General features: G+C 40.6%; 6 protein-coding genes across 7 annotated transcripts; 2 read left to right on the top strand and 4 right to left on the bottom strand.

The window, feature by feature from the left end:
- Positions 1-97: 97 nt before the first annotated feature.
- slc23a1 (solute carrier family 23 member 1) lies at positions 98-16691 on the top strand. The gene is made up of 14 exons (XM_076273689.1): positions 98-1827; positions 2406-2552; positions 2641-2798; positions 2942-3030; positions 3154-3221; positions 10769-10950; positions 11302-11422; positions 13679-13835; positions 14055-14202; positions 14295-14400; positions 14799-14928; positions 15133-15276; positions 15526-15621; positions 15811-16691. Exons 1-14 carry the CDS (start codon positions 1720-1722, stop codon positions 16074-16076), a joined length of 1920 nt encoding a protein of 639 aa, XP_076129804.1. The 5' UTR covers positions 98-1719; the 3' UTR covers positions 16077-16691.
- Positions 16692-16699: 8 nt separating this feature from the next.
- LOC143111449 (uncharacterized) lies at positions 16700-21269 on the bottom strand. The gene is made up of 2 exons (XM_076273688.1): positions 18077-21269; positions 16700-17824 (listed from the first exon to the last, which is right to left on the bottom strand). Exon 1 carries the CDS (start codon positions 20985-20987, stop codon positions 18240-18242), a length of 2748 nt encoding a protein of 915 aa, XP_076129803.1. The 5' UTR covers positions 20988-21269; the 3' UTR covers positions 16700-17824; positions 18077-18239.
- Positions 21270-28958: 7689 nt separating this feature from the next.
- Positions 28959-30180, bottom strand: fabp6 (fatty acid binding protein 6, ileal (gastrotropin)). Its single transcript, XM_076274288.1, has 4 exons — positions 30061-30180; positions 29559-29734; positions 29173-29262; positions 28959-29081 (listed from the first exon to the last, which is right to left on the bottom strand). Exons 1-4 carry the CDS (start codon positions 30125-30127, stop codon positions 29019-29021), a joined length of 396 nt encoding a protein of 131 aa, XP_076130403.1. The 5' UTR covers positions 30128-30180; the 3' UTR covers positions 28959-29018.
- A 3794-nt stretch (positions 30181-33974) lies between these two features.
- On the top strand, positions 33975-43589 carry pwwp2a (PWWP domain containing 2A). Of its 2 annotated transcripts, XM_076275147.1 has the most exons (3): positions 33975-35068; positions 37134-39139; positions 42812-43589. In XM_076275147.1, exons 1-2 carry the CDS (start codon positions 33975-33977, stop codon positions 39109-39111), a joined length of 3072 nt encoding a protein of 1023 aa, XP_076131262.1. In that variant the 3' UTR covers positions 39112-39139; positions 42812-43589. The 2 variants fall into 2 exon arrangements, with proteins under 2 accessions (XP_076131262.1, XP_076131261.1); XM_076275146.1 differs by having other exon boundaries at positions 37134-43589.
- A 594-nt stretch (positions 43590-44183) lies between these two features.
- Positions 44184-49806, bottom strand: ttc1 (tetratricopeptide repeat domain 1). Its single transcript, XM_076275149.1, has 8 exons — positions 49764-49806; positions 48500-48999; positions 48342-48402; positions 48119-48231; positions 47721-47757; positions 47156-47304; positions 45770-45824; positions 44184-44878 (listed from the first exon to the last, which is right to left on the bottom strand). The coding sequence occupies exons 2-8, from the start codon at positions 48887-48889 to the stop codon at positions 44742-44744; spliced, it is 942 nt and encodes a 313-aa protein (XP_076131264.1). The 5' UTR covers positions 48890-48999; positions 49764-49806; the 3' UTR covers positions 44184-44741.
- Positions 49807-54286: 4480 nt separating this feature from the next.
- On the bottom strand, positions 54287-70442 carry adra1ba (adrenoceptor alpha 1Ba). The gene is made up of 2 exons (XM_076273796.1): positions 69282-70442; positions 54287-56180 (listed from the first exon to the last, which is right to left on the bottom strand). Exons 1-2 carry the CDS (start codon positions 70261-70263, stop codon positions 55657-55659), a joined length of 1506 nt encoding a protein of 501 aa, XP_076129911.1. The 5' UTR covers positions 70264-70442; the 3' UTR covers positions 54287-55656.
- Positions 70443-70987: the final 545 nt, after the last annotated feature.

Below are 70987 nucleotides of genomic sequence, written 5' to 3'. Positions count from 1 at the left end.
CTTTAATTTTGCCTGGATTTGTTCATACTTTTATTGCAACAGATCACCATGTAGTCCTTTCGTCTTGTTTCAGCAGACACAACCTCTGCCCTACTCTGTTTATTTACCTGACCTATTCCACGTCACCCTCATGCAAAAAATACTTTTCCTAGCTACCAGGTGATGAATGATTACAAGCACTTGAGTACTGGCATGTAGACATAGTATATACATTATGGTTAATATAAAACAGGATTTGTTTTGCCACTTCCTTTAACATACCCCTTCTTTAGGTGTATTAGAAGAGTTTGACGATTTTACACCCCCCAATGGTTTCTCCCCCAGTCAGGCAGGAGCTTGAGAATGGCTGTGATCAAAACCCAGGGATGTAAATGCATACCTGTATTGAAGTTGCCATTCTGGCAAAGCTTGCCCTCTAAAATAATACACACTTATTTTCAGACATCCTGCCTGTCACATATGTAGCTTTGTTTTGTATTTTGCATACTTCTGCTGTCTCCAGGGTGAGGTGTCCTGGTTTGTGTCGGTTACTTTTGAGGATGAGTCTGCTTTGGACAGAGGAATGTCTGACAGATTAAATCGTTTCATTCAAAGCCGCTCTGTGAGAATCTTTCTTTGGTCATTCAGCGTCTCCAAGTAAGTACAGATAGCATAGTTAGGAGTGGTCTAGTGAAATCTCTAGCCTTCCAGTTAAAGACAGATCCAGACAAATTCTAGGTTATAATTATCCACAACATTGTTGTGGAAGGCTCTTCTTGGAAAAGGATTTGCGTCAAGGCCTTATACACATGCGCAGACATTCAACATGATTTTGCAACATCCTGGCATTTGATGTTAAGACATCTGTCCTTTTATAAAGTAATTCCTGAATTATCAGACCGTTTATTTAAATGTTTACATATTCACTAAACTGTTACTGTATATCATACTGTAAGAAAATATGCAACCATACATATACATGGAATGGACCAAGTTTAATATTTTTGTCATGTTATAAGACTGGCCCACATCAATTCAATCCATTTCAAGCTCTCTAGCTTAGATTTTTTGTTTTTTTTAAATGGCCCACAAACCTTTGGCTCTGTTATCACTGCTAAGGCAGTATACCCAAAGGTTCTGAATATTGCATTGGTGTTTGGTACCCTCTTGTGGACAATAGATAACCCAGGTTTGCATTTGCATATGCATCTACCTATGTGGCCTATGAAAAACAATAGAGTTGACATGAATGGTAGTATTTTTACATGGGAGTCATTATATTTTTTCGCTTGCACAAGAACATTTCGAGAGCACACCAGATGCTTTGTAGTTACTTTATCATGCAAACTAAAAACCTTTCTGCCTATGTCCTCTTAGGGGCTTTGAGTTTCTGAAGCACATGTTAACGTTTCTCGTGCAGATGTCACTGTGGGATAATTATATCAGTTAATATCTTGTTTGTCTTTACCTGCCACCTACAATGATACCCCTACATATCACACCTGGCTAAAAGAAAAATAATATATATTTATATGTTACCAAAGGTTCACTCTCCCACTCCAACTTCTTCCAGCAGAAAACCTTCTGTGAAGAAATACAGTCACTGCAGCTTCTACTGGACAGTGGTGGGTAAAGTCCAGAGAGAAGGGAGATAATTAACTTGACTAACTTGTACTCCTTCTCCTTCACACCTCTGTATCACTCAGTGGTGGTCTTGTCAGTGAAGGAGGTGAAGAGCGCATGTCTACAAACAGAAGCTGTCTCCAAAGACAGGAACACCCAGCCTTGGGCATACACACCTATTTCAGCACACCAATGAATCACACTGATAGCACACTGGACCGCAAGGTAAAAAATATGTCACGTTTTATGCTTAGATAGCTCATGAGGTCTGTAATGAAAATGAAAAGTTATTTGTTTTAGTGGCTGCAGGATAAGACCTGGTTTCTTGTACCACTTTGCAATTGTTAAAATTGTTATAATGCCTCAGTGTAAATAGAATTATTTTTTTTTTAAATGGCAAATGTCTGTATTGCGGTAATGAAGACATCATTAGTATTCAAAGTAAATACTAATTCAATTTGTGTGGTTGTGAAACATAAGATACAAGGCCATTCATCCATCAAAACATAATATCTTTCTTCAGGGCAATTCCACGCAAAACTCACGCCAACTAAATACAATGGCATTGATTGTGTTGGCGTTATGGATGTGACAGTTTTAAATTGATTGGAAAAAAATTGTAACAGTTGCTCATCTGACCGCTGTCCTGCAGCTGCCCCAGTTTAACTTTCTCTTTTTTCGTTCAATGTTTGTTTTCAAGTAAATTATTATTGGAAGCATATCTCAACCTGAGCAATTGTCTAAACCTACCGGTCCCGTCTCAGTTGAGGGAGTTCTGAGAACTGTGTGATTGTGTAATTTAGGATCCTTGCCAGGATGAAGAAAGGCCGGAGCAGCCTGCTGAAGGAGGCAGGCAGTCTCCCACTGCAAAGCCCCAGCCAGGGTTTGACATGATCTACCGGATTGAGGATGTCCCACCTTGGTATCTCTGTGCTCTTCTTGGCCTACAGGTATTTACACTCATGTGTAGATGCTGTTCCTCTGTATGATTTGTCTGGCGTGTTGTGATTGGTAATGCTGTGTCTCTGTGTGGTCCAGCACTACTTAACATGCTTCAGTGGAACCATAGCCGTGCCCTTTCTGCTGGCGGAGGCCATGTGTGTTGGGCGAGACCAGTCCACAGTCAGCGCACTGGTGGGAACCATCTTCACCTGTGTGGGAATTACCACCCTCATTCAGACCACTTTTGGTGTCAGGTGAAAGCACAACCTGTCTTTTTTTGTGTGTGTCAGTCTGGCTGTATGTCAGTCTGTTGTGTGTGTGTATGTGTCTGTCTGTGTGTCTGTGTGTATAAATGAAGAATTATTGAGGTAGAAAGAATTGAATTTGTCACCCTCAGGCTTCCGTTGTTCCAGGCCAGTGCATTTGCCTTTCTCATCCCTGCTCAGGCCATTCTGAAGCTGGATAGATGGACTTGTCCTCCTGAGGGTACAGTTTGGTCCATATCCCATCCACTTTTTTGAGATTAGAAATAAGTGGAGCACAATTAATAGCTTAGCTTTTGTAAAATCACAGTACTGCCATCTTGCTGACTTGCTGATAATTTCACAGAGGAGATTTATGGGAATTGGACTCTGCCTCTCAACACCGCCCACGTCTGGCACCCCCGGATCAGAGAGGTAATCACGGTCATATATATATATATTATATATCTAATATATACAGTACCCTCCAGAATTATTGGCACTTCTGCTAAAGTTGACTAAAAACCAGTAAAAAATTATCTGTTGGTGATTTATTGTAATCTCACAATGAAAAAAATTAAGAAAAATCCAACCTTGAAGGGAAGCAAATTTATTTTGAGAAAAAGGAAAGTTTCACAAAAACACTTCGCTTACAATTATTGGCACCCTGCTTGTAATACTGTAATACCTTCTTAAGCCTCCCTTTGCCAATAAAACGTCTTGTAATATTCTCCTATGACACCCCATAAAGTTGGAGAATACAAAGCAAAGGATTTAAGACTGTTTGTCTTTACAAAATCTCCCCAGATCGTCCAGATTCCTAGGTCTACACTTGTGCATTCTCCTTTTTGACTCACCCCACTGTTTTTCCATGGAGTTTAGATCAGGGGACTGAGATGTCTTTGAGAAGCTTGATTTTGTGTTCAGCAAACCATATTTGTTTTGATCTGGACATTTGTTTTGGTTCATTGACCTGATGAATGATCCAATCATGACCAACTTTTAGTGTCTTGGCAGATATTGACTACCCTGGCTGCAAATTACATTTGCTGCCGCTAGGGTGCGTCTAGATTTCTAGGCTAGAGATTGACAGATTTCCTTTGAAAATGTTTTTCTTGGTGTTCATGAAACCATGCACCTTAATTAGGTTCCCAAGGCCTTTGGGAATAAAAACAGCCCCACAATAGCACAGCCCCTCCACCATAATTCTCATTAGGCATGGAGTTCTTTTCAGTGTAGTCATTCTTCTATGTATGCCAAACACATCATGGGCTGTATTTTGCACACTGGTGCATGGCGTAAAACTTGTTTTCCACCCGGCACAAAGTTTAATTCCTTATTTTGCACCTTTAATTCCTTATTTTGCACGTTTAATTTTTAAACAATGCGCCCAGGGGTGTGGCAATTAACAACTTAGGGAGTGGCTTAGCGCATTGTCTAAAAATCGCTATTGTACACCTGGTCAGAAGTCTATGGCGAGTTGTTTATATGTTATTTTAAGAGCGTATTGTCAACAGTCATATTGGCGGGTGCACCTATCATCCATGAACGCACACCAGCCATGTCCAAGCAAAACATTACAAATTGCACGATTACAATAGGAAACACAATTAGAATAAATATATTACGAAATACTGTACATCTCATGATGAGTAGTTATTCACCATCATTTGCAAATTGGTAATGACGGTTAAAAGTGACTAGGGGGGAGGCGAGAGACACGTATGGAGCACAGCTGAAGACGCGCACTGTCACGAGATATAAGCAACTCCTCTGCAGGATAAATGCTGTTTTATTCAGTCATTTGAGCAATATTGCTTTTTCCAGCCTATGTTTTCAACCCATTGTCAGTCAATAGTGAAAGTAACTGCATATAACTGTCTTGTCGTTGACTGACACCATGGTGAAGTTAGTTTCACTTTGCCAATGAGTTCAAATAATAGACGAGTGCAAATGCGTGAAGGCTATGCTAGGTTTTAGTAAAGCATGGTTTAGTGGAATGACTATTCCATACGGTCTCGCAAGCAGCCTCCTTCAAATGCGCCACTGAATGTCAAAATACCGATGCATTTATTTGACGCTTTGCGCCGTTAAAGGGAATGACAGATGTCATTCTCATTGGTTTTAATGATGTTACGCCCCAAACACACCCATGACTGATTAAAAAACCTAGGAACACCTTGTTGCGCCATGCTCTCGACGTTTGATAACGAAAACCCTCCCAATGTGGACTGGACACATCCTACTAAATTTGAATAAGCTTTTGACGAGTGACGATGCGCTTTTGACTGTCATGATAGGGCCCCTAAAGTGTTTCTAGCCGAAGAGCGCAATTTTCATTTCATCGGCAATAGAACACACTTCCAGACAAAGTCACTGTACCATTTAGTAACTCCTGCCAAGGCCGTAGTCATGATGTCAACATTGGGGGGGACCAAATCTGTGGTGGGGTCTGAGGGACCCTCAAACAGAATTTTAATACATTTCCTACCATGCAAAAATATTATTAAAAATCACAAACAAGTCGTTAGTTAGGTCAGTCAATTAGGTTATTCCAAACTTTTGACAGACATAGGCATGGCATGGATGGATTATGAACCCCTGGACACAGATGCCCCCCCCTGGTGAGTTTTGTGAAAAGAGAACGGTGGAGAAGAAGCAACTTCACACAGAGGCTTGGGCTTCAGGTTCCCCTGAGCTCATGGGCCCAGTAAGCCCATTCAGTAATCCATCCCTGGACCCGTGACTCCATTTGTGTTCAAAATGTATACTTTAAAAGAAATTACAAACTAGAGTATCTTATGATAACCTCTATATTACACAGAATGTGGTTCTTTGCCTTATTACTTACACCTGAAGATTTTTTTAAACTAAGGCTTAGACTCATAGGTTTGGAGCCTAATAAGATTTTGTCTTTTAATTTAGATTTTATTATGCTGGCGGCTAATCACACCATTTTAACGTAGTTTGAAAGGGACAGGATTCAGGAATAGGCTACTAAGACAGGCCCCTCTTCTGTCTGACTCACCTCATGTTACCCCTGTATGCATTATAGACTGGCTTCTGACAGAAATGACGTTTTGTGCCAACATGTAGAAACACTAGGCCTACTACAGCGTTTAATTGGTGAATGGAGGTGCAAATTCCTTTCTTTGGTTATTGTCTGCGATTCACATTAACTGTAGGCTATCACGTATTGTAAACGTTTTTTCCAACTTGTGTGCCGTCGCCACATTTGATCACGTTTTGCCTGCATGGATGCGCGATTGAGTGCGCATCTAAATAATATGCAAGATGCAACAATCATTTCTAAGAGGCCTATACACGGTAATTTCTGGCACTACTACTAGCATATGAATGCATTATTTATGTTGAAAGACGTGAAAGAAATGACACAGGCTTGCACAAATTCATCATTTAAAATAAAATGTTTCACTTTCGCTATCATTGCGAGAATAGGCTACAATATGGAAAATGTTCCCTTTCAGTCTGATCGGCTCCAAACATGTATGGGATTTCCTTAGCCTGTGCTACACCTTTCCAAGAAGTTTTGTGAAAATTGTACCGGTAGCTTTTGCGATATTGTTGACAGCCCTACCTCACCGCAGTAGGGTGCAGTAAATGGAAGCTTTTGAATGCGCACACCACTAACGAAAAACGGAAAATCACCAGGACAAACCACTCAGGGGTGTAGGCTACTCTGGAACCAGAGGTCACTAATTTGTGCGTTATTTACGTTTGATTACATTTCAGATGCGTGTTGGTTTCCTGTAGGCCTAGTATAGCGCTTTATTCTTTCTTTATTTTTCTATGTTCGTATATTGGGGGGGACATTTAGGTCATATTTGAATATTGGGGGGGGACACGTCCCCCTCAATGTCTATGGTGACTACGGCCCTGACTCCTGCTGTTTACATTGGTAATTAAATGACTGGACAGGCTTTTACCTGGCATGCCCTCTAAATAATCTATTAGCAGTGAGGTCCATTTTGAAGATTTTTTTGGGGACTTGGTGACCCCAATATGATACCTTTGTCTATAACTCTCCAACTGTGGTACTTATGGAATTTTTGGCTTACCATCCTCCATACTGTACGTGGGGGTAAGATAACCATGGGTCTTTGTCCAAGCATGTTTGTCACATTTCCAGATGATTAGAACCTTTTAATAATTGTTTTAACTGTAAATATAGGCATGTTCAACTAAGTACCTAGTTGTCATAGACATTCTCTGACTTACAAATGTCAACACACTTTCTTTTTATTTAAATTTAGTGTATTCTCTTGTCTTTCCGATGTTGAAAAATGACTAGAGGATTTAGCATCTGTGTGACTTTATTTTCATACCATAGTGAAAAAAAGTAATGAACTACTTCTGCAAGTTCACAGACACTCTGATTAACTTAAATAAATTCACTTACAGGAGACTTTGTGCACATCCCAGGTGCTGTACAAAAAAGTCAAGTTTTTTTCATGGTGAGATTACAATAAATCACCAAAACATTATTTTTTATACAGGCTTTTAGTCAACTTTAGCAGAGGTGGCAATAATTCTGGAGGGTATATAAATACACTACCATTCAAAAGCTAGTTTTGGCCAAAGCTAGTTTTGGCCATTAAAACAACACTAAATAATAAAGAAATATGATGTGTTGACACCATTAATCAATAAAATTACTATTGTAGAAGGAACAGCTTATTTCTCATGCAATATCTACGTACATAAGTGTACAGTGGCCCATTATCAGCAACCATCCATGTTCCAGTGGCACATTCTGAATGCTGATCTGAGTTTATAATTTTAAAAGATCTTAACTGATCATTAGAAAACCCTTGCAATTATGCAGTCCTGATTAAAGAAGCACTGAAGCACTGTAACTCTTTAGATGAGTTTAGCTTCACGTATTGTGGGTTGAATTAAAGGCATGAAATGGCCAGAAACTGAATTTTCTTCTGAAAAGTGTTCTTCTGTGTCATTAAGTATTCATGTTCTGACAAATGAAATAAGAGGACACAACTGAGTAAGCGGACAAATACAGAAACAGACACCTCACTCAACTGGCTGTTTCACTAGTGCCCACGAAACACCAGTGGTAACTTCAACAGAAGAGGTGACTTGAATGATGGATTTCTAGACAGAAAACGGCATATCTTCGGCTGGCCAATAAAAATAAAAGATTAAGATGGCCAAAAGAACACACACAGGCGACAGAGGAAGACTGGAACAAGATGTTATGAACATACTGTATGGCGCATTCAGACACAACAGTTCTAAGAACACAGTTCTACTAACTGGGGAGGGTACCCTATAGAACTATCGTAAAAGCACCAATTACCGGCTGTTTTCATGTTTTTTAATACTTCAAAAAAACATTTGATAAATGAACCATTTTCAGTAGCCATATAGGTGTGTAGATTTGAACAAAATCTGGTTTGGTTCTTAACGGGGCTTTTACTGCCTGAAATATCCATTTTGTTTACCACACTCAGAGGTTAGTGCTGGGTTGGTGGGTGCCTATTTCCGACCTTTCTCACAGCACAACGGTTAGACCTAGAGTTCTCGTTGCCATTTGTACACGCAGCCTTACAACACTGTTTACAGCTCTTCGAATCACGGTAAAATGTAATTTTGGTACATAGCTTTAGATACACTTATGGTGTGGGTGCTTCCGTTTTTTTTAATGAATCCGCCGTCTTGGTTTGTATAGAAATGAATATTAAGTGACACATACACATAAGAGGTCGGAAATACGGGACGGTCGGTAATAGGTGACATTCTTATACACCGTTCCTAGGGCTTTTTTTCCTGTTTGCATTCGCAAACAGTAGGAACTCTGAGATGACTTAAAGGAGAAATCTGGCCGATTTTTACATGGCTCTTGGATCACTAGACGTCGCCTAGTACTGAAAAAAAAACGACCTATTGTGTTATTGAACTGGAGTAGCTGCAGCTTATGGCCAGTGCTCCCAGTGAGCTACGATGCTAGATGATGCTAGGCATCATCTAAACCTGCCTTTTTGCCTGTCAGACTCAAAATATCATTAAAAATTCTGTGCAACATGAACAGGGCCCTTACACATTTTCAACTCATTAACTGTGAAGAAACCGTTTGAATCCAAAGTTTGTACTGTCACATACCTCAGTTTCCATCAGTCCTTTCCAGGAAAGCCCAAACGAGCTTATGCCAGTGTTGCAATGAAAACTTATTTCCCCTCCAAAATAGGTAATTGAGCACTGTAATGGTTATGACCATATTAATGACTATGTAACTACATGGAAACGGTCCAAATGATACCTGGACTTGCACGTTACTGAAGGCTAGCTCTATTCTCGCTGAAGTATCGTGGGAATTCAGCTGTTGCAGGAAAAGGTAAATAGAGTAGTGTGCAGATGTGACTGTACAAACTTTGAATTTAAACGGTTTCTTCATAACTAATGAGTAGAAAATGCATTGTTTTGTCACGTAAGGACCCTGTTCATGTTGCACAGACCTTTTAATGACATTTTGAGTCTGTTAAGAGGCAAAAAGGCACGTTTAGATTATGCCCCCAGACCTAGCATTGTAGCTCACTGGGAGCACTGGCCATTACTCCAGTTCAGTAGCACCGATTTTGGTCGTGTTGTTTCCTATCGACAGTACTCGGCGACGTCTAGTGATCACGATCCATGAAAAAATCGCCGGATTTCTCCTTTAACACACGTTAGTAGCCTAATAGTACATGATTGTAAACGGATAGCATTGCTATTTAGTTACTACGTTTACTGAATTTTATTGAAAAACTAGAAGCTCATGGTTTCAGGAAGTATTAGAAAAATGTGTGACAATAGTCAGCCTCTGCAGCCTTCTCTTGCAGTTATTTTGTTAAGCAAATTTAAACAGGCTGAATTATTTTTATAGACCTTTTTAAAAATGGTGCTTCTGCTGCCTTGGCCAAATTGGCATGTACATCAGTCAAGGTTCCTATGCACAGGGAAAAGACCCTACCCCAAGGTAGGATCTCAAATAGTTATAGGAACTGCAGTCAGAGGAACTCAATAATCTCCAGTTCCATCCTGTCCGAATGTGTGAAGGAAGGGATTTTAGGAACTGCAAAAAGCCCCTACAGTATGAAAGGGCCTAAAGAAATCTAAGTTGCAGGGATGGATTACTGCACGGGCCTACCGGGCCCAGGCCCAAGGGGTCAGGGGGCCCTGAAGCCCAAGCCTTTGCATGGAATCATTGCCTCAATATCAACAAATCAGGATGTAGGCTATAAATCTGATTGAATTTAGTATTGGCCATCCCCAAAATGACCACAATACAGGAAATCACATCAAACTAATTAAAACATTTTTGGGGGAGGACCCCCCCCCACACACACACACACACACATATATGCGACAATTAGTGGGGGGGCCCTTAATACATCTGGGCCCAGGGGCCCGAAAGTTCATAATCCGTCCATGCTAAGTTGAACAGATCAGAAAGAAGAATGTTCATGGGACATCAAACAGATGCTGCAGGAGTGTTTGACTCCATCTGGTGCAAGGAATGTGATGGTCTGAATGTGTTATGTGCTTTGGTAATAGTAAAAATGAGGAATTTGTACAGGATAAAAGGAATCTTGAAGAAAGAAGGCTGGAACTCCAGTTTGCAATGCCATGCCACACACCCTTTGGACGGTGCCTGATAGAATCCAGTTTCCTCCAAAAAGAGGACAGTGACCCAAAGCAAAGCTCCAACTCATGCAAAGAACCATGTGGGGAAGAAGCAGTTAGCTGGTAATCTGACTATAATGGAGTGGGATAGAAATGTCTAAGTGACCCCCAAACTTTTGAACAGCAGTGTATACATTGGTCTTCACCGAGACAGCCTTGGCACTGAATGTGAATTTAAGGTACAGTATGTATGTAATACATAATACATACATACATGGTATGGATGATGTCTGGTAGACAAGAGGTTTACTTTTAACACTTTCTCTTTGGTGTGGTATCTGCAGATTCAGGGCGCCATCATCGTGTCAAGTTTGGTTGAGGTTGTGATTGGTTTCCTGGGGCTCCCAGGCTTGCTGCTGAACGCCATTGGTCCCCTGACAGTCACCCCTACCATCTCCCTCATCGGCCTGTCTGTCTTCCACACCGCAGGGGACAGGGCAGGGAGCCACTGGGGTCTGTCCGCGCTGTAGGTTGACCCTCTCTTCTGTTCTGCTCTGCTGGAATATCTTATGTTTTCTTCAGCTCTCCTCTTTCCTTCTCATTCCTCTCCTTCTTCACTTCACTTCCTCGATTCTCTCTGGTCCTTTCTTTGACATTTTGTCTCTTATGTTCAACAACTCAAGTATCCATCTATTGTATACTTTTCTGTTCCCACCTCAACTTGTAGCCTTGATGAAAGACTTGTATCATATTGATAATACTTTTAATTCTATAAGTATGATAAATGTTTCATATTGATGTTAATACTCAAATAGATCCTATAGCACTTTAATCCAAGTCCTGTAATTTAGTCCAATTATGTGTGATATTCTTCAAGGTGTATCTTCCTGATAGTGCTGTTTGCCCAGTACTGGAGAAACTGGTCTATACCCATACCAACCTACAGCAGGGAGAAAGGCTGCACTACAACCAAATTCCAGATATTCAAGATGTTTCCGGTCAGAACCAGTGCACACTCATGACATATCTCAAGATTCTTGTCACACACTTCTACATCACTTATATATTAAGTAAGGGATAATGTATAGAACGCCGGTCATTACTGGCAAAATAAGTCCCGACAGGGCGAACCGGACCCCGACGCGCAGTGGAGGGGTCTTGTTCCGCCCTGAAGGGACTTATTTTCCCAGTAATGACCGGCGTTCTATACATTATCCCGCTTATTACACGGCTACTTGCCAAAACGAAATAATAAACTCCCCAAGATATGACTTTAGCCTACATAGCCTAGCCTATTTGTTACCGTTCATCGTGGCATTTGCTGAGAAACAAATAGTTCGCATCAACACACGCTGAATTTGAATCAAACATTCTTTAGAACACAGCTGATCAACCGTCTGCTTTCACTTTTGAATGAAGTTCCAGTCCTTTTGTAGTGATATGAAAGACGTATCAGAAGCACAAAACCCGTTGCCATTGACAGTAATTATATGTTTGCAGCGGTAATTACATAAATATATTTTACCGTAGAACTTTGGGAAATCCCATTCAAGCCAATGGAGCGTTCTACTTGTCTTGTGAAGAGTAATAATTACTGAATATGTAGTAGACTAGTGTGGCAGTTAAACTGGGGGACTAGCTATAGTCTATAGACTTTAGTTGTATTCTAGCATATGGTGTTACATATTATGCATGCATGTTTATCTGGATGGATTGTTTCTGTACTTTTGTCAGGACCTTTTCCTGTTTCATGTACTACTGAAAATAGGGTAACACTTTACAATGATGGTACACTATTTAGCATTAGTTAAGCATTAACAACCACTTAATTAATCATTATTATGTTTCCAACATTACTTAAGGATTAACAAATGTGTTTTTCCTCATTAATAGAGTTGTGTGTTTTCCTTTCTTATAAATGATGAATTCTCTTTTCCTACATAGTTTAATCTATATAGGGTATGATTAATATGTGCAAGTAGTAAATTAATACATAATTCCATATGTGTGTATACTGAACTCATGATGAATTAATTATTAACTCATGATGAGTTCATAAGGTACAACTCATAATTCTTAATGTTTACATACTGAACACATGATGAATTCATAATGAACTAGAGATTATGTCGATGTCACTTTAGGTGAATCAGTAAGTAATGGTGATTTCATGATCAATTATTCATGTGTTCACATTAGGTAATAATAAACTATTGAACAAATGCATATTACTAGTGAAGTTATGCTAAGTAATCATGACAAAATGAGTATCATTATGTGACTTTAGTTTGGGGTACACAAAAGCGGTAAGTAAAGGTGAATTCATGATGAATTCATCATGTGTTCACACACAGGCCTCTCCATTGCAACATCGGGGAAAGAGCCTATACAGGGCCTGAGAAGGAGATTTATTCATTGCACACAGTACTGTCTACCACCTAGCAAACAGTAGGCCTATATGTATGAAGTCTAAATAACATTGAATTGGCAATGAAATAAGTGAAGTATTCACCCAAAGTCACATTAACATAATCTTTAGTTCATTAGGAAGGAATTATATTTTAGTGAAGTACTACTTGCACATATTAATTGTACACAGATGTAGCTGATTAGAAAATTGGGAATTCCTAATTTATAACTAAATAAAACACACTGATAAACCCTAGTAAATAAGAATGTATTCAGGAAAAGCATATGTATCCATTATTTGTTAATCTTGAAGTAATGTTTTAGAAATACTTAATAATGATTAATTACCGGTAAGTGTGTGGTAATTCTTAACTAATGCTTAACTAATGCTAAATTGTGGCTATTATTGTAAAGTATTACCACACATTTTGCACTTTACCACAAACCCAAAAGCTTAATCGTTTTTCACCCCTATCATAAATGCTCAGATTTTTTTTTATATAGATATTGGCTTTCCTTCTAGTGTTAGTCATCTGTTTTTGACCTAATCTATAGGCTAGACTTTGACTGCTCTTACAGTGGCTATTAAAAACACAGTTAGAAGAGTTATGTTAGTTCAAAGGTGTCAAATAGACTAACGATAACAACATGAAGAACGATATCATTGGGGTCACTTTATGATTATAAATAGTTGTTATTATAGTTATAGTTCTGAATGTGAATGGCCCTTTAGAGGTATATCAAACTTGCAGAAATTACATAGTTTATCTTGACACAGGATAAAATAAGTAGAGTTTTTTTTTAATTCAACATTAGGGCGGACCCTTGCTTTGTGCCCTGTTTAGATCATCATAGCCATCATGGTGGTTTGGCTGATATGTTACATCCTCACCCTGACTGACCTTCTTCCATCGGACCCGAACGACTACGGTTTTAAGGCTCGGACTGATGCCCGTGGAGAGATCATGTCTCAGGCCCCCTGGTTTCGCATACCCTACCCATGTGAGGAGCAAATTATTTAAAGCCTGACCATATCACTATGCTATTCCACTACATTAGTCAATAGTGACCAAAGGAACCACACTGTTGTATCACTTCAAACCAGACAAATCAACATCTGAATATGCAGTAGCATACTTGTGATGAGATAGATCTTTTTTATATTTTAAGGGAAGTGTCAACATTGCCATTTCTGTAATTGTGCTTCCTTGTGATTTCTAGGCCAATGGGGCTTGCCCACGGTGACAGTTGCAGGGGTGCTGGGCATGTTCAGTGCCACCCTAGCTGGCATCGTCGAGTCAATCGGTGATTATTACGCTTGTGCCCGCCTCTCGGGGGCACCCCCACCCCCTATTCACGCCATCAACAGGTCAGAACTTAAATCTAAATGTTAAGCGAGCTTGAACAAGTCAGGGTGAGATAAAGTAATGTGCTATTGCGGTCATGCTTACCTCATTACAGGGGGATCTTCACTGAAGGCATATGCTGCATCATAGCAGGTCTGCTGGGCACAGGAAATGGCTCGACCTCTTCTAGTCCAAACATCGGAGTGTTGGGCATTACTAAGGTAGCCATATTAATGACAGGCAGTTATAAAGATAATCTACAATAATAGTATCTTAGTCTAGTTAATGACTGTGATAAAGCTAGTGTATTTTTCAACAGTGGAGCTATAGTCACATGTGAAGGTATAGACAGAGCTTGGGATATGTATCTCTCAGGGGCTTAACTTATCAGTGATGAAAGGTTGTGTCAGATGAAAGGCCATTGAGATAATATTTAGTCCTATCAGTCCTGAGAGCTCTCACGTGTTAGATTGCATCCTTTGCCTTGTTTACTTGCCCTCTTTGGTATGCCATATAGACATGGAATTTAAGACACAGCTTGTGTGACAAAGAAAAAAAAAACTTGTGTGTAATTTTACAAAAGAGTATATTCTCTTACATGGCCTGTTCCTTTAAATAGGTTGGCAGCAGAAGAGTGGTCCAGTACGGTGCCATTATTATGTTCATTCTCGGAACAGTGGGAAAGTTCACAGCCCTGTTCGCCTCTCTGCCTGACCCCATTCTTGGTGGCATGTTCTGTACCCTTTTCGGTGAGGATGTGACATCCTTCACATGGCATGTGGTCATCAACTGCATTACACAACATGCCCACTAGGTTGCAGTATTGAGATGATAAAGCATTTTGTTATGGTGACATTTTGGAAGTGGTTAGATCCCATTTCGGTGCATATGTACTGTATGTCTATGTATACCCAGATATCCAGTACCCTGACTGTGTGTTTTGCTTTGTCCAGGAATGATAACAGCTGTGGGACTGTCAAACCTGCAGAATGTGGATCTCAACTCCTCCAGGAATCTCTTTGTTCTCGGTTTCTCCATGTTCTCAGGACTCATGCTGCCCAATTACCTGGACACACATCCAGGAAGTATCCAAACAGGTAATTCACTGTTAACAGATAAAATTATGTAATGGAGTACATTTATTTTATTATTTGATCATGAAACTATGCTTCTTCGTGAAGCTGTTCTTTAAGGGACTTTATTGTAGCTTTTGAAGGCATAGTTGTTTGTTGTGTGGAGACATGGAGAGACAAGACATTACATGAACTTTAGATTAAATTCTGACTGAGAGCAACCTATTGACTTATGTACTCATGTACTGTTAATGTGCTTTCTTTCTTTCTTAGGTGTTCCTGAACTAGACCAAATCTTCACTGTTTTATTGACAACAGAGATGTTTGTTGGAGGTTTCCTTGCATTTGTATTGGACAACACCATTCCAGGTATGTTGCAGAGCCTGTGGAAAATACCTTCTCACAAAATAACTTGACCATGAAGGTACTCTTTTTTTGTGAAGCTGCTTTAAGGCACTGTTTTTTGAATGTTTTCTTTTCCATTACGACATCTAACAATTTAAACAGCTGAAGCGAAACGAGACATGGTACAGATGTATTCATTTGTGTCTTAAACAGGGACGATGAAGGAGCGTGGACTGTTGGACTGGAAGTCTGAAAGCGACTCCAACGGGAGCTCAGTCGACTCATCCACCTACGACTTCCCCATAGGCATGAGCTGCGTACGGCGCCTGGACTGCCTGCGCCGCATGCCCATCTGCCCCAGCTTCCGAGGCTTTGGCTGGCTCAAGCGCAAGGCCAGGGCGCAGAGGACGGAGGACCTCAGCAATGATGCGGTGGCAGAGGCAGATTACCCTGTAAAAGTAGCGTCCACTAAAGTATAACCTCACCTATCCCCTGTAAAACTTTTTCATACATTCTAGGTAACTGAAGTTTGCCCAGATTTTTGATAAACTGTATAGTATTATCAATAATGTCTTATTTATCAATCTTTAAAAAGTGAGTAAATAAGTTCATTATATTGTTTGTATACAGTGTATGTATGGGTATTTTTAGTTGTGATTGCACGGTTTGCCCTGGGCCCACTGCCAACCTGGGGTAATTGAAGTTCATTGTATGGGTCCAAGTCATGTTGTCCCAACTAATCTCTGGGACAGCTGGACCCGATTGGATGTCATTAATCCTCACGAGACATGTCTTATTTTATACAGTATTAAATAAACAACAGGCCTACAATGGCACAGAATGATAGTTGGCGATAGTTGGCTGCACTCACCTACCAAGTGCTGTCTGCTAGATTTTTATTGTCTGTTGTGAAAAGGACTCTATTTTAATGCACAACCTACTTTTGTTAATGTAAAAACAGTATGTATACTTGGTTCAGGTCTTAATTCAGACTAGAACGGGCACACACAAACATCATACATTTCTGCCTATATTTCATTATTATGTAATCTACCATTTTTATACTATTTTTCACAATTGGAGAATAAATTCACAAAGGGAATTCATCATGTATTTCTTATTTATTTCTTAAGTGTACAAAATTCTAATTCAAGTGATCAGTGTTGTTAGTTATGCAGCATTTTAAGAGGTGAAAGCTATAACATAGGCATGGAATATAGTACAAAGGTGCCATTTGTCTGTATTAGGAGAGAAAAAATCAAATATAACATTTCAGATGCACATACTAATATTGTCACTGTGTATGAAAGAATAACAATCAACAGTAAGTGTCCACTATTTACAAATATTATTATGAATACAAAGAAATTGTAATATACGTGACTAATATTTAAGCCATCTTTACCATGAACTGAAAAATATTATTGAATAGTAGCTTAGTGTTCCATGGAATCCAATGTAGATAGCACAGTACATCCGGTGTAGCTCTGTATGTATCAAGGACTGATTTAAGAAGGGGCATGTTGCAGTGGTCAACTACAACTGATCAATCATAGCAACTCTGATCCCCTGACATTAATTTGAGAGATTCTGTATCAAAACAATGACATTATATAAATATCTTAGTGACATATAAGTTATAATTAAGAAAAACACTCCCAGTAAACAATGGTGAGAATGAGAGATAGTCTTTTTGACCCCAACCACCCGACCTCCACCCCACCCCCCACAAAAAAGAAACACATTGCCCAATTTCAACAATTACATATCAACCCACATAAACACCATATACAAAAATATAATAACTCTTAAGTCACTCAATTCTTACTGTAAGGTTAGTTCAAGGAAGTGCAGATATTTGTTTGGAACATCTACTGTACAGACCACAAGTGAGCACCACACCATCTGTCACTTACACAACCACAGAAATCATTTCAACCATTGCCACTGAAACATGCTAGTATGGGTAAGCATGACAACCTTTTTACACCTTTAACAACGTCCTCTTCACCGACACATTCTTCAACCAAGTAGGAAGTCAAACTCTTGTCTACTCATGTCTTCTTTATTCCTGTTGCGTGCTCTTAGTGTGTGTCTATGTATCAATTCGTAACAATCCTGTTCAGAGGTAGACTGTTACATGTACAGTACATTCACTTCCTTTAGGTTCAGCGACATCCTGTTTTCAAGTAGAGATCATCCTCTCCAACACAGTGGGACAGAACATCTGCAACCAGTGTGGGAAAGCACTTTATGTCAATGGTGAGGGCATCCTTCGTTTGTTTTTCAGTATTTTAGTTTCACTTAACATTACACTGATTCAGCACATTTCTATTTTCTGTTTCATTTACTCATCCATCATGTAACTGTTCAAGATGATTCCTAATAATTCCCAATTTGCTTTTATCAAACAATCATTTAGATGTTCACAAATTCAGTCTTGCAGATATGGAGGAGAAGACGAATAATATGAACTCACCAAATTGAAAGATGTGCCCACATCTAAAATTCTTCAGATTTGACATAAAACGCTTCCATTATTGGTTACACATACTCCATCCCACACAGCACATGGTAAATCTCTATAAGCAGCTTATAGGAGCCTCAACACCCAGTCCTCCAGACACGTCCAGATGACCACCTCAGGGCCCTGGGTGGGGCAGCACCTGTGCATGCGACTGCAGGTAGGGCAGACAGTTGGGGGTGTATACGGTCGGGAAGGAGAATGGCATAGCACTGGGCAGCGGGGACATGACAGCGCTGGGCATTGACTGCTGGGGCAGCAGCACCTCCACATACTGGCACGTCTCGGGGTCGAACAGCATCTTGCGCTGTGGCTGCGGGGGAACGTCCACGTAGAAGCACCTCCCGGTCTCAGGGTCCATCAGGAGATGGCGAGGTGGAGGAGCCGCCTGACCCCCTGCCATCATCTCAGGGTAGAGCGCACCAGCGCTGCCGCGTCGGCCCTCAGACGTCAGTACTGGGACGAGTTTCTGGGTGCCGCACATGTAAGGCTGAGCTTCGGGAGAGGGCCTTTTCGCTTCACCATTGACACCCCAGGTATCTACATTTCCAAACTGCTTGGGGGAACCCTTCTGTCTCTGACGAGTATCTGTGTAGCAATTCATGGCTGGTTGTTGGCCATCCTCTGAGACATGCTTCACCAGAGGATTGGGCCCAGTGGATGACATGGGCTGAGCTGACGTCTGGAGTATCACAGGACCCTGCACAAAGCTCACATGTGGGGACATCGATGGGTAGCTCAGATGATTGGCATTGTAGTAGTACGTGGGCAAGACCTGGGCATGGGGGGTGATGGCTGCGGTGAGCATGCAAGCTGGAGTGCCCTGGGGCTGGGGTAGCACAGATGTATAACACTGCGATGCTGCTGCGAAGCCATGCATAGGCACCGTCTGTGGCTGTAAGTGCTCTTCGGAAAGACCATTCCCTCTATCAAGTGGCTCTTGCCTGTGGTCTGACACCTCTCCATCAGTCAGCAGCTTGTCGTAAGGTTCCGGTAAGGCTTGCGGTGGCCCCTCCGCCTGGTCGGTGTGTTTACATTTTGAGTTGTCACTCTGAGAGTCAAGTTTGCTCAAGCTACCGCTGTTGTTCATTCCTTCCATGGCGCTGGACTCGAGACAGCTGCTGGCAGCGGACAGACTGTTGGGCCTAACCTTTGTAAATCCCGTGTCACGCTTATTCAGGCCTCCTCGGGGGCTGTTGTGTTGAGAGTTTATATCCCTCGTCTTCTCCGCCTGCACAGGTGGTGATGCCTTGGCTTTCTTCCCCAGCTGTTTGTCTCCAGACCCGAACATGTTGCCTTTATCACCTGTTCTCTTGCACAATGGTGTGGCCGATTTTAGAACACTGAGGCTTTCTTCAAGTCCCTGCAGTGCATCGCCAGGCCCTCGAAAGGAGAGGTTATATGTGTTTTTCACCAGACTTCTCACATCCCTGACCACATGAACTGGTGCAATTCCTTTTAATTTGTCGTGTGTACTCACATTGCCATATTGCGCTGGTACCTTCATGTCCCCTCTTTCGACAAGTGGCTCCTTTCCAGCCCCTGTCGTGCTCTCAGGAGTCAAAGCCTGATTACTTTCATCTGAACTTATCTCCAGATCTGAGAGAAGGCCAGGCAACTTCTGTGGGCTTGCCGGCATTTCTACATTGCCAGACTGTTTGTCTTTCCTAATATCTTTCTCCCATGCCTTGGGTGTTGGCAGTTGGTTCTTGACGTGTTGTTGTTTATGGTTCCCCTTCCCCGCGCAGCATTCCTCGGGTGTGGCTTTCAGGCAGGCCTGGGAGCCTGTGGCCCTGCTTAGCGCTGCACTCGTGTTCCAGGCTCTGCCCTTTGCTGAGTCACAGGATAGCTTCTCCCCCGGGCTCCAGCAAGCCAGCCGCGCTGCCTCGTCTCTGGGGCTTGCCTTCTCTGCTTTCTGACTGTCCATAACAGAGGTTATTTCTGGGCTGTCATCCTGAAACTCGGCCCATCCGGGTCCGTAGTGGAAGGGGTTGAATCTGTGCTTGGTGACAGGTTTCTGTTGGGTTTTTGCGTTGACGCTGATGTGTTCTTTGATTGAGCCGGTTGGAGCCTTCAGTGGGGGGCTGTGTGAGGGCACCATTTGCTGTGAGGGTGCACTTGATCTTGGGTTCATTTTTGTGATGGGTTCGGTGGAGATTCCCTTGGTAGATGGCAGCTGATAATTATCATGGTCATTCATGGTTTGTACCTTGACAGTGGCAAAAGCACTCTCCTGCACCTCGGTGTTACGGACCCCCTGCTCATGTTGCATCTTCTTCGACAAGACATTCTTTATCAGACAGGAAGCCATTTTGGTTCGGCTGGAAGTCTCATCCAGCGACAGCGACTTCTGCAACCTCTGTTTGCGTTCAGCCTGAACTGACCTCTGCTCGGGCCCATGTGACTCCTGATGAAAGGCTGCCGGCGTGCTGTGCTGACGCTGGAAGATGTCCCGTGGACGACTGGGTGCCGGAGGGGCCTCCCGGGGCTCGTTGTGGTTTTCGTTGGCGTTCGACTCTGTCGCGTCCTTCCTCTTAAGCTGAATCTGTCTCTTGGGGACTGTCTTCATGCTGCCTCTCTGCACCTCTTCGTGAGTTTCCAGGGCCACATCAATGCACTCGACACTGCTGGCCTCAGAGCACGCAGATGTGTTGTGATTGCTCAGCGAAAAAGCCATTGGCAGCTTGAAGGAAAGCTGGTCCTCTGTCCAGCCATTGAAAGTGCTCTCTATGTAAGGCTGAGAGGCAGACCTGCACGTGAGGTTGTAAACATCCAAGTAGTTTGCATCGGGACTGGAGAATGTCTTCGCTGGCAGGTTACTGAGAGTCTTGACCTCACTGTCAGTCTCGCTGCCCTTCGTGCCCATGTTGCTCTGTCCACTGCTCTGCTGTGTGGCGCTGAGGTCTTTCCTAGAGCTGCCGGCGAGTTTCTGTGGGAGCACTCTAGACCTCCAGGCGACTTGCCCGCTCTGCTTTTGCCACCTCCGCAATTCAGGAGGACTGTGCGGTTGGTGTTGCTGCGCGGTTGCGAGGATACACTCAGAATAACAGTGCGGCGGGATTCCTGACCTGCGTGCACTGGCTGTGAGTGTCGAGATGCAGCTTGCAGACACTTTTCTATTTCTGTCCCTGACTGACAGTCCAGCCTGCTCCACTCCACAACTGGCTACCGTGTCCTGACCCTCCCCCACCCCAGCCAGGCCCTCCTCCATAGGCTGGCTTCGGTGGTACAGTCTGCTCCCCTCAGCCATATTGTTGCCAGCCACCTCTGCAAGACATGGCCCCTGTTTCGGGGGCACCTCTGTTGGCACGGTGCCACTGATTTCCCTCGCCCCGTCCCGGTTGTATTGATTTCCCTTGGGTGTGATCAAAATAGTGTTGAAATTGGACTGAGGAGGCGGAATGCCGAATCCTGCCTCGGTGTTGGTGTTGGTGTCGGTATGGGTGGTCATGCTGACTTTAACTATATCTCTCAATAGGAAATTGATTCTTGGGGATTGAGAGGGCTTTGACAGAAATACTTTAGCTGTTTGAAAAGCTTTGATGGTGGACTCATGTGCTGTTTTTCTCAAAGTCTCATTTGTTGTGACAGGTGTTGGTGAGACATGATGAGTTAAGCTGGATGTCTGTGGTGCTGAGACAAGTAAAACAGAGGTATCCACTGGGTCATATGAGGAGGGCACAGAAAATGACTTGTTTGAAATGTGTGGATCACTGGCCATTGGTGATATAGCAGATGAGTCAATCTCATGTACAGGACCAGGAAGTACAAGACTTTTACTGTCGAGCTCTTGTACATGTTGGAAAAGTACAGCAGTTTTACTGTCAATCTCTTGTACAGGTGCAGGAAGTACATCAGTTTTACTGTCAATCTTTTGTACAGGTGCAGGAAGTACATCAGTTTTACTGTCAATCTCTTGTACAGGTGCAGGAAGTACATCAGTTTTACTGTCAATCTCTTGTACAGGTGCAGGAAGTACAGCAGTTTTACTGTCGAACTCTTGTACAGGTGCAGGAATCCTGACTTCTAGGAGATTTACAGTGCTTATGATGGGGGTGTATATTTTTTCCTCTGGACTCTCATCATCGTCACTTAGAAAACAGACAGCAGTGCAGTATGAACTGCATGTGTCATCCATAATACTGTCAATATCACCATCTTCTTCCTCTGTCATCGGACAAGGAGATTGGATGGCATCCTCAAAAATGTCACAGGGAGATGACCTCTCTGACATGGCACTGGTTAAGCAGGTTCACTGATGTTTCAGGAACGTTTGGTCGGTGCGGGAGGATTTGAGATCAGCAACTGAAGCCACTCAGTCTATTACTGGCACAGTGTTATCTCTGGCAGGAACCCTAAGAATCAGGGGACTTTTCAAGACTGCAGAGCAAGAGAGTGAGAGAAAGAGAGAGGGGGAGTGAGAGAGTGAAAGAAAGAAGGTGAATACTTTTAAATTACAGTACATGGCTGAAATAACATGAATCGTTTTAGTTATTATTTCAGGTTTTTTTACAGTGCAATCAATAAAAAGCATAATAATATTGGTTTCTTTGTTTTGTCATGGGTCATTACTTGGACCCTAGATTAGAAACTGAGTATGCATACAAAATTAAGTGATATTCCATATTCGAAAGTATGAGTCAAAGCAACTACAAAACCTACTCTCAATACTCTACTATACCCCCTAGTGTTTGTATATAATATAATATAATATGTGTCAGCCACGTGATGACAAACACCTCTCTATGACTGTAGTGAGCTCGGCTTCAGTTTCTTCAGTGCAAGACAGGCATGTATAGGCGCATCTCCATTGACTGGGTGCAAGAGATAGGAAAAGGCATGTACGAACCTGATCAAAAAGAACAAAATGAGCCTAATCCTTTCAGTAAATTTTCAGGCAGAGATCTCTCGGACTGTTCGAGGGGTTTCTCGGATCCATTTTCATCAAACTCTTCAAAAAGAAGAGTCATGCACCTTTAAATTGCAGATGATCGCACTATCAATAAATCTAAAACAAGAAATTAGGCCACGTACCCTCCAAAAACAGCACCAAGATGGGGGCAGTGGGCTAGAATGAATCAGACCCCTTTTTCTCTCCCTCTTGAGGTTTGACCCAAGTACTGCGGTCCAGGGCCCACTCTGAGCTGAGGCAATGGTCTAGATGTGGCAGTTAGCTCTAGCAGCAGGTGCTGGTCAGGCTGAGCTGGGAGCATGCCTCTGGAATTCAGTTAACATGGCCAGTGCAGTCACAGGGCCGAGCTAAATATAGGCCAGCCAGCCCCACAACACTATCATCGAAGAGATATGGGATCCTATGGGTATGCCGCGGGAAGTACCGAGCACCAAGCACACTAAATGGTTACTTCAAATAGCTTGCTTATGTGTGTATGTATGTTGTGCTGTTGTTGGGGATGTGGAGTGGGGTGCATATGGTGTTCTTTTAAAATCCAAACAGTACAGGGTTGTGTATTTGTGATGTGATCTAGGAAAACCCTTCACCTGGTCCACTCCTTTTTTGTTCCGTTTCAACCCTCTCTGCTGAAATTTCACCAACTTCACCAAGATTCTGATACCATCCAGTAACATTCTGGACACTGTCCCCTAGCAAAATCCTGGATACCATCCTCCCAAATGTTGCCAGGATGGTATCAGAATCATAAGTTAGTAAAATTGCACCATGTGAAGGGTTTTCCCAGATCGCATCACATTTTTGCTTTACTGTATAAATATGTTATGTCTATGAAAGCACTGCAAAGCATCTTTATAAATAATGATTATTTAATAGCTCTCAACTCCTGGAGCCCAGGCAGGTTGTGTGTGGGACGGTGCCAGTAGTCCTTGGCTGACATAGATTTCATGGTGATCGTGACATGATGGTTGTTATTTCCTCTGCGAGAAATGCGTAATGGTGTGGTGCCAAATGTATCTGGGAAAAGAGCCCAGTGTTTGAGTGGAATCGGTTGCTGCTGTATGAGCATTTGGTGTAATTCATCTTACAAGTGCCAATTGGTTGGATGCTGTGAAATGCTTATAATGAAAATGAGCTCTGCTATCCACCCACGCAAAACTTGGGATGTCCCATATGTGCATGCTAACCAGAGATGGACAAAGTACACAATTCCATTACTTAAGTGAAAGTATAGATACACCTGGTCAAATATTACTCCAATACAAGTGGAAGTTGCTAAGTCAGATTTTTACTTAAGTTTAAGTACAGAAGTACTCGATTTTAAAAATACTTAAGTATTCAGAAATACCAGTATTTGTCCTTTTTAATATATTGTAATGTAGCCTAATGTTTAATTGGTCATTACAGTAATAGGGTATACATCATTTGGTCACTCATAGGACTTACATCCAACAAAAACATTTTACCTATTTTCATAATCTTATTACGGAGGTGTCATTGCAAGATATTTTTGTGTATCGAGAGAACGTGTGCTCATTTTACTAAATCTTGAACACGTTTTACTAAATTGTGCAATTTAGTCAATCGTGCGCTCGTGCGCACGCATGTTTTACTAAATAGTGCGCTCCAACCATCTGGTGAAGTTTGCGGACGACACAACACTGGTGGGCCTCATCACTAAGGGCGATGAGGCTCACTACAGAGAAGAAGTAGACCTGCTGGCTAAATGGTGCAAAGACAACAACCTCCTGCTGAATGTCAGCAAGACCAAGGAGATTGTTGTCAACTTTCAGAGAGACCACAAACAACTGCCACCACTGTCCATCGACGGAGATGCTGTGGAGAGAGTGAGCAGCACAAAATTCCTGGGGGTGCACATCAGCGACGACCTCTCCTGGACCACCAACACAGCATCACTGGCGAAGAAAGCCCAGCAGCGCCTCTACTTCTTGCGCAAATTGAAGAAGGCAAGTGCCACGCCTCCCGTCATGACCACATTCTACAGAGGGACCATCGAGAGCATTGTGTCCAGCTGCATCACAGTGTGGGGCGGAAGCTGCACAGATCAGAACAGGAAGACCCTCCAGCGCATTGTTAACACAGCTAAGAGGATCATTGGAGCACCACTCCCCTCCCTGCAGGACATTTACACCACCCGCCTCACCCGCAAAGCACTAATGATTGTCAAGGACACAACCCACCCTGCACACGAACTGTTCAGCCTCCTGCCCTCTGGAAAGAGGTACAGGAGCCTCCGCTCCCGCACCACCAGACTTGCAAGTAGCTTCATCCACCAAGCAATCAGGATGCTGAACACTCCCATCACTGACAGCCCCCCCACCCACCAGCCAGCCAGGAACCTAGGAACCTAGGATCCTGTCTACCCTAACCCCGCACCCCCCCCCCCCCCAACACCCCCCAAGGACCACCCGGTGGAACTGCACTGTGACTGCGCAGCCTAATGTGTTGCTGCTTCATATCAAGCCTGATATACTTGAAATTACTGCATATCAATGTAAATATACAGTACACACAAGCACAAGTTAAACTTCATGTAAATGTTATCAATGTTATTTATCACTCTGCCACAATGCTGCTGCTACTACTACTCTGTCAGAAGGTTACGCTAGGACTATGTAAATATACAACACAACTACCTCTATTTTTTTATATATGTTCTATATTTCTATATTTTGAAATATGTTCTATATTTCAGTCTCGCACTTTAATGTCTGTATGTGGTATGTCTGTATATTTTTAATTTTCTATTGTCTATGGCTATGTCTATGTCTAAAGTATGTCTATGTCTGTATTTAAAGTATGTCTATGTCTGCATGGGAAAGTAAGAAACGAAATTTCAATTCTTTGTATGACCAGTGCATGTAAAGAAATTGACAATAAAGCCGACTTGACTTGACTTGACTTGACTTGACATTTTACTAAATTGTCAATTTAGTAAAACGTGTGCACGATTTAGTAAATTGTGTGCACATTTTATTATATTGTGCGCACGTTTTACTAAATTGTGCGCTCAATTTACAACAATTAAAATGAGAGCACAATTTAGTGGCTACACGGAGGATGTTCTGCTGAAGAATCTATTGTTCTGATGAAGAATATGTTTCAAACAGGCTTGTGTAGTTCTCCTAGGCTACACGGAGGTTGTTCTGATGAAGAATCTATTGCAAAAAGGTTCGTGTAGTTCTCTCAGGAGGATTTTCTTGGACTTTTTATTGGAGGATTTTCTTAGTACTTCATGCTCATATTTCAAATGTAGTGGAGTCAAAAGTACAGTATTTGTCTTTCAAATGTGAGTAAAAGTCACAAGTTTCAAAAATAAGTAAGGTACAGATACTCAAAAATCATACTTACAAAATGTACTTAGTTACTGTCCACCCCTGATGCTAACACATACTATGCACAGTAGATTGGGGATATCAGTTCCAAGTGACAAACTGAGTAGACATTTCTGTGACTTTGAGTGGATATTATGTGACATTCTTCAACCAAAATCAAAGCAATGTTTATTTTGGACAGCATTGGACATTATTTTCCTCTGTTTGAATTTACTTGATTATTATTGAAAGGGAAACCAGGGAAACCTCATTCAAAGTCTACCACACAGCATCATTGACAATGATTTCTCTTAAGAGCACTTTTTTGTGCCAGATTATGTAGATGTTTCAGTTGTGGTTAAATAGTTACATGACCAACATTTACAGAGAGATTTTGATGCCACCTGTTGGTGAAGTAGAAAGTCCATATACTTTTCCTAGTCATCTGCTGACAGTGAAGTAGTTGATGGTGGTGGTGAAGGATTGAGAAAAGATTTGAAAGTAGAAAAAAGTTTTCTACTGTCAGTGGCGGTCTCAATCTTGCTTTTATAGAATGCCTTTTTTCAAGTGTAACAGTGGATAAAAATGATACACAAAATGTAAATAAAAAGAAAGTGTGTTGACATTTGTAAGTAAGTGAATGTCTACAAAAACTAGGTACTTTGTTGAAAATGCCTATATTTACAGTTAAAACAATAATTAAAAGGTTCTAATCAACTGGAAATGTAACAAACATGCACGTACAGTATGGAGGATGGTAAGATAGGCAAAAAATTCCATAAGGACCACTATCCCCCAAACAATCTTCAAAGGTGACCTCACTGCTAATAGCCAATGTAAACGGCAGGAGTTACTGAATGGTACAGTGACTTTGTCTGGAAGTGTGGTCTATTGTCAGATGACATGAAAATGACTTTCTTTGGCTAGGAACACTTTAGGTGTGTTTGGCGTACATAGAAGAAAGACTATACTGAAAAGAACCCCATACCTAATGAGAATTATGGTGGAGAGGCTGTACTATTGTAGGGCTGTTTTTATTCCCAAAGGCCTTGGGAATCAAATTAAGGTGCATGGTATCACGAACAACATGAAAAACCTGAACATTTTTAAAGGGAATCTGTCAATCTCTACCAAGATACTAAACGTTGGTCATGATTGGATCATTCATCAGGTCAATGAACCTCAACAAACGTCCAGATCAAAACAAATATGGTTTACTGAACGCAAAATCAAGCTTCGGCCATTGCATCTCAGTCCCCTGATTTAAACTCCATAGAAAAACAGTGGGATGAGTCAAAGAGGAGAATGCACAAGTGTGGACCTAGGAATCTGGACGATCTGGGGAGATTTTGTAGACCAACAGTCTTAAATCTCTTGCTTTGTATTCTCCAACTCTATGGGGTGTCATAGGTGAATATTTCAAGCTGTTTTATTGGAAAAGGGAGGCTTAAGAAGGTATTATAAGCAGGGGTGCCAATAATTGTGAGCATCGTGTTTTTGTTAAAAATATTTATTTCTTTATGATATTTTCCTTTTCTCAAAACAGATTTGCTTCCCTTCAAGTTTGGATTTTTCCTATTTGTTTTCATTGTGAGATTACAATTAATCACCAAGAGATTATTTTTTATACCAGATTTTAGTCAACTTTAGCATGGGGTGCCAATAATTCTGGAGGGTACTGTAGATTCATACATACAGTGGGGGAAATAAGTATTGAACAAGCAGATTTTAGCTGGTTTCTTGCCTTTCTTTGCCTTGGTTTACTGCTTTTTCTCTGCGTGTTCAATACTTTTTTCCTGTCTCTTTTCACTTTATTACACATAACTTTATTTATGGACTATAATGTTTGGATTTCTTTATGTGTAGATTATTTGAGTTAATACTCATTTCTGGTGAAAATTTCATGTCAATAGCCTCATTGGAAATATACTTACTAAAAAAAAATGTTGAAGCGTTCAATACTTATTTTCCTCACTGTACACCAGGGTTGTGCAAAATTCGAATTGCAATTCTGCTTCCTGTTTGTTACCTCAATTGAAAAGCAAGTAAAATTCAAGAATTGAATTGGAATTTAAGCCAGTTTCAATTAAATTCTGGAATTTTGCACAAGCCTGCTGTACACACACACACACGCACGCACGCACGCACGCACGCACGCACGCACACACACACACACACACACACACACACACACACACACACACACACACACACACACACACACACACACACACACACACACACACAGACACCGGTCCCAGAGCTGTAACAACTTCCACTGTTTTTGGAAGGATTTAGACAGACAAACACTTTATTAATCCCAAGGGATGTCTAGATTTGTATGTTTTACTACAAACCTCTGTGTTTATATTTTATTCAATGCATCTGTAAACCATAAAATACAATATGTTTATACAAATATTTGAGCTTTTGAAAAAAAAAGTGAGCCATGACTTATATTTATGGTGGTAGATATACAACAATTTCCTCTTAAAAATGTAAAAATGAGTTTCATGTATTGTCTTTTTTCAACCCACTCACTCATGAAAAATACAAAGTACACTGGTAAATTAAGTTATGTTGCATTTTATTTCATAGTTCAAGTTTGAGGTTAGCAATTGTATACAGCATAACAGTGGCATTGTAATATGAATTAAAGCTTCTTGCTGACTCTCTTCAGTACAACAGGGCCTGAGGCTGTTGTGGCTGTTGAGATCTACACAGAAAACAAGACAAAAAATTAGGGATATTCCAGATACATTATTAATGATTTTTTCTTCAGAGGAAACTGTCATTGCAATGCTCACCTCAATCAGCTTTCCACCACTGATCTCAGTTGAGTGAGTGTAGTTGGGAAACTGCGTATGAAGTTTGCCCCCATCCATGGTAACTGTGGCCTGAGCAGAGCAGAACAAACAATCAACAATTCTTGATTGTGAATCACTTGCATCATATCATTGATTTTGTACTGGCACTTCACTGTTAAAAAGTGGCACTATAATTGTCTGAGTTAGAGAAAGGATGGGGATGAGGGAGACAGAGATAGATTGGGAGAGATAGAGTGAGGGAGGGAGAGAGAAGGAGGGAGATAAAGAGATAGATTGGGAGAGATAGAGCAAGGGAGGGAGAGAGAAGGAGGGAGATAAAGAGACATGTAAACAGAAAAGATTAGGCAATGGGATGATCCTTTTACCTTGAACTTCTTTCCACCAATAGTTTCCATGTCACACTCCTTGCCGATGACAAACTTGTTGGTGACCTTGTGGTTGTTAGGGTAGTGCTGAGTCCAGGTGAAGTCATTACCGTTCTGCACCACCTCAGTCACCAGTTTGTAATCCCGACCTTTCTCAATGATGTCATCGGGAATACCTGGAGACATACAGACAAATAGAGCATTATATCATAAAGATAGTTATAGAATGGTTATTTACCTACAGTAACAGTGGTTTACACAGTTCAGTGCTGGCATTTTGTAGCTGTAATTCAAATGCTTCACCTTCGGGACTCTATATGCTTTTAACTGTTAATTTAAAAAATAATGGCTGTAAAATGTTCAAATTAAAATTTCAACCAAATCTTCTCCTTACAAATATGAAGAAGCCAACATAACAGTGCAAGCAACAACGTAACAAACAGAATTTCCCTAAATCTGTTAGCAATCTGTCAGAACTGAAATTTCCAAAAAATTGTCCTACCCAAAAGCTTGCAGAAGGCCTCGTATCCCTCCTGGGACTCAGTCTCGTACTTGCCGGAAAAGGCCATTGTAGATCTTGCGTAGGTGGATTACAAGTGCTTGAGAAAAAGCGAGGGCTCAGATGAGTGAGTGAGGTAAAACAGTGAGAAACTCACTTGGCTTAAATAGGGATTCTTACCTAGAACTCAGCCCTCTTTTGCAATAGTAGGATGCTTAGATCACCATTGCCAGAAGTGCCATAAAAGTTTATGGGGACACAACAATGCAAGTAAAAAAGAACCTGAAGTAATTAAGGAGTGGGTGACAGAGCGGTTGATCACCCCCAGTGAGCAGGAAGACTTGGATAAGCATGTGAAAGACGGATTGATTTCCTTAGATCTTGCTTCAGTCTACCAAGTTTATGATTACAGTTTTTCTCGAATGCTTTGACCTGCTTAAAGAAACTGGGAACCACTTGGTCTCCATTACAGTAAGACCTTCTTTGCACAGCAGAAGGAATCTCTTGCAAATATGCTCACAAGTTTTCATTGGGTTCACACATTGCTAAACAAAAGGAAAACATCTATTCACAGGTGGTAGAGATTCCTTGCATATGTCTGAATCTCTGACACCTGTGTGAATCTCCTTCACAATTCTTCAATCTGCAATCATTCATTATCCATAAGAGATACCATGGCTGTTGCAAGTATGGATCAAAGGCACATTTACAGAAAGTTCAGTGTTTCCTATTTGGTGAAGAAAACAGAACAAAAGCTGACAAGTCCAGGTGTTTACTGTAGGTCTATGTCAATGAAAAATGACAAGTTGTAGTTCAATGAAATCTGTCTTGTATAGGTGCTTACTGTACTGTAGGTCTTACATGTCAATGACAGTTACATCTTGGGAAGATTCTGATAACATCAGAAAAATTAGAAAGAAATAGCACAGTTATAGCAAAATTGAAGGCTGAAACTACTATAAACTACTATATTTTGCATTTTGTTGTCCAGCGTGTAATGAATGATTGAAATCACACAGTGATTTTACTACGAAATGTGTTGTTTGAAGGCAAATTTTGCTTTTGCTGCATGTTTTAAATGTTTTGAGAGAGAAAGAGCCTTTTGCAAACAGAATGTGTCATTTTGGCCAGAGTGCTTTTGTTTAGACCTACATGTTAACTGTTTTGAAAACGAGATGTCAGAGTTGACACAAGCATTAAAGCGATCAAGAAAAACTGTAACCACTGCATTGTGCAATTAAATGCTCTGCCGCTACAACTGCCTTTTTTGACTTCTAGCAGATCATTATCTTCTCCATTTATATGAGTTATATATATATAGTATATAAAAAAAACATGCATTACGGAATGTATGTATAGCAGATCTATGTTAGACCTGGAGAAATCCAGCCTAAAAAGGGCCAACATAGTTGTTTATAAGAGAAGTGGCATAGCTACAAACTAACACAAACCCACACAGATAAGGCCTGCCTTCTTGAAAATGGTTCCATAGTGAACAACAACTTACATCTATGACATGGCTAATGTCAAATGTTGCCTAAATACTGTGCCAAAAGTACAATAGTCCAAGAAGTTATTAAATAGCTATTTCATTGCAAACTGCTAGTATACTGATTTGTTTTTTACTAGCAGTTGATGTCTGATGAGAAGGGGCTTAATTAAATCAGCAGGCTAAATGACCAAAGCCATTCTGCATTCAAATTCAGAGGAATATATTCTAACACAATGGCAGATTGCAATATGGCTCTTTGAATGTTTCTCTCACACTCTATCTTTGAATGTTTCTCTCACACAGTTTCTCTCACACATTATCTCTTGTCAGAGGACATTACACTTAAATACACGATCTATTCTGGACAGAAGAGTTTACTTAAAACACTGACTGAAACATTTGTAGACTGAAACATTTGTAGGCCTAACATTAAAACATTCTCAGAGACACATGGGAACTGCAGTGAGGCTGGCTGGAAATATCAGTGGTGTGCTCTAAATACTACAACAAAACTAGCAATATAGAGCACAATTCATATCATGCATTTGCATTTATTTCTTTATAATGTTATTGTTTGTTGTATGTCTGTTATTATGTTATGCATTTTTATAGACAAAAACTTTTCTATACAGTTTAAAGACTAATTTCTCATGTCAGTTTTAAGCAACATAAGAGTGTCAAACATTCAAGTGTCCACCAGGTCAATCAACCCCAGAACATGAAAATGAGGCAACACTAGAATATAATGCAAACGTTTTACTACTGCTGTTAGTTTTACCATTTTAAAGTGCCCTATAAACTTCTGTGTCCTTCATTTTCACCATCCCCCCTCCCTCCTTTTGTTGAGGTTTGATTACAGTTGTAAACAATGGTTAAACATAAACCTTTATAGGCTATGATTCATCGCTCAACGTAAAATTACTAAACTATTGCTTAGTGTTGGAGACATAGGCCCAATATAACCACAATCCAGTAGGATCTATAATGGGGGGGGGGGGGGGTGCAGCCATTATTAAGTTGCAACTGAAGCACCAAATATTATTTGCAAAGGTCTTAAAGACATGCTATCATGAGAGCAAAATATCTCTGGAGCCACATACCGGTACACATACTTCAAGCCTGTAGCCTACATGCTACAACTACTGTTGAAGTACTAGTATTTCTTTAGGTCTTGATGGTATTGCCGGCGATTAACATCACAGGTAGCAAAATTATATTGGCAATGTGTAAAATGAAATGAAGAAGTACAAATAAAGAACTTCAAGTGGATAATGGTGTACAATTTGTCTAACTAGTCAACAGGCCACCCCCTGGGACCATTAGATCTGGCCCTAGTGGGCCAACAGTGGTCCAGGCCTCTGCTATCTCTGATACCGTAGGCTTATATCTCGATTTATCTGGGTCAGGAACTTGTAACAATAAAAAGCATGTACATTATCATGAAACCTGACTTTTTAAATGTAGGCCTACTGTCATCTTGTGGCTATTGCTACTATCTTTTTCTCAAATGACTATCGACTGGAGCAGCAGCATTAGTCAGGCACAAGTAGCCTAGGCTAACCTCCTGTGACTACCGTACTCCCAAAGACATCAAACATTTATGGCAAATGTGCAGGTTAGCTTACTTCCTCATCACAATGTAGCATGCTATTTTGTATCCTGACTAGAAAACTGTGTACCATGACAAGTTAATGGCCTAGGCCAGTAGTTTTCAAAGTGGGGGCTGTGAGGGGGTGTCAGGGGGGCCTCAGCTAGTTGGAAGAAAAAATAAAAGCAACAAATAAATACATTAGAAATATTTTAAATATACCTATTACTATGAGGGTTGTTATATTAGGTATATTAATTATTAGGATTAGATTAATGTATTTTTAAATGTGCCATATTATTGTCCATGGGTTTAATAACACATCAAGGGGGTCCTTGGCCAGAACCTAGTGGTATTTGGGGGGTCTTGTCGTGGAAAAGTTTGGGAACCCCTGGCCTAGGCTACATATTTGGGCTATCTCTTGTCGAAGGTTAATATCAACATACACATTTTTCAAAATTCGTGGTTGACCTTTTATTTTTTGTGTCTATGAAAATTGACACAACATGATACAGATGATAAATGTTCTACAGCCTTCAACATTTTAACTGTGTGAAGACAACTAAACAGTGGATGGGCCTTGCTAAATTCAAAAAAAGGTATTACTGCCCCTTGTGGCTCCAACGTTTGGTCTCACAAAGACGAAATGTATTGACAAAAAAGAAGCCAATTACAGTCAAGTTTCCAGGGATTTCTCTTGATTGGCGTTTTCACGAACAGTACATTTAAGGCTTTGTAGTTTACTAACCAATCACAAGTGCTATTGCTTTTTGGTGGGCGGGCTCACATCTTATCAAGGGAGAAGGCCAAGGACTGGTTGCAAATCGGAAAGAAAAAATGGCGGCCGTGGCTGCAGAGCCAGGAGCTGCTGCGGCATCAACAACAGCAGGGGAAGAGGTTGAGTTCGAATCGGAATCAGCTGGTCATGAGGGAAAACTGAATTCAGATGTAACTCGGGGCTCTGAGCCGGTAATGGATCTTTGTCACCAACACAGAGATGTGGATGCAGTTCAGGAATGCAGTCAGTTCCAAATGGAGATAGTGAGAAGGCCGGACATAGAAGCCGCGGGAAAAACCCTCTCTGTTCAGGGAGATGATGAGCACGGCAAAATTGGTTGTCTCAGTAGCGAAGGGGACAATACCGCGGATGATTATTTTGTGGACTACAAACTGAAAGACAATGTAATGACGGAGTGCTTGAAAGAACAGTGTTCCCCTATTTTCGAGTCTGCAAACGAGGTCAATCCTCACGACTCTCACGCCTGCCTTTTGCCTAGCTCCATCTCCGTCTCTCAGCCATCAGTGGTCTTTTTGCATTCTCTCCCAGCTCATCCCTCTGTAACAGAAACCGGACTATCCCTTGCTGAACCGGCCGAACCAGCAATCGTGGGACTCAAGCTAGAATCCATCGATCATTTTAGAGAACTGATAAAGCCCTCTTCTGAACCGGACCCAGTGCCCGAATCCGCATGTGATGCTCCTGGTTCAGAATTCATGCCCCCTGAGGATGCTCTTCACGAATGCCCGCAACATGTCGACCATCCACAGTCTTTGTCAGTTTCAGAGAGTGAGTCAAATATCGGAGGAATATCCGTGGACGAAACCTTCACGAGTGACTTTTCCGCCGTTCCTCCAGAGCACTCACCCCAACTTCACGTCGTAGGGGACACGGTCCTGTCATCCCCAGTGCCAGTGGACTCGTGCTCACCCCAACAGAGGTTCGAGACTGGTCTCTGTGAAGTGAAGTCTGAACCCAAAACATCTTTGCCCATAGCAGAAACAACAGGGTCACCGCTCGACACAGTCGAGCACCTAATACCTGGATCTGAGGTTCGAGTATCTTTGGATCACATCATCGATGACGCATTGGTTGTGTCATTTCGTTTAGGCGAAAAGATATTTTCCGGCGTGCTCATGGACCTCTCCAAGAGGTAAATAGCTTTGTAATATGCTAGCTACGTTGCTTATGAGAGAGTATTGTTGAGTTATCGAATGCCTTGCTACTTGTCCCATTAACAGTGTGCCTAATCATAATACCATTGCCCTATAATATTACTGTGCCCCCCCCCCCCCAACAATTCGTCAAAATATGATTGTGTCTGCCCATTGGAGTGTATTTGAAGCAGACATGGTAATCAAACAATGAGTCGAAATGAATCCTATGCCAAGGAAGGATTTAACATTATTTAGACAAAGTTGGGTAAGGGTAGCCTACATTGTTTTGTCTCTATAGGGTAAAAGGTCAGTTACGCTGCTCTCTTTATGGAAGACTATTCCTTTATATTGGTTTACATCTTAATCTGCATTGTAAACAAATATCTACATATCTGATATTCAAAGAATGAAAATGTAAGACGTGCTTCTGAGTATGGAGAAAATTCTCTATTTACTGTCAAGAGCTTTTGGACAATAGCTTCTGAACTGGGCTTCTAACTTTCTAGTGTGAATTAGGTCATAATTCTTGACAGACGGCTCTCTAGCTACTATCATGTTTGCATATGATGTGGTTATGCTGTGACAGTAGCTCTATAAATTGCATTATTATTGTTGCCCTCATACTTAAGTTCAGGAAAAACAACAGCTTTTGATGTTGGCAAGTGTGTACCATGGCCTGAATAGACATAGATTTATGTAAATAGTAGGATCTAGTGGTTTATTTCTGTTGATGCTTGTGCATGTGAAGAATGGCTACTAGAGGAAGACCTGTTAGCTATTGGGAAGAGCATCACTTTCTAAGCCTCAGCTTCAGGTCAAAGTTGAGATCAGCCTTATCCTTTATGTTACAGAATAAGTCATTAATAATGCATTGTTTGTCACTTTGTTTAGGCAAAACACTTGTTTTAGGTCGTTTATCTTACCGACAATGAAAATATGTTGCAGGTCTCGTATCAATAGTGTCAACCAATAATTGCTGTTTTACTGGTTATTTGAAAGGTTAATTGTAGCTTTAGCTGTAGTTAATGAAAACAAACCATGTGAATGGAGTCAGAGCCAAATGTCTGCAACTATCTTGAAGCTCATTGCCATTTGGTTGGCAAAATCGTCTAGAAATCTAAATCATGCATACATTTTTAAAAAAGGGGCCTCATGAAATGTTGAGGGCTGTTACTTTTCAAAGAACACTTGTTATGTATTTTGTAGTGGCAAGTATATTAGTAGAAATATTTGTAACAGTACAAAGGTGAATATTGCCTGACATTTCAGACAATATTGGAGAATGCACCTCAAAGAACAAAATGTTTACTTAGTTTGATAATATTACATATGTAATTGGTTTAAACTCAGTTCTCATGGTTACACCACATACTCACATTGGGAGTGACAAAGTGAGTGGTCTTGACCTTTTGTGGAAAAAGATGGTCCTGTCAGCAATCCCACATCAGCTCACTCTTCTTAGGTTCAGTTGCACTCCCTGCCCTGGCTGGACCTGTGATGTATAATTTACTGCTGTTTGGGTATCTTGGTGAAAAGAGTCTATTACAGGCCCTCACAATAGAAGCTCATCTGGAGAAAAGAAAGGAATCCAAAAGCATCCAAGTGAATCTTTTGAGAAGATCCTGAGACACCCAGTGTTTGATATGCCCAGGGCATTTTAACCATATTTTGTTATAACAAATGAAATGACCAAGGCTGAGGTCTAATGTAAAATACTCCATTATCCTTGATACGTCACCATAACAGAGAGCAGTGTGTATCTATCGTTGCTTTAATGAAGATGTTGAAGTGAAAAAATGCTGATGTTGCAAAAGGTGAATCAATTATTTAACATAGATTCATAACATAGATAAAGGTTCATTTCATTATAATAATTATACCCGGATGAATTACACCTGTATGGATTTGAATATTGTTTCCTTTATGTTTGATCCCCCCTCCTCCCCTGCTATCAATAGTTCACCTTACAGGTTTGAAAATGGCCTTGCTTTTCCCCTCTGAAGGGAACCTGTATGAGCATGATATGGATGTAATACCTCTTTTTTTATTTTCTCACTTTAGGTTTGGACCCTATGGAATTCCAATTACATTACATCCGAAGAGAGAATATAAGGATAAACCAGAATCTATGCAACTGAAAGCAGTACCCTCTCAACCGGAAACCGAGAAAGGAGGTAGTCAGGATGCTGCTGACGCCCCCCGGAAAGACACCGAAGAGGGTTGCAAAGTCCCCGAAGCCACGCCTGATCCTAGGACAAACCCATGGACCTCAAAACCGCCCCCCTTGTTTCAGGAGGGGGCTCCTTACCCACCACCATTGTTCATCAGGGACACGTACAACCAGTCATTACCTCAGCCTCTGCCCCGCAAGATCAAGCGGCCGAAGCGCAGGCTGTACCGAGAAGAGCCCACGTCCATCATGAACGCCATCAAGCTGAGACCGCGGCAAGTGCTGTGCGACAAGTGCAAGGGCGCCGTGGCGACAGGAGACAGACGGGAGACGCGGCGAGGCCCAGCATCTGACTGCCGGGCAGACGATGCCAAACGGCGGCGTGGGGACAATGCTGCAGCAGCAGCTGCCGGCAAACGGGCCCGGAACGACCACCGGCCTGAGGAGAAGGTTCGTGGTTCGGACGGCCCCAAACGGCAGGCTCCAGGCATCCGGATCTCCGCCTCCTCTTCCTCTCTCGGCTCGGTGAAGGGAGGGGCAGGTGCGAACAAGGTGGTGAACAGGGGGGTGTCAAGCACGGCAGGCAACAGTTCCAGAGCTGTCCATCTCAACACCAAGAAGGTCCTGCAGAGCAAGAACATCGACCATGCCAAGGCCCAGGAGGTGCTCAAGATCGCCAAGGCGCAGCGACAACGGGACCGGGAGACGGCGTCCGGCGGCAGCGGCAACACCAAGGCCATGACGAGGGCGGCCGCGCTGCAGGAGGCTCACCAGAAGGTGCATTTCACCCGGCGTCTGCAGCAGATCAGCGGGGGCGGCGGCCGCGGCATCTCCACCCCACTGCCGCCGCGGATGCGCATCAAGCCCCAAAGGTACCGTAACGAAGAGAATGACTCTTCCCCTTGTAAGCCGCCTTGCCTTGAGAAAGTGCCGGGGAGCGGCCACATGTTGCTGCCCAAGCCCGGCCCGCCCCGCTGCCCCTCTACGCGCTCCTCCTGCTCCTCCTCCTCCTCCAGCTCCACTGGGGAGGCCGTCCCTGCTGCTGTTGCTGCCGCTACTGCTGAAAGCCTGGGTCCCGCCAAAGCGACCGACCCCGAGCCCAGACCGCTGGGCCCTTCCCAATGCCAGCCCCCCGTCCTCCCTCTGCTGGAGTCCGAGCCGGAGCCCGAGACGGCCACGGAGAGCGGGGACTCCAAGGTGGAGCCAGACGAGTCGGAGGGGCGGGAGACGCGCGGGAGCAAGGCCGGCAACCTCGTGGTTTACGTGTCCCTAAACCCCAACCAGCCCGACTCCTCTAGTACCTCCATGTGCAGTGTCGATAGCGCAGATGAGATAAAGTCCTCGAACTCCGAGTGTAGCTCGACCGAGACCTTTGACTTTCCCCCGCCCGGTGCTTTGCCCTCGGCAGCCCCGGCCCCCGGCACGTCCTCTGCAGTCACCACTGCCGCTGCCACTACCTCGTCTGCCCCTAAGGATGAGAAAAGGCGTGGTAAATCGATCAAAGGCACAGTCTATTCCAAAAACGTCTCAAAGTGCGTTGCCTTGGACGGCAGGACCATTTGCGTAGGGGACATTGTCTGGGCCAAAATCTATGGCTTCCCCTGGTGGCCAGCCCGCATCTTAGCGATTCAAGTGAGCCGCAAAGATAACGGGCTCTTAGTCAGGCAGGAGGCTCGTGTGGCCTGGTTCGGTTCACCGACCACCTCCTACCTGGGCCTTTCGCAGCTCGCTCCCTTTCTAGAAAGCTTCCAGTCCCGCTTCGACAAGAAGAGAAAGGGCTTGTACCGTAAAGCCATCACAGAGGCAGCCAAGGCTGCCAAGCAGCTCACACCTGAGGTTCGCGCCCTCCTTACGCAGTTTGAGACGTGAGGTGCTTAAGCCTCGGGGCAAGTGAAAGGTAGGCAAAGCAGGCACCCACTTAACGACCCCCACCCCGTACTCCACGTGAGATTAGTTTTCAGCATCCATTCCGTGAAAGTGTCAGGTCAGACACTTAGGACTCATTTTATTTTAGCATGTTGAAGAGGGAACACCACAGAGAAAGGACTGATAAGAAAGCAGATGTTTGGGTGCTCGGATGATGGCTGCTTTGCATCATGATTTTTAAACACTATATGTTCACAACAATCAATAGTTTTTTTCTTTTGTTTTTAAAGAAAATGTCAACAATTCTGCAGATAGTAACATAGCAGCTAATCTCAACATTGAGCTCCTCTGTCTAGGTTTTATGTCTTTATCCCTCATGTGATTGCATTCGCAAACATGCCTGTCTTTAATGTTGATACAAGAACCTAAACCATGTCGATCTGATAATAATTTATGGAATGTGTCAACTCTGCGAGCTAGGTTTATGAACCCTTTAAGCTGATCATCAGTTTTTTGTGTGTGTGAAATGCATGAATCATTTTTCATAGAGGGCTCAGTATATTCAAAGCAATAGGGGATTTATACCATGGGTAGCAGTGAGTGTACACATCAACATCCCTCTCTGTGGATGGATACCACCATACCCATGATGTTTAAAATGACTCTGGAAAACTCAGAAAAATATTTCTCCCATAAAATTACTGTTGTCCATTACGAGGATCTAGACTGTTACTCTTTCCACAGAAACAAAAAGATGTACCTTTTTTACATCTCCAACAATATGTCCATTTGTATCCTTTACCTCATGTATTAAGATCAAGGGCTGTCCGTACTGTGGAGTTGGTATTAAGCAGGCCACATGCTCCCCAGATTCCAGGGAACACGAGCACTGATGAAGTAGGTGTAATTACAGTGCAATGTGTCTACTCCAATTGAATAGATTCTTGCTCAGTTGATACATGTAGAAGGAGGATAGATTATTATTGTTCCTTTATATGGATATTGATGCTAGCAGCGTATAGGTTCTGTGTCAGGAATTAGAACGGTCAGTTTCAAAGTATTATATGTGAGAATTATAAATGACTATGACTACTTAAAAGGCAGAAGTCCTTGTTAGTTTAATTTGTATTGGTTGAGAATGGTATGGATTGAGAGTACTTTCAAGTGTTAGAAATGGAAAAGGGCATTTTCCATTCAGAAATGTTATTGTAATAACATTATTTTGAAATGCACCTCTAATCCGTTTGTAAGGGTAGCTGTTCCATAGCCTCTCAAGGTGCGCATTGTGTGCATTAGATGGGGAATTACACCAGTAAGATGTGTATGAAAGAAGCTTTGTTTTGGATGCATCGTTTCGTTTACCCTATAGCTGGCAGAAGCTGCTGGTTGTGGAGTTGTAGCTCTAAAGCAGAAAGCTCTTTATCTTGAGGTGGCACGAGGCCAGCAGTGGATCTCACGGCAGAGGCAACAGTGTTCTGAGGAGCTGCCTGTAAGCCAAATTCACCTTAAGTGCCCATGAGAGGAGTGCCATGCTGCTCTTGTCACACACACACACACACCCCGTTCCCCACACACACACACCACCTCTCTGCCTGCCTGGAAAAGAGATCACGATTGACCGCAAAGAGCCTGCCAGCCGACCACAAAGCTTCAGTATCTATAGCCCTAGTGCTTTTTAGCTCTTGTCTTGTCTGATTATTTTCCGTGTGTCTCCCAGTTTTGTTGTGTTTTGTTTTTTTAACCCAGTCTTCCCTTTTACTCTCTTCTGGACAGCGGAGCTCATGTTTGGTTTTAATGCACAGAATACGTAGTGTTTTATTGAAGGTGTACACACTTGAAACGATCGCCTTCATTTGTGTTGTATTCCAGAGCACAATGATTATGTACATAGTCACAGATGCATAGTCACAGACAAGAGACAACCTAAACCTGCCACCCCATTTTTTTGTCTTTTTGAGTGCTCGGAGCCGTGTGGGAGGTTGAATTTTATCAAATGATTTTTTTTCTGCTATAATTCTCGAGCAGGTTGTCCCAAATAGCTTATTTTTGAATGTGAGTTGTGTGAGTTGTCTCCATTTTAGTGTCATGACACAGCTGTATCCTTTGGAGGGCAATGTTTTTTGAGGTTTTTTTTTTTTTCTGTGGTGTGCCTGAACTTTATATTCTTGCCTTTTGACTAGTTTGGCTGTCTAGTCTGGCTGTGAATCTTGAATATGTACGTACATACATGTGAATATATCCAGATCATGTGTATGGAGGTGCAGTGCTGGCAAATGGAACCAGAGCGTTTGGAAGGAACAGCCAGACAGCTTGCCTCAAGACCGGTAATGGTTGTGCATTTATGTTGTTTGAGGGGAAGAGATTTTTGAGAACATAACTACCTGTTCCCGTTTCATAATAGTTCACTCTGACAAGCACATCCCATCAAACTCTTTTAACCCCCTTCCACTTTAAAAAGGGACATAATGTAGAACAACCTGGTCTCCCCCGTTGTTCTCATTCAGTAGGTAGAGATCTAAGACCGGTGTAAACTTACTTGGTAGTCGACAATACACTAACTGACTTGACCTTTTGTCAAAACCAGAGAAATTTGTATTTATTTTGGTGGCTGGCTTTTTTTGTTATGTTTTAATTTTCTTTTTGTTTTTAAGTCTGTTTGCAGGTCAGAGAATGCTGTAAATCATTTGAGAAGAAGTTACATTTGAAAATATTGTGTAAATGTTTCTGTTTCAAGATTATATAAATAAAATGTGAACCTAAAGAATTTTAGCGTAGTTGTCATTATTTTAACCTTTTCAATGTCCCACCTGCCCATAAAGCAAAAGTCTTAATTAAAGTAAGTTGAATATTGAATATTTATTCTGTGTTGAACACAGCTGTAAAATGGCTGTGCCGCAACTGATAAAGGGGGCCTGACCTCCCCTGTTTAATTGGTCAAAGAACGCAGACAGATTCTCTCACCTGCAAACAGACTAACATGTCATAGTCCTAGCTGTGTCAAGTTGTGACAATGCAATCCATTTTTATATGCTGGATGAAACTACAATTCTCAGAACATTTGTCCATGGAGCTTGTGTTTTTCATAGAGTGAAAGGAATTTGAAAATTTAAGAAGAAAAAAAAATCAGGACATTCAGAAGTATACTTCATATGAGAAACAACAACATATTAACCTTTTTTTTTATGAAGGCTTTGTAACAACAGTGATATTTGGCCTGAGGGGTTGACAAATGCTCGGTACTTGCACAGAAACCTTTGCAGAGCAATTTCTGTGCCATTAATCTGTCCTAGATTTCATTGGTTCAAAGGTAGGCTGTACGTCTGCCAAGTACTTCTGATTCAGTTTATACTGAGCAGACACTATCGTTCCAAACTGAAATGTCAATAGCAATCCTCTTCCTTCCTATGGTAGCTTTATGTGGGGGAGTCATGCAACAGATGTTGAGTAAGTGAAGAGGCTCTGTTGATATTTTTAGGTACTCCTTGGACTGCATAGCTAAGTAAATAGAACTGTTGCAAGAGTTATTGCACATATTTTTCTGTTGGGTTAACGGAACTCATGATATGAGTTAAGAGGTTAAAAATATACAGTTTCAAACCCTATGCCACTGATAACTAATCAGTGATAATTAATCTGACAGATCAAATGGAGAATCGGTTATCATTATTTTGACAAGTTTTCTTTTCTCTGCTCTGTCCTCTAGTGCTGCCACGCTGAAGGGCTGCTGATGGGTCCATGGCCTTCTGAACACACTGCCAGAGGCTGGAGGAAGAGATGGTAAGAGGAAGACTCAGTCTACCACAGGACAAAATGGGCCAAGAGGAGATATTATTTTTATTTAAGATTATGTATATATATATATATATATATATATATAATTAATTGCTGACTCGCTCCAACCTCAGCTCCTTTGATTATGTGAAGATTCATAGATCTTGCAGTGTGTTTTTTCTCCTTGAGTGGGCATCCGTTTTCAAAGCCTGATCCAAGTCAAGGTCGAGGTGAAAAGGTACAGGGCGCTAATACAAGCATTAATGGACAGATAATGCTGCAGAATTATCAAGGACAGATGATGCTGCAGAATTAGCAAAATAAATAAACTATGAATAGTACAACACCTCACTCCAGAAGAAATATCTAAGATTGCATGTGTTCTGCTGTCACAGAAGTGCAAATATGGAGGATCTGGCTTTTGCTGTGCAAAGTGGTGTTGAACTTCCTTTTTTTTGCCCAAAATTATGTGAAATTTGTTTTGATGATGGTTTATATTTAAAGTGGCATAGCCTTAACAAGTGGGCTCTCTTAAGTCCATTTTGTGTGTTGTGTTTATATGACGAATAGGGCGTTGGGAAGATTAGTTTCATTTTGTCATTTACGGGCAATTAGCTGAATCAAAAGTACACAGATTTAACAAGCTCAGAACACTGTTTGTCTGGGACTATTAATTTAGACCTAATCCGACCCCCCCCCCCCCCCCTCCCACCCACCCACCCATGTTCCTTTCTCCTACACCCAGTTCACAGAAAATAAATAGCAAAATGTCAGTTGTAGTCCCTCTGTCTTTATGGTCCCATGGTTGTATGCTACAGCAAACCCAGTTTGTCCTCCTTGCTTCCAAACATTTCCTTATGGAGCTCCTGTTTAAATTAAATGCATAGTGATGGAGGGTGGTCTCTCGCGACACAGCCTGAACTGAAATCTCTAAAAAAGAGGGAAACATCAATGCAAAGCTGCAGACATGGAGGATGTGGCCTCTCCTCTTTTGTACATACGTGCGTTTCAAAACAATCGGATGACTTTCTTCAAGTTAACATACGAGAATGATGGTTGTGGGAAATTGTTTTGTTTTTACTGTTATCTGTATATCTCTATGAACTGAATATTAAACATCTGCTTTTGCCTTTGTATGTGAGTGTTTTGTATGCAACAGAGCGTGTGTGTGTGTGTGTGTGTGTGACACCACTCACACTAGCACTAGAATACAAGAAGGAATTACGATCCTAGTATCCTCATGTGTAGCCAAATTGGTTATTTGCCATATGAATTCTTGTCGGAATTACAGACAGAGTCTGTGAAAAGCTTCAAAACAAGACAGCTCCTTTATTACAAGCATGCAGTCTTACAATGTAGACATGGTTCTCACTACTGTATGTTATTTCAATAGATGGTCTACTACTGTCTGCGTTGCTCTGTGTATGCTTGTGCGTACATCATGACATTTTTTGGATTCAAAAATTACACTGTTGGAAGATTTTGCAGAGTACAAAACTGTGATCAAGTCCACAGTAAATTTGCCACACAGTTCCTGGTGGTGGTTTTGGACACGCAAAATCACTCAGTATTTCAACTGTCCAGAGAAAGCCAGTAACAACAGCAATTGCACTTTTAGACACAACATGACATGGACGATAAGATTACAACCATATCTACATCAAATTAATCAATAAATGTAGATTTTGATACTTGGTGATCCATGAGAGGGCGAATATGACTACGCCACTTCAAATACACTTGCCATTCCCCTTTATATTAGTAGCAGAACACTCACAGAAGCACAACAGGGCATGATGTTGTGGCTTTTGGCTTTTCTTTTATATATATATATATTTCAAAGCAGAGGTATGGCCATAGTGTTATCTTCTGTTATTACCAGGATTCTGCACAAAGTTAACAGAGTAGGATCCAGAGCTGGAATCCTGGTTGACCTGGAAATTTGACGTAGAGAGGCCAAATGGACGCAGGATCATATTGCCCAAGTCCTTCAGTTTACCTGTGAGCACAAACACATAAGGAAATAGGCACTTAGTAAAAAAATCACTGAATAAATATATTGATATTAAAAATGTCTTTTCCTCACTTTTTCTTGTACCTGCCAGATTCTCAATTACAAAACATTAACTCTGTGGCATCCAGTACTGATATGAGGAGGTGATCTGCAGCATTCATACTACTAACAGTAGTACAACCACCATTTGGAATTCTAAACATTTATGAAAACATTGCCACATTACATGCTTTTTATGTGAGGTAACTTAGAATGAATTAGAATGTCAAGATGAAAAATCTGCAAAAAACTTATCTGCCACCACTATCACACAGTAAGCACTCTGTGATAAATGAAGGAAATCATGCACATGGGTTGGAAGTAGTGCATTCCCTTGAGTCATTCGTGTTGGAAAAACTAAACAAAATTACAACCCAAAAATTCCCTAAAGAATCACAGCACTGACATGTACGTGAGGCATATCACTGGAGCTGTTTGTCTGTGCCAGTTTCTTTTGACACATTTCGGCAATGGTATTTCACTGAAAGGCTCTTTCAAAAAGGCAACACAATTTTGACCACACTCAAAACAGTGTTCAGATAGATTTTGCCAAGCAGGAACTTAAAAGGTCAATTGTACTTGAGATGTTGGTTATGTCCAGGTGCCACTTCCTTTAATGCACCCCTATTGGTTCAAATGCATTCTGAAAGGATCAACCTTTTCCACCATTTATGACAAGAGTAACAAGACTGCATAATGTGTATAGAATAGTACGGTCAGTGCATCATTAGACTCACAGTTTAACTGAAGTGCATCACACAAGTGAAGCGCCATTTTCAGACATATGGCATATAAACACATGGAAAATGAGAAAGCAGAGATGGAAAAAGCTCATACTCATCATCTCCTCCTTTAGCTTCTCATTGCGCTCCTGAATCTGCTGCGGTAACCTCTGTGAGTCGGGACAGAAGACAGAATTAGAGGCAGGGACTGACATTTGTTCACAATACACTCAATCAACTCCAGTAATGCTCACATTTGACATGTTCTATCATTCCTAATGCTATAGCATGGAGTGGTCCAGGAAGGAGATCAGAAATGGATACTGTACAAGATGGTTGTTTACTCACAAAAGGAATGCTAATGCTTGTGGGTTTCTATTAGTGATCATGCCAAGACAAGCATTAGATCATTTCAGTAAATTAAAAATTAGGGTACACCCAGCTTTAAATCCAATTAAAAAGGAAATAAACCTGATTCCAAAAAGGAATTTTCTATTATTTAAGTGCCACAGTTTGTACCGGTGTGTGGAGAGTGTCTGTTCAGTGTTTGTGATGGGGCAAAAACAATTCTGGTGTTTTTACACAGCCCTTTGAAAATGAACATGAGAAAGGGTCCCCTGTTCTCAACATTCTATGTTCCTAAGGCCCACTGTTTCCCTAGCTATATAGCACATGATGGGATATTTAAAGGTGCTCTAAGCTATGCCATGCGTTTTTTAGGCTAAAACATTTTATGTCACTTACTGCAAACATCACCTAACCAACCGCTAGCTGTCTGTGTCCTGAATACACTGTAAAAAACGCTGTGGACAGCCCAGGCTCCAAAAACGGCAACAAAAACAACCTGTGCAAACCTAGGCCATGAAAACATAAACTGTTCCAGCAAATCACAGACGAGATGCACGTTTAGGAGTGTTTTAATTGCACGGGAGCAGCACGGGAGGGAGGGGGATGAAGTAGGGAGCTAGCTCTCTGTTTTGTTTGAAAGTCAACAGAAGTGACGTTACCCAGCATCACTTAGAGCACCTTTCATAGAACTATACTTGAGGGAAAAATGGAAACTACACATGGAAAAATGAGGGGGGAAAGCCAGTAGCACATATCAGGGTTGTCTGTTGACTTTTTAGAATTAATACAGTTCAAGAGAATATGGCATGAGCAGACACAGTGCTGTTTGCTTGGTCACTATTCGGTTATTTTGATTACTTGCAAATGATGTCTCCAAAAGTAAAGTATATTTCTAAAAATATTTTTATGAACTTTATGGAATATCCGATTTTAACATACAGCTACAACTAGTTTGCACCCCTGGTAACATCCAAAATACCTAATGCGTTAAGCTTACTGTAAAATGTAAAGGAGTGCATATGAAAGTGCATATAAAAAGAGGATTTTATGTTGTTTTGAAATCATATAAGATTGAAAGGTCTCTGTATTAAACTATATTGAATGGTGAAATCTGTGTATCGCTACTCCAAGAGAAGAGATGGATGACACGTACCATGCATGCTTCCCTGGCCACTGGAAGACTTGGATCTTTTTCTAAAACACTCTTGTAATCCTCCAGGGCCTCATCCAGCTTATCCGTCTTCTCATAGAGTTCAGCTCTCCGCAGAATTGCACGCACATAGTCTGGATTCAGTTCTATAGCTAGTAAAGAGAGCACAGACTTGTTACCGGTAATAATCAAATGCCATGTACAAGTGTATATAAGGTATATCCTACAAAGTTATCCTACAAAAAGCCACAAAGAAATAAGACTCAACCTTCAAAAATAAACATGTAGACAATAAATATGCAGTAGTATACATTTAATAAATCCTAAAATTGTTGAGAGAATTGCTTTAAAACTTAACTGTCACCATGTTGTTAGTCGCTTTGGTTAAAAATGCATCAGCCAAATGTAATGTAATGGAATAGTTTGCATATAGGAAATCAGGCAAATACCTATATTTTAAACATAGTTAAGAGCAAGAAGACACAGCAGTACAAACATAACATAACAGACATAATACATAACTACCATCTTGCTTACATGTAAAACAGATTTAGATTGTGCGTATTACCTTTTGTGCAGTCCTTGATGGCTTCTTCCTTCTTATCCTAGAGAGGTATTCAAAAACCAGACAAACTGCACATTACCTCATATAAATAGTAAACAGGGCCCTTCAGAACCTGCTCTCTGGGTGGTAAGCTACAAAGCCAGATAAGCGGTTGTGGCAAACATTCCTAACCAATTTCTTTCTATGACCTTTTAAATTTGAGTGCTGTTGTGTAAAAACAATTACATGTTTTATGCAACAACAAGTCTTTGAAGAACATCCAAACCATTCAAGCCGTTATATCGTAAGACTACCACTAGATGTCATCAGAACATGCAAAAAAAAAGCATTGCAGAGCACACGGAATTGCAGACTGTAAGGACTGACCCAAGTAGTAATAGTTTATAATGAACTGGTTTTACCTGATGTGAGCGAGCAGCAGCTCGATTTGAGAAGAGAATAGACCTTTCTTTACTGCAGCTTACAGGGCAAATATGCAAAGCAGCCGTATACGACTCTTCAGCCTCAACATGCTCTGAAAAAACAAAAACAAAAATCCACACTTCAACAACTAGAAGAAGAAGTTTAACTGATTTATGCTAAAAAGCAGAAAAATGTGTGTCAAAACCAGTGGGCCTTTCTCACCTCCTTTTTTAAACTGGCTGTTTCCTTTTTCCTTCAGAGACACACTTTCTTTTCGTCTGTGCTGAGGTAGATGGTGAACAAGAAAAAGCTGTTCAAATCTTGTATTTCTGTCAGAAAACTATTAGATAAAAACTTTGTAAAGTGCAAAAATGTATTACCTCTTTCTCTTCCTCTGTTAGGTCTTTTTCTATCTCTTTCAGGTGCTCATCATCAAACTCTGGACCAAGTTCTTCTTTCAGTTCTGTTTCTGTTTCTGTCCAGTCCTCTTCAGTTAGGCCTTCCTGTCCATCAAGGCTATGGTCTCTCTCTTCATTAGTAAATTCACTCGATTCCCCCTCAGGTCCTTTCACACTTAACTCCTCAAAATCTTTGTTTAACTCACTTAAACCTGAACTGGCCGAGTCTCCACAACTTCGTGGCGTCCCATTCTGTGAACCTTTGTCAGTTCCTTCACCTGCTCCGGGTTGTGATGTTGCATCATCATGTAATCGTTTACCTTGCTCCTGTACATTTTCCTCACAGTCAAAAAAGTCTTCCTGCTGTTCCATACCTAGAAGAACTCCAGTAATATTGCAGTCAGTCTGTTTTCACGGATCAAAGCCCCTCCAGTTATCAGTCATGCCCCGAAGTCCTGTCCATACCAGGGACTTACAATTGTCTGAAATGTTTAGTGAAAAAAGTGAGGACTGTTACATTTTAAGCGATTCAACACCTTCACACCAACACCGACATCACATACCAGACTTATATTCTTTATGGTGGATGAATTTGATGCTGACTGCTGAATGATTAACGAAGCGTCTTAACCTGACAGCTTGCGGACACCCCAGATGAAACAGTTTCTCTTAGCAAACCATCATATGAAATCAACGTCCATGAAGTACATGGTGATGAGAAAAGTAACATTGGCTTAAATGTAGAAGTAAGCTGAGCAATAAATAACCAAACACTGAGATGGATAGCCTGCTACTTAGCTAAATAACGCGAACTGATGTGACATGCTTTGCTTTGCCACTTAACTTAACTAGCTAGCTAACTAGCCTGAAGAAATTGACAGATTTCGACCTCTGGAAGTAAAGCAAAGCAATAACTAATGCTTCTATATATGCTAATGTCTACAGATTCCTGTGTTATTAACCATCTCAATGAATTGTGATTCAGAATAATTAACATTGACGTTACAGAGCAAGTAAAACTGGTTAGCGACAGCCAAACATGAGCGACAGCTATAACATAACGTTAGCAAGGCATATGCTAAAACTCTACGCAGGCTAGTTTACCCATGCACTACCATGTACAGACAACATGTCAGAGTTAAGGCAAAAACATGACTCTTGTGAATGGGTTCGAACGCTTTGGAAAGAGAATACAACGATGAAACAACCTTAATTTATAATGCTGTCTCATCTCTTCTGAACTTACCTTCTACAACCACACGAATCCAAACACTTCCGCAATACGAATGGATTCTGGGATATGTAGTCTTATGATTTGGGTGCTTTCATAGTCTCGGAAGAGGGCCTCTGATTTCCGATAGAAATTGCTTACCCATGTGCAGCAAATGTCATTATTATTATCCCCCATCAATGGCAAGCAATAATCAGATGTCTATCCTATAGAAATGTCTAAATGTTATTTGAATTAGCTAGTAACACACTAAGTACTTTCAATAATTACAGTGCATGATCAAATGCACTGTACTGTTCTTCCTAGGCTTCTTCTTATTACAGTGCGTGAAAATGCACTGTATTGTTCTTCCTAGGCTTTTTATTACAGTGCATGAAAATGCACTGTACTGTTCTTCCTAGGCTTCTTATTAGAGTGCATGAAAATGCACTCTACTGTTATCCGATTTATTCTTATTACAGTGCATGAAAATGCACTGTACTGTTATTCCAAGGCATTTTATTATTACAGTGCATGAAAATGCACTGTACTGTTCTTCCAAGGCATTTTATTATTACAGTGCATGAAAATGCACTGTATTGTTATTCCAAAAGTCTTCTTATTGGGGGCCAAGCAGCGAAGATGCGAGGCAACCCATTCTACGTATATTCTTCTTATTATTATAACGAAACGCTAATTTGCCATTGAACCATACAGTAAAAAGTTGAGATATTTGGCACATTGATTCGGTTCAGTCATATCTTTAATTTATCAAAGTTTCAAGTCTGCACTTTGAGTGCTCTAGCGCCACCAACGTTTCAAATGTTGAATTGCATCTATGCTTTTACCGTACATCACATTTTGAACATTAAGGTATATTTGGAATCCTTGGATGAGACCGAACTCGACGCACCCCATGACGTTAATTTCCGCCATGTTGGATCTTCCGCCATATTGTATTTCATCAAAAACACTTAAAAGTCATCAAAGGTTACAAAGTTTGTCCGATTTTCACGAAACTTGACGCAGATGATCTTCAGACCATGACTCACAAATGCATTGCTTTTGGGAGCCATATTCAAAACCCATCACCCGTCGTGACCAATCAAGTTTGGCGGCGAAGTGATCTCAGCAAGGCTTTCGCGTATCAACACCAAACTCAGTACAGGGTCTCAGTACCCAATTAGGAGGAGGCTCAATAAATTTGATGACTTTTCACCTATAGGTGGCGCTATAATTACCAAAATTACGTTTTGGCCTGTGGTCATGTGTTTGGAATTAAAGCATATTAGCGATATCTGTTAAAACCTTGAGAGGTCCTTAGGCCGACACATGCAAACATGTGACGTCAACATAATTGATTTGACCGCCATATTGGATGTCATCAAAAACACTTAAAAGGCATCAAAGTTTGCAAAGTTTGTCCGATTTTCACGAAACTTGATGCAGATGATCTTAAGACCATGACTCACAAATGCATTGCTTTTTGGAACTATGGTCAAAACCCGTTGCCCGGGACAACCAATCAAGTTTGGCGGCAAAGCCGCCAAACAGGAAGTGAAGTGATATCTCAGCAAGGCTTTTGCTTATAAACACCAAACTCAGTATATGGTCTCAGGACCCAATAAGGAGGAGGGTCAATAAGTTTAATGATCTTTGACCACTATGTGGCGCTATAATCACAGGAAGTGGGCTCATATTTCAGCAATGCTTTCACGTATTGAGACCAAACTTAGCACATGGACTTGGGACCTCATCCTGAGGACAGACAATAATTTTAGCGACCTTTGACCACTAGGGGTGCTTTAATTTGCAACACTTTCTCGTATCAACACCAAACTTGGTATGTGGACTCATGACAACAACCTGAGGACGCACAATAAATTTGGTGACTTTTGACCACTAGGGGTGCTATAATTATCAACACTTTCTCGTATCGACACCAAACTTGGTATGTGGACAAATGACTACAACCTGACTACGCACAATAAATTTGGTGATGTTTGAGGTATGCGTATGTGTTGGGGGTTATTGGGGTGTGTGGGAGAGGAGGTTTATCTGTGTATATGTGTGTGTATGGGACAGGGGGTTAATTGGGTGTGTGTATAATGTAACAACATTGTGTTGCCATGACGACTCCTGCTCAACTGCTTGGCCCCCACATTGCTGCTTGCAGCTATATTTATTATTATTCTTCTAACGCAGTTAATGCAGCTTCAACCGTTTAACGTAGAAACTTCATTCAAACTATGTTACGTAGGTCTTACTTAGGACATGTGCGCTCTGTATTTTTCAGCTTTTTAACTTTTATACTTTTTAAACTATTAATTAAAAACTATTAAAATGTCCCCATTGACTTAACATTGCCCTTTATGACATCACAGCAATTAGAATCTTGTGGCAGGTGGCCAGGCCACCTGCATCAACTGTCAGTTTCTCAGGCTTTAAGCATACAGTATCATTCTATTAAGACTACACATTCTGTTCAACTGCTTCCTCTGCCAAAAACTGTTTCAAAATAAAAGTCCTCACTACAATATTTCACTGTTAAACAATTTAACCCTTTAAACTACTGAACTTTTTAACTGTTCAGCCATTGTAACTGTTACTTGTCATCAACTATGACTCCTACCCACTGTAGCTAGTTAGCATGGTTAGCATAGTTAGCATGTTAGCATTGCTAACATTGTTAGCATTTTTAGCAAAACTACTAAAAATGATTAGCTAAGTTAGCTAAGTAATATGGTTAGTATAGTTAGCATGCTAGCATGTTAGCATGCTAGTTAGCATTTTTAGCAAAACTGCTAAAAATGATTAGCTAAGTTAGCTAAGTAACATGATTAGCATAGTTAGCATGCTAGCATAGTTAACATGCTAGTTAGCATAGTTAGCATAACTACTAAAAATGATTAGCTAAGTTAGCTAAGTAACATGGTTAGCATAGTTAGCATGCTAACATGTTAACATACTAGTTAGCATTTTTAACAAAACTGGTTAACATAGTTAGCATGTTAGCATGCTAGTTAGCATACCTACTAAAAATGATTAGCTAGGTTAGCTAAGTCACATGGTTAACATAGTTAGCATGTTAGCATTGATAACATGCTAGTTAGCATAACTACTAAAAATGAAAACATTAGCTAAGTTAACTAAGTTAAGTAACTTGGTTAACATTATTATCTTTGATAACATAGTTAGCATAACTGCTAGCAAACATTAGAGCCATTCCAACTGTCAGTTATCGTCAATTATCTACCTAAATAATTTAACAATTTAAATTATCCACCTATTAAACCATTCAATCATTCCAACTATATTAAACCTTATCTACCAAGCAAATAATTTAACTATATAAACTATCCACCTATTTAACTGCTCAGTCATTCCAACTATATTAAACCTCATCTACCTAGCAACCAATATAGTTTGTTTTTACTCTGTATGATATTTTACATCATATTTTTTGCATTTTCATGCACTGTATTTCCTTCAGGAAATGCTTTTCTAGTTCAATAATGAAAACATGTTTGTGATGAGGAAAACATGTTTGATGTGAACAAGTTCTTAGAAAGAATGGCTCAAATAAAGTGCATTAATGTGCTATTTATAGCCTACAGGTAGGCTAAATGTAATCTGAAAGACAAGTGTGTTTGGTTTATTAAGGCTCTGAAGACCCTCTTAAGGCGTACCCTTCAGAGAGTGGAAAATACCCCGTGCCGTCTCCTAAGAAACCAGTTTGTCCATTAGTCTCCGACTATCTTTGTTGTCAGTCTTGTTTGCAAAGAATGCTCTCAGCCAATATGTTTCCCATTTATGCAGTAAAACCTTGTGATGCCCTTAGTCTAAATTATCTGACAAAGGAAAACATGGTAATGGTCTTGTTTAATGTCTGATATTTATAGGCCTGTCAGCTCAGACTCATCAGTGAGACACTATTTAAGGCATAGTTTCTTATTTTTGAGCAAAAGTATTGCATTGTATCTGTTAATTAGTTCAGTAATTGTGTGATACACATTATAGATTGAAATCCGTATTTTCCGTATTAATTGGACAAAAGACAAAGTAGTCCAAAATGTAAAGTTTTTTTAAGTTATAGATTTGAAATTCCTGAACTACGTGATAGAAAAACACACACAATTAAATCTGTTACAATCTTTATTGAAAATGTAACATACATAGATAGCTTACACTTCACTACATACTGTTTAATCCATCCTTAGACAGATATTAAAAGTCATCTAGTTCAACTCAAACAAAGCCATAAAAGTAGGCCTATAAGTGGGATCCTGAACTGATAAGGAAAAGGCACAAGTTCATACAACAATTTAACAATGCCAAAATCTTACTTAGGTGTTTGTGTAGTTGTTGCTGACAACAAAAACTTTGTTTCATTGAATTCACATGCTGTCATATATAATATGTTTAGCATTTTACAATAGATAAAATCAAATCTTCTGTGTGTGTGTGTGTGTGGGGGGGGGGGGGTCATATTTTAGTGCCTGTCTATATGTGCTCATAACAGGCGGATCAAAAAAAAAACTACATTTACAAAAATACATCATATTTTCAACATTGGAGGAATACATAATTCATGCAACGCAACACAAACATGCTACATCTGTTAACTTTCTCTAATCTACTCCATCTATCTCTGGAGTCACACCAAGCGTACTCAGCAACATACACAACTGTACGTGCCCATGATTCAAAAGGGAAATACAGTTTTCAATTTGAGAAACAAAAGAAATTCACAATGATAAGAATAAACTTGCACTTGTTCTTTTTTCCATATATTAAAATCAATGTTAGAAATCTTCCCTTTTTCCATTCATTAGTTTCATATGGCTTTGCGATAAATAAAAAGAAATATTTAAAAACAATGATTGAGAAATGAACACCTAAATTACTAATTAATTTTGTTCCATTGTCAATACATGCTACAATAATGGCTTTTATAGGATGACTAAATTAAAGCTGGTGATTTTAATTGGGTTGGGGTGGGCATGTCTCTGTCAGCAACTACAGCAACAACAACCATCATTACATCAACCATATTCACACAAATGTATTAATTCAAATAACAGACATAGTTCACACTCTTCATGTAGAGATACACTATAAGTATCTGCATATATCTACACAAACATATTTTCTGTGTTAACCAGTGTTAAACCTGCATCTCTGAAGGCGTAACATTGAGTTGTGTCACAGGTCATCTTGTGAAACAAGAATATAGACATTTATAGTTTAAAAATTGCTCTTCACATTCTGTCTGCACTCCAACTTTCTGAATGAATAAAATATCAGGTGTATCAAACATCAACTTTGACCAGTTAGATGACAGTTTTCTTAAGTAACAATCATGCAAACAAGTTTGATGTTCATGCCAGGTTATGCAATAGCATCCCATTCTTCTTATTTCAGATTGCATATAGGAAATCTGACTTTTAACAGGACAGGCCAGTAAATTAGTTCAGTGAACATACAGGCAGCCTGTAACCTAGCAAACTTTGATTAGGTCCAACAAGCATGGTTGCCTATAATGACTTTGGACCAAATTATTAAAAATACCAAACACATAAAATAGATATCTGGATCCACATAAACCCAATAAATCCTTCTTAGTATTTTATTTAGCTACCTAACACTCATATTTAAGTGCTATGTAAATTATTCTTTCATCTTTATAAGACACAGTATTTCTGTGATTTTATAAACTGCATCTGAGGGGAGAACGTGTTCTGTCCCCATGTTGAGATGAAAATGATTCCACTGCTTTTAGCTATGTTCCATAATTTCCAGAAATTAGACAAACTTCCTGCATGGGAATATGAAAACATAAGTAACAATATCCACTATCTATGTTATTATTCTCCCAATTTATTTCACCACCCCCATCAACCGTGCCATCAATATAACATATCTTTGTTTACTTTCTGCTGCAATTCAATTCACTGGTGGGCAGAGTTGTTTTTTCACTAGGGAACAGCAGAGCCATTCTTCCCGGTTTGCTACTGGCTGGGCAGACATTTCCAGCAACAGACTGGACGTCACCTGGGAATGGGCTCCCAGACATGGACGAGGAGGAGGAAGAGAAACATGGGCCCCATCCTGGTAACTGGCCCGACTCCGTTTTGGACACGGCTGCCTTAGTTACGAATGCAGGGCTGGGGTGAATGGAGGTGAGGGTTTGCTGACTCCCATTAAAACAGGCTGAGTGGATGCCGACATAGGCGTGGTTGGAGGAGCCCAGGTTGGAGCGGTAGTTGTACGCCCTCAGCCCGCGGGGTCTTCTGTGGTGGCATTGACATCTGAGGATGCGGATGAAGGCTTGCTTGAACTCACGGCTGTAACAAGGGTATATGATGGGATTCAGGCAGCTGTTGAAATAACCCAGCCAGAATATCACTTTAAAGAAGGTCTCTGGCGGACGCAGGCTGGCATTGAAGGAGCCTAAAAGGAACAACGGCAAGACGAAAATACATTTTAATAGGGTGTAAATGTTTTTATCCAGTTTCATTACACTATTACAACACTTGACTCTGTGTAGGCCGGCAATATAATCCTCAGGGTTAGTTGTGTTTACCTACATTTTACCACAAGATGGCATCAGTTGTCATCAAAAGGCTACACCAGAGCCTGTTTACGGAGAGCCAGATCACTCCCTATTAACTCCATTGTACCTGCAATCTGTTGCAGTTCCGCTAGGGGCGATCACAAATAAGTGCAAAAACAATGGGGGTCTATGGAGCTAGACGGCTAAATTTGTCTCTTTCACCTGGTTGTCGTTGAAAAATCGAAGATTTGATTGTGGTTTCTGCAAGCTCACTATGGATTATAGGTCAAAAGTTGAATGAACGAGTACTTACGTCCTTTCGATTTCTTACAGGTTGGGTCGTTGTTGCCCACAACACACTAGCTTTCTCTAGCTAATGAATGACGTCATTGACACATTTGAAAGGCTTTTTAGAACAAATAAGTGACTAAAAAAATCAGCGGTGTGTATTTTATTTGTCCCCTCTTTCGCATGCAACATTCAAATTTCTGGGCAAAAAATTATATCCCGAGAAAAGTGGATTTGAGGGGTACAGCTCTATAGACCTCCATTAATTCTGCACTTATTCATGAGCGCCCTCATGTGGAACCAGAAAAGGACCTGCAACCAGTTCAGAAACCGGAAGTTTCCCGAAAGTGGCGGTTCTCCCCTTATTAGACATTCTCTGGCTACACACTACAAAAGTTCTCTGAGTTTCACAACATCGAGGTAAGTCATTTTAGTTATCCCAGTGTTTTTTGCTTAACACTTGAAAACAAAAAAATATTTTTTAAATAACATTTTACAAATACATACATACATAAACAAATGTTTAAATAACATTTTAATGTTGTCATCCCTGTTTTATTTTATCAGTGACTATTTAACCTTATTATACTGTAATGTAGCCTACCTTCAGACTAGAGACTGGAATGAAATTGTTAGCAACAGCTGTAACTGAATTCATATCTACTTGAGTCCTGTCAGCTGGCTCTTGGACTCATACCATCTATGGGGTGTAGAGTCTTAAAACAGAAGCTTAAAGAATCTCCCAGTCTTCCAGATTTTCCCAATATAGAGTAATAAATCCAAAATTCCCCATGGTATCCACCACTGGGAGAAGACTCTTTTACTGCCTGCTTCTTCTCAACTCATCCAATCCCCTTTTTTGGCCTTATCTGAGTCTGTTCACTGGTGTGTTCAAGCATTGGCAGTGAAGAGCCCTGCTGTTAGCCCTGATCCCTACTGCCACTAAGTCTGGTATGTTTAAACAAGTCCTAACAAATTGAATTTACATTGCTACCTCAAACTGTGGTAGCCAATTAAGCATTAAGCAAGAGGTATTTTCTAAAATGTGACTGTCATTAAGGTTTCCTTTTAGACTTAAGGTCATTTTTATGAAGAACACTAATAATGCAAGGCACAATCTTTCATAAAAATGATTAAAACATAGTGCTTTCTGGTACAGTCATCAGGTGCTTTTAACATTAGAATGACAAATCATTTTTCAAAGGCCTGCATTAATCAAAGAGTATTGATTTTGATCTGTCTCAGTTCTGTTCTCATTTCTGGCTCTCTGTAGATCAGGTCAGTACAGGCAGACATTCTAAAGTGAAGCAGAACATTGTGGGTATCATGATATTCAAGTATAGATTTGCAATGGAATCAAATACATTATCTGTAAGTAAGACATACATTATTAATGGAAAGGGCTCAATAGAGTGTACATTTATAAATGTGCAAGTGTAGAAGTGAGGATAGAAGTGAGAAGTGAATCTCACACATCATTGGTCACTATTTGCAGTTTGTATCTTCCCCCTGTCCCCTTCCTACTCTTGTATTATTTATCCCTGACAGTGACCTATGGAGAAAATGCACCAATGCCTCCTCATCAGCAAAGCAGTGGAGAACAACTCCTACCCACAAAGCGCTTACCATGCGTTTTAACTTCATGGAAGACTATTGTTGTGCAGGGCAAGGGGAGAAATTGATTTTTGAGCTGAACATGTGTACACTGGCCATTGACTGCAGTGCACAAGCTCATCATACATATAACCTGAGTGAACCTGACTCCTTCACACCTCTAAGCAAACTTAAACTTTATTTCACGCACAAAAACAAGTGAATGATTATTAATTTCACTGACAATACTCTTCGGTCAAAAAGGGCTGAAAATTCCTCTTATTTAAATGTATCTGCATAAACATTTCTTAGGCCTATCAAATATATTTCTGTAATCATAAGTATAAGTATATATACTTTTTTGATCCCGCGAGGGAAATTTGGTCTCTGCATTTATCCCAATCCGTGAATTAGTGAAACATACACAGCACACAGTGTACACACAGTGAGGTGAAGCACACACTAATCCCGGCGCAGTGAGCTGCCTGCATCAACAGGGGCGCTCGGGGAGCAGTGAGGGGTTAGGTGCCTTGCTCAAGGGCACTTCAGCCGTGCCTACTGGTCGGGGGGCCCTCCGGTTACAAGTCCCAAGTGCTAACCAGTAGGCCACGGCTGCCCAAAAGGATTTCACATTAAAGCCCAAAACATTTCACAAAAGCCCAATCATTTCACATTAGGGGCAGCCGTGGCCTACTGGTTAGGGCTTCGGACTTGTAGCCAGAGGGTTGCCAGTCCGAACCCCGACCAGTGCCATTGAGCAAGGCACCTAACCCCTCACTGCTCCCCGAGCGCCGCTGTAGCAGGCAGCTCACTGCGTCGGGAATTAGTGTGTACTTCACCTCACGGTGTGTTCACTGTGTGCTGAGTGTGTTTCACTGATTCACGGATTGGGATAAATGCAGAGACCAAATTTCCCTTACAGGATCAAAAAGAGTATATATATATATATATATATATATTTACTTACAGAATGTTAGATTTATTTTGGTAATGGCTTGATTAATCTTATTCATCTGAAAAAGGTACAGAAATGTTTTCTGTCTGATGCTGCTTGGACTGTGTTTTGATGAAGATATCAAAACCCTTATTTCAAGCCATTACTGTAAAATAGGAGCCAATTTGAGTCAGCTTTGGTATCAGATGTCTTTAGCTAAACTCCAAAATGATTTGTGTTTTGAAGAGTTTCGTCATATCCTTTTGGCCACTTTGGAAATTAGTGGTCTCGGTTTAAAAGTGAGCAGGTGAATATTTCTTGATTCCTTAGACAAAACTAGATGTACCGCAGAGCGGTACAAAATATGACCGCCGCCTGGACCGGAGTGGGGTCACTTTTCAGCCTGGGAGTTTCAGGCCCAAGACCAGCCCACTTTTTCTATGGTGATGGCAATTGGATAAATTACTATCCTGTAGTTTTTATTAGTACCATGGTTCAACAAATGTGTAAAAGGTTCTATAATAACGAGTACAAACGAACAGGTATGATAAGGGATCAGATTCCAAAAATAATTCAGTGGATATGCATGGATTCAGTTGCTTCCAGTAGCAGCAATTGGAATCCATGCATTTTTACGGAATTATTTTTGGAATCTGATCCCTTATCATACCTGTTTGTTCGTACTCGTCGCTCGACTTATCGTGACTAAATTCAAGATGGCGTCGAACGGTAAAATTCCTTAAGGTACTGTCTGTATAAATCGTCTTGTAAATAAACTACCAGTGCTTTTTCAAAGTTCTCTATGTCTCGTTTTAAATGTCAAGGCCTTCGGAAGTCTACCAATGAAGTATGGAGCTACTTTGAGCCTCGTAAATGGTGTAAAACAGTGATTTATTTGCATGGCTAGGCCGATGCCCGAGGCACCACAACGAAACACTGTGTTGGTAGCATTGGCTAACTAGCGCCAGATTTCTGAGTGCAGGGGACAAGCCGAGGTGAGCTATGAGACATACGTTCACACTCGGTATCATGTTTCAACACACTTTAGGTCAAAATCACACCGGAATTATCCTTTAAATATGTCCTGCAGTGGCAGAGGAATTTGGAATTTTTTTTCTCTGTGGCTCTAATATTGCGTCATTTTATATATAGCCTTATAGTCTATGGGAAACTGTAAATTATCTAAAAATAATCATTCATCCAAAATGATTGAAATTAATGATCACAAACGTTTAAATAATTACAGTGGGTCTAGTTATATGTGATAACAATGTGTAGTGGGCAGTGGAATAACTATTGATTTCCGTTTGTGGTGACTGTGCTGACTGAGATAAGGGATGAGATAAATAGATCCTGGAACTTAGGAGGCTAGCTCCACAGAATAAATCTCTATGGTAACTTATACCATAACATATCCTACTGCCCCTCCCACTGAGCAAAAAGTGGTCCAAAATGTACGTACCACCGCCCTACGACTTAATTGTTGAACATCCAGAAGACGTCCTCAGAGTAGCCAGAATGAACGTTTTTAATATGTCTTTTCTGGATGTTCTATAGATGTCTTATTTGGGGTGTTATATAGACGTTGTTAAAAGACATTTGAAAGACTGAATTATTGAACATCCAGAAGACGTCCTCAGAGTAGCCAGAATGAAAGTTAATACGTATTTTCTGGACGTTGTATAGATGTCCCATTTTGGATGTTATCCCTTACGGAACATTGGAAAATATCATGTAATATATTAGGCAATATATTCCCATATATGGGATTTAATAGATATTTTCCAATATATTGCAATATATTATTAGAACCCACCAATATTTATACCATTCGCTCACTCTCTATATCTCAGTTATGGTTTCCCTGCACACTCGTCTCTCCAATCAATCTACTGATTTTTGTGTAGCCAATCTTAATTTAATTCTTCTTATTCAGGCATTACAGAACTTTCATGGTCACAAATAAAAAAACAAAGATTTATTTTGTTTGTTTGTTCTTAAATTAACGTAGAATGGAGCAAAGCCTCCTGGGAATGGGGAATGCATTTATCCAATGAACCGACGCAACCCCCCCCCCCCCCCATTAGCAGAAGTTTGTTCCCAGAATGCAACAGCCCCAGTCAAAATGTTTTTAAAGATATCACATAATATGAAGCCTTACTGAAACTTAATCTTGAAATAAAATACAACTACTGTAAGTGACATTGACACTAAAAGGCTATACTGTTGTTGTCATGTTGTCATGTAATTGTTTAATGGTGTCACAAACCATCAAGATGACCATCCACCACAGCTTAATCCTGTGCATAGAGCTTTGACCTTTGCAGACTGCACACTGTAATTTTCAAATCCCAAAGCTGATGAAGTGCAGTCTGCAAAGCCTTGAAGTACAACTTCAGGCGCCAGAAAAACATGTGCTCAAACTAAGTTGTGCAGTAATGTCGTTGAATATATATAAATATATATTTGAAAGTTCAGTTGCTGCCATTAATTGGGGGGGGGGGGGGTTCAGCACGATAATAATGTCTCAGCACGAACATGTAGGGACCATGCAGATGGCCCCAAAAAGCCCCCCTGCCTAATAATAGGCCTACTCTATTATATTATTGGAGGGCCCAAATTGTCCAGCAGCGCCCCTACAGACACATAATGCAAGTAAGCATTGAGTGGGCCAAATTTGTGACACCGCCAAGGGGTGCTAATTGAGAAAGTAGTCAATTTTGCATTTCACCCAAGAAGAAGTATGTCTGCTTTCTAAAATGTCCATATATTTGAATAATGGTCTCCTCAGTGGTAATCCCAACAAAGCTCTGAAAATCCCTTACACAGTTATTTTGCTCATTAGTTGCTCTATGACATACACATCCCAAAAATAACTACAACTACAATTCATGGGTTTCATCAGGTACCTTTCCACAGGTGTATAAAATCAAGCACCTTAATTATCAATGCAGACTGCATGGTGCTTGATTAATACACCTGTGGAAAGGGACCTGATGAAACCCATGAATAGTTAAGTTCAGCCCACATGATATTGAGTTGACTTCAAAACCAAAGATGAAACACTGTCAAGTTGAAAATGAGCTCTCCATACTGACAGCTGAAGCCTTTTTAGTGCTGTAGGTACTGTGTCAGAGTCATAATCTAAAGGTTGTGAATTCGATCCTTACACAGGGTATGATGCGGTTTTATCAACTGTAATGATAAACCATGGTTATCGTAGTTACCCCAAAAAAACAATCATGGTTAATTTTTGTAAGGGATAACTTAGAACCATGATGTGCCAACTTGCCACTCTGTATGTTCCCATATAAATCTGATTATATCATCTTGTAAATTGAGGTATATGTTCTCATATATATTTATATATACAATGCATTTTACAATATATTATCTCATATAATGTGGGACATATTTCAATCTACTTAACAGTATATTAAATAGTATAACAATATTTATCCAATATACTGTATGAAAATGGCAATTGCAGTATTTTTCTATATATTGCAATATATTGCAATATACAACTTACATATATAGATATAATATATTATGTACATTTCACAATATATTGAAATATACATGAAATATATTGTCACGTCATATATTGAGAAATATATTTTTGTCTTGTAAGGGAATCCTGGCTGTGAAATAGGCTATGTCTAAATTATGGCCTGGCAGAACGTCTATTTGCAATATATTGCCTATAGACGTCCCAAACCGGGTCAGGCTGGACTATTGTATCAATGTCATTTATCAACTCATTTTGGCTGTCAAATAGACGTCCAGATCATAGACTGGACGAGCCGACATGATATCAACTTGTCTTGGACGTCCATAGTCGTCTTTGAGTCAAGTTTTTGAGACGTCTTGAGACGTATTAAAAACTTTCATTCTGGCTACTCTGAGGACGTCTTCTGGAGTAGGCCTACGGCGACCACGTCTTTTTGACGTGTTTTGGACCAATTTTTGCTCAGTGGGCTTATCCCGCTTTTGTGCAACCGGATCACAGATAAATTGAGCCAGGATAACCAAGATATCCCGGCTTAATCCCTTATCCTAGTTTTGTGCAACGGGCCCCTGGTCTTTCCGTGTCCCGGGAATCGTTGACACAAAATTACTGAAGAAAAAAAAATGTTGCTTCGCTGCGCGGTGGTCATAATGAGTTATAATTTTGTGAGTTTGCGAAGTACTGTTATTGAAAGTAGCAATGCAATTGGAGAGATGACATTAAGACTGTTGAGTTAAATCTTTATATAGAATATCAGTCAAATATGATGATATGATCTTTTTTTTTAGTGGACAAAATTAATTTTCATCAGTAGGCCTAAGTATTTTTCTTTTGAACCTCCAAGCATACCCTGATCTCAGCCAATCATCCAATGGACAACATTCATTTCAAAGGATAAAATGGTTTCTAAACAGGTTTATGTGCTTAAACTAATTTGTGTAAACTATACCTAATTTCATGACACAACATGTGTTTCATGACCTGCTAATCAAATCAAGTACTGAATTGAACAAAGGCAAAGGCTTTTGTTTTTTGGTACATAAACTGCATCACATTTCCACATGGTACTAAAAGTGTTCAAGTGAAACCAATATCACACAATATCATTCACACAGGTTTGGGGTATCATTGCTATCCACCAACCCATTTAAAACATGCTTAAGTTTGTGATAGGTATTAACATTCTACTGCTCAATTAATCAGATTAGGAGACAATTGCACTTATTTTCATTTTGCTTGTGATAACGGGGAAGTTAGAATTTGGCATTTAACTGCCTGCCATAAAGGTGCTCGGGAATATCACAGACATAATATCCAATGTGCAAGCAAGTGGAGTGATTGCAGCCAGAATCCAATATATTCAGGATGACCTTCAAGGCCGAGTTCAGTTGATCATCTGCTGACAATGGATTCTGTAAAACATTTTTTAACAGGGTACACTAAATCTCTGCCACTATATCACTAATGACAACCATAACAGTCCTTTAAAGGTAGTTTTATAACTATGGAATGTGGAATGTGACTCTAAGGAGGCAGATTAAATTATTGTTATCTAATACATCTCTGAAATGTCCTGCCTTTTGGTATGCAAACTCTGAAATGGTAGAAACTGCTTCCATGCTTTCCTCGTGCTAGCTTTTATCTGTTTCCCGTCCTTTATTTGTGTTCCTCAGTTAAATCTGCTCATGTTCTTGGTTAACAGACAAAGGGCCTTCAGAGATAGGCCTACAGGTGAAGCTTAGCTTTAGTTTTAGTTCATAGTTTTCCATCATTGACATAATGAATCAAAATATAATTTGTTAATGACCTCCAGTCATCAATTTATGTATCTTCTTTTAATGATTTTTTGCTCAGTGTGGCGTTCTGTTATATTCTCTTTGATTCCATGTCACAGGCATAGATCTCCTGACACACACAGTGGTGGTCTCATTCCCTGAAATGACTGCTAGGCTGCTGCTGCCATTTCATAAAATAATGCTACAAGTGAAATATTAATCCAGCATTCCACCATTGCGGATAATTCATACATTCACTCTATTGGCTATAATAGGGCAGTTCATTACATAGCAATGAACCGCCATGCAGACACTTTTGTGCAGAAATTAGACCGAATCCATTTAATTCACTACAGTAATGAGCATTGATTTAAATTATGTTGAAACCGTCAGAATCAGCAAATCAGCAGAACACTGAGATCACAAATGGCTGTGCTTGCTTAAGCAAAGGTCTGTTTAATTTTATCTGAAATTATCCACAGAACCGAAATGTATGCCAAATATGCCAACTTAGCAGATGACCTCCACATAACTGATTTCTGTGCCCTGCAATGTGTAGGCGTTAACTAATGAGTTTCCACCTCTATGTTCCAAATCAGTAAATACAAAATGCTTGTTTAATCCAGTTGCAATATTGGCCAATGCAGTGTTGGGAGTAATGCGTTACAAAAGTAATGTAATTACTGTAATATATTGCTGTTTGCGGTAACGCGGTAATGTAAGGCATTACAAAAAATAAATTGGGTAATATTTACTCGGTACAAACTTCAGTAACGCGCGTTACAATGCAGTTTAACCCAAAATTAAGCGCTTGTTTTGTTTTGATACATATTCGCAAACACCACGCCAGAACAACAGAGGAGAAAAAATCCGCGCAAAATAGTAGAACGTTATCTCCTGATACTGGTTGAATATGACTGTGGCTGCAGCAGACTCGCAGGCGGACTCTATTTGCGGGATGGACATAAGCCTACGCTCATTATTTTCAGCTTGTCAGAGACAAGGCTATGAAGAACATAATAGTTAGTGCACTTTGTGTGCGAAACCGAAATATCTCTCAGCTCGCGAAATAGCACAAGTAAATTAATGAAACATCTAAAGTAGTGCCACGCTAATCTTTTTGATTCTTGATAAAACACAAACTATGCTGTTGTGCATGTCAGCTTTGTGTTGTGAACTTGAATTGAAGAGAATAAAGGGATAGAAATGCAGAAAAAGATTGTGTAGCCTGGCAGTGCCACCGCTCCCACCACGCGCATCACGCACTTTGCGCTGGGCACCAAAGGACAGAGGGGGCACCCAAATGTAACCAATGAATAGTAGCTTTACTGCAAACTGCGTTTCACTCTTCATCAATAACGTTTACAATGTCAAAATGCACTAACACGATGTTACATGCAAGTTTGATACCTTTTGGGTTCTCTCAATTACCACGTAGTACTAGAATTGGTGGGTCTTCAATCATTCGTTTTCCAAGCATTTAGGCTACATGAAGCACATGATATGCTGAGTCGACTGAAACGCATTCCATTCAGATAGCTAGGTGGATACCAGGCTCATAATTCACTTGTATTCGCAAAACGAAATGTGAAGCAACATGTCATTGCATACTTCCATTTCCAAAGCAATGAAGGTTGCTTAAAACAACTTAACATTGTGCATATTATTGTTAATATTGTGCTATCAATGTAACTCAAACAAATAAGGCTTGTAAACAAGAGCTAGCAAAAGGGCATTATGACAACGTAAAGATCAATGCTCTTAAAGTGACAGTGCACCATTTATAAGTAAAACAGCATTTCTTCAGAAATTAATGTTTAAAAATACACAGTAATGGTCTGTAAATAATAGGCCTTTTATTTTACTTTAGGTGTTTGAGTTATCATTTAAATGTCACTCACTCAAAGCCACTCACATAGGGCACCGAAATGGCCAGCAGGCCACCATCTTGACATGTCTTTATTAAAGGAACCGTATGTAAAAAATGTATTTCAATTAATCATAAAATTGCCCTGATATGTCACTAGACATTAAGAAATCATGTTCATTTCAAATTCTTATATCACTGACAACAGTAGTCTGGCCAGGATATTGTCATTTAAAAAGTGAAGTTGCAGCCCTCAACTGATGTTGATGTTGTCATGTTGTGTTTTGGCCTAATGCGCCACCCTCCACCTATCTACTAATCACAAAGTCAGTAGTGTTTCGTCATCCGGTTGCCAACTCTGCCAGTCAGAGGGGAGGGGAAGGGGATACACCGCTCTACAGTAATTTGAAAGTGATTGTAGTACCCGTTTTGGCCACAATCTTACATACGGTTCCTTTAAGCTTTGATTTACAATATAGTAGGCTCTCTATTGATTTTAATGAGTAGGCCTAGGCCTTAAAGTTACAGTATTTCTATCACAATTTACCAGACTTTGACCTTTTGTCGGTTTTTAACAAAATTCTGACTATGATTGTTCCTTGTATTGCATTATGAGCACTGCGCCTATTGCATTCTACTGTTGCCTTAAGCCTAGCTCAGTCATTATGCTATACCACATCTCCCTCCATTGGAAGAGCAAGCTGCATTGAGCGTAATAAACTGCATTTAGAATGGCAAATCCATATTTCTAGATATTTTGGTGAAAGTAACTTAAAAGTAATGCAATAGTAGTGTAATGCCTTACAATTCAGAGACAGTAATATTATAATGTAACAAATTACTTTGAAATGACAGTAATAAGTAATGCATAGTACATTACGATTTTGAAGTAACTTGCCCAACACTGTTGGCCAATAGTCACAGTAGAGTTGCCAAGGCATCACAGAGATATGCTCTCGGACAGAGTGCTTTAAGATATCATCTTCTTAAACCGTGAAGTGAAGTCTCTGCAGGATCATAGTGCAATGTTTTTAAAGCCTCAGTTACTAAAAACAATGACGTGGTTGGCTGTCGTTCAGATCTCACCCACTATCCAAAAGCACCACTCACATTTGTTGTTCTCTGCCATTGCTTCAGATTGTGAAAATTGATCATTGCATAGCTCGGCATAACTGAAAATGTGGACTTCCCTCAATGAACTTCCGAGATTAAAGGTTGAAGGAATGCATGCATCGGTTTACAAATAAACTTAATTGTTCCCCAATATTGTCTCCGACATCTCCCGGAGTTCTTTCCAAGTGCTATGGTGCAAGAAATTCGGCTCTGCTAGACTAATTTCATGCCTGGCTAAAGAGCATAATGTTAATCTTTTTGTTTGACTTGTTTTTAAGTGAATCTCTCTCTCTTGCTGGATGCGGATGATGAATGTCTACTTTAACAGATACTCAGTAATCAGTACTGAGCATCATTCAACTTTCCCAACCTGAGGAACAAACAATTAGCACCCCCCCCCCCCCCCAACTCTCCTAGGCCACATATGTCTCACACGCGCTCAACATTATATATATGAGGTGGAAAAACCCGGCTCCAGAAAGTAAAAGTCCTACAATGTATTGATACTACCTGTGATTTCACAAATGAACTCATCTCTCTGGCTGAAGAGTTGCAATAGCATCAGCTGGTTTAGTGAATGGATAGAAGGGGAGGCTTTAAAGGAGAGCTGGGGTAACCTGGCATCAGAATTCCTACCATGTATTTGCTCTACTGACCCTCCTCTTGTGTCACACACTCTCCCTTCCCTCATTCTACCATAATTTTTGGCATGACTAACACAAATGGTTTGCTCAATAAAAATAAGAAATTATGATTGTATTATCCTCAGATAAGTCAAATATTGAGACTGGGCCCTAATTTAAATGACAGGCAGATGCAAATTCTAAAGCCTATAGTCTAACTGAAGCTGATTTAATAACCTGGCAAAATCTATTTACCATGAGCAAGATCTGTGAGTCAGCTTTTCAGACTGCACTTCACCTGCCGTTAATTTAGGACCCATACACATAGAATTCTGGGGATAGGGGGTTTTCACTGTAGAGAGCTACATCATGTTGGAGGCCACAAATCAAACATGCCATCGTTGGGAATGCATTGAGAGGCAGCTGGCACACTGACTGAAGAGAACTATGAGAAAAAACACTATCTTCAAGGGAAATCTATGGATCTTGTAAACTTGCCAAATGCAACAAAAGGACTGAAACATTCTTGAATTGACAGATATACAGCCTTATAATGTTTTTGCAACTATTTTCTCTTTCTTGTCCAAATAACATATTTTGCTCATAAAATCAGATCAGATCAATATCTTGATGTTTTGCTACAAGACATTATGTGATGTTACATGTATAATTTGTGCTAGTTTTATACTTACAGCATACTGTGTCTGTTCATATAGGCTACCATTTTAATATAATACATACATGTAAACCGTGCCTATATCCAAAATAAGAACATTTTCAGGAGATGTAGTAATGGGTATGCCTACAATAGGACTGACAAAAGATACATCGAAAAGTATGAACAACACTGGGCTCAATGATGAACATCATTCACACCATCTAACACATGTAATTATGGGAGATGAACAGTGGAATCAGGCCTGTTTGGGTGGAGCAAACCTGACACGTCTTTACTGCAAGGATTCATGTGCTGATTAATGTTTGACAAATAAGTATATATATATATATATATATATATATATATATATAATTATTATAATAATAATTATTATTATTTATTTTATGGGGGGGGGGGGGGTATTGCGTCTTCCTTGGCCTTGTGTTCCGTTCAGTAAATCCACTCCTGCCCTCTAAAAAAGCAAAAGAGGTCCAACCCAGAGTGATCAAATAGCCTATGTTCACTTCAATGAATGCGTCCAAGGATATCTAGCATAACACAGGTCAGTTGAAAACTTGTCAGGGTGGCCATCACTGCTTAATAAATACAAGCCAAATACTTAACTTTGATACTTACCAATTGGCAATACGAGGAAAAATGGCAGCCAACATAAAATAAACATGCCCACCACGACTCCGAGTGTTTTAGCAGCTTTCTTCTCTCGAGAGAATTTTAATAGCTTCACTGTCAGTGAGCTCCGGGATTGCCCCTTAGACGTCCCACTGCAGTCGTCTTGTGTGTTGGAGCCTTTATAGTGAATCCGAAGTGTAAGCTCATTCGAGTCCATCCGTTCCTTCATTACACCTGCCTCTAAGTTCTTAGTGGTCCGTTTAGCAACAATATACACGCGACAATACATGGCAAGGATAACCGCCAATGGAATGTAAAATGAACCCAAAGAGGAAAAAAGGGCATAAAAGGGCTCCTCAGTAATAGGGCAAATGGTGTCATCCTCTGAAGGAGGTTCTTTCCATCCCAGCAAAGGTCCAATGGATATTACAATAGCAAGAGCCCACACACCAAGCATGGCAAAAATCGCTCGTTTTTCCGTTACAATGGTTGGGTATTGCAGCGGGTAACGCACTCCAATGTAACGGTCAATGGATATTACGCATAAACTCATGATGGATGCGGTGCAACATAAAACATCCACCGCAGCCCATATATCACAAAATATTCTACCGAAAACCCAGGAGTTAAGAATCTCCAAAGTGGCAGACACTGGCAAAACGGTAGTGCCTAGCAACAGGTCAGCAATAGCTAAATTTATGATAAAATAGTTTGTTGGGATACGCAAATGTCTGTTACAAACAACAGACAGAATAACAAGTATATTCCCAACTATAGCAAATACTATGAAGGCGCCGAGGACCATGCCAAGTGGCACGGCCCTGGAAAGCGTGAAAGGGATTGTTTCCTGGGTCTCAGTCACATTTGTGGCGTTTAAGTTGGAGTTATTTGTCCCTGTTCTCTGTAGCACTTCGTGCAGTTCGGAACAATTGTTCCAAATGTCCATGGCATCATCAGTATCAAAACTCATCTTGACCATCCAGCCCATCCATATCAAAAGACATGTGGATCATCTCCAGTGCATGACAGAAAAAATGCTACTGTTTCTTCTCCTGGTTAAGTTACAAAAACCGCGCTTAAAGACTCGAGACTTTTTAAACGTCGCTTTTTAAAAGCCCACTTTGTAATGTAGTTTCAACCCGATTCACATTTTTCATTTTGTCTTCAGTGTTCAATTTTCCGTTCTACAGTTCTTTCTGCGGTGTTCCCATGGAGGTGTTCCAATCCATTCTACGCAGCGTCTCTGGCCACTCCTGAATTCGCAGCAGTGCCACTCCTGTCCGTGCTCCTGCTCCCTCCTCCGCGCTCGCTCGAACGCACCCGATGTAGCGTGCAAATATGCGTTCTTCAGGCGCATGATTTCCTTGCACCCAAACATATGGCATTCAGCATAGCTTCCTAATTCTGAAAAGTTAGTTTTGCCCTGGCCGTATATTCTGGCTAGTTTACAAACAATGTGCCTTTTTATCTTTTCAGTTTCTCAGTGCAACCAAAGCTATTGAGAGATAGTGCTGTCAGTGTTCGAGTGTCACTCACAAAATGTGTCACTCAAAGAGGTGCAATGCACAAACAATTCACTCTAATACTGTACACTTAAAGTATATGGAATTAAACAGCAAAAGGCCTTACTCCACAACTCAACTCACCAAGCATTCTGCATTTCCGCAGATGTAAATCAGATTGAGCTGGCTATGCAGTTGATCCAAATTGTT

Source organism: Alosa pseudoharengus, unplaced genomic scaffold, assembly GCF_046254945.1.
Source record: "Alosa pseudoharengus isolate Yale_2024_CS ecotype anadromous, Long Island Sound unplaced genomic scaffold, YU_APseudo_1.1 YU_APseudo_1.1_scf_8, whole genome shotgun sequence".
Lineage (NCBI taxonomy): Eukaryota > Metazoa > Chordata > Actinopteri > Clupeiformes > Clupeidae > Alosa > Alosa pseudoharengus.
The sequence above is the reverse complement of the archived record's forward strand: the minus strand, read 5'-3'. Positions and strand labels throughout refer to the sequence as shown.

Excerpts from the sequence above, each read along its gene's own strand:
- slc23a1 (XM_076273689.1), top strand. The coding sequence starts at position 1,720 with ATGTCTACAAACAGAAGCTGTCTCCAAAGACAGGAACACCCAGCCTTG. Across the intron at positions 1,828-2,405 it reads ATAGCACACTGGACCGCAAG|GATCCTTGCCAGGATGAAGA; the intron begins GTAAAAAATATG and ends TGTGTAATTTAG. Across the intron at positions 2,553-2,640 it reads GTGCTCTTCTTGGCCTACAG|CACTACTTAACATGCTTCAG; the intron begins GTATTTACACTC and ends TGTGTGGTCCAG.
- LOC143111449 (XM_076273688.1), bottom strand. The coding sequence starts at position 20,987 with ATGGGCACGAAGGGCAGCGAGACTGACAGTGAGGTCAAGACTCTCAGT.
- fabp6 (XM_076274288.1), bottom strand. The coding sequence starts at position 30,127 with ATGGCCTTTTCCGGCAAGTACGAGACTGAGTCCCAGGAGGGATACGAG. Across the intron at positions 29,735-30,060 it reads GGCCTTCTGCAAGCTTTTGG|GTATTCCCGATGACATCATT; the intron begins GTAGGACAATTT and ends GTATGTCTCCAG. Across the intron at positions 29,263-29,558 it reads TTGGTGGAAAGAAGTTCAAG|GCCACAGTTACCATGGATGG; the intron begins GTAAAAGGATCA and ends TGCTCTGCTCAG.
- pwwp2a (XM_076275147.1), top strand. The coding sequence starts at position 33,975 with ATGGCGGCCGTGGCTGCAGAGCCAGGAGCTGCTGCGGCATCAACAACA. Across the intron at positions 35,069-37,133 it reads CTCATGGACCTCTCCAAGAG|GTTTGGACCCTATGGAATTC; the intron begins GTAAATAGCTTT and ends TTCTCACTTTAG.
- ttc1 (XM_076275149.1), bottom strand. The coding sequence starts at position 48,889 with ATGGAACAGCAGGAAGACTTTTTTGACTGTGAGGAAAATGTACAGGAG. Across the intron at positions 47,758-48,118 it reads CTGCTGCTCGCTCACATCAG|GATAAGAAGGAAGAAGCCAT; the intron begins GTAAAACCAGTT and ends ATACCTCTCTAG. Across the intron at positions 45,825-47,155 it reads TGGCCAGGGAAGCATGCATG|AGGTTACCGCAGCAGATTCA; the intron begins GTACGTGTCATC and ends CCCGACTCACAG.
- adra1ba (XM_076273796.1), bottom strand. The coding sequence starts at position 70,263 with ATGGGCTGGATGGTCAAGATGAGTTTTGATACTGATGATGCCATGGAC. Across the intron at positions 56,181-69,281 it reads TTTCCTCGTATTGCCAATTG|GCTCCTTCAATGCCAGCCTG; the intron begins GTAAGTATCAAA and ends TGTTCCTTTTAG.